Source organism: Gossypium hirsutum, chromosome D01 (genome assembly GCF_007990345.1).
Source record: "Gossypium hirsutum isolate 1008001.06 chromosome D01, Gossypium_hirsutum_v2.1, whole genome shotgun sequence".
NCBI classification, from domain to species: domain Eukaryota; kingdom Viridiplantae; phylum Streptophyta; class Magnoliopsida; order Malvales; family Malvaceae; genus Gossypium; species Gossypium hirsutum.
In genome coordinates this window covers 47609178-47681266 of record NC_053437.1, presented here as the reverse complement: position 1 = coordinate 47681266, position 72089 = coordinate 47609178, and the positions used below count along the sequence as shown (strand labels likewise).

General features: G+C 33.9%; 1 non-coding gene across 1 annotated transcript; it reads left to right on the top strand.

Annotated features, from left to right (window-relative positions):
• The first annotated feature begins 61847 nt into the window (after nucleotides 1-61847).
• LOC121214321 (small nucleolar RNA R71) lies at nucleotides 61848-61953 on the top strand. Its single transcript, XR_005909904.1, has one exon. It is a non-coding gene; the product is annotated as a small nucleolar RNA R71 (small nucleolar RNA).
• Nucleotides 61954-72089: the final 10136 nt, after the last annotated feature.

Here is a 72089-nt window from a genome sequence, read left to right as displayed (position 1 = left end):
TCAACAAGTTATCCCATAAGATTTATAATATGGTCTTTGACTGTAGTACCAAACTTTTGCTGGGCATTCATCAAGCTAATTATGTTGGATTTGGTGCCCTGAATGAAGTATATTTTTTTGTAAACGTGTAAATTTTTTGAACATATTGGTTAATGAAAAAAAATCATTGATTACATTAATATACTTTGTATGATTGTCCTCATGTGATTTATGCAGGCAAAGTAAAATGAAAGAAAATGTTGCTCATTGGTTGTCGGATGTTTAAACTGATACTAAGTGATATTACATGGTTGAATCGTAATATGGAAAGACAACTTGGATTAGAAGATGAACCTAAAAATGTCCTTATTCTAATTTGAAATTTGTAAACCGATTGAAAGATTAATATGTTGTCTATCTAGTCCAAATGGGGAGATGCTTTGTCTTGGTTATTGGAGCGGATGACTCCTAGAAGATAGAGACATAGATGAGACTGACTAGACTGATAGTATATCGGATTGGACACAAGAAGAATAGATCCTAAATCCATTTATAGGTTTGTTCACTTGTGACGTGTGGCATACCTAAATCTTAAGTGGATGAGGGATTGTGTATGCATGACTCATACACTTTGATGTAAGTAAAAGTCTAAGTTCGAATAGATAAGGAAATAAAAGTTGTTGTGTTGGGTGTATGACTTCTGTAGTATGTAGCATCATTCACAACAGTGGAATTCATAGCCCGAGAGATGAGTAAATGATATCCTACCATTAGCATTACATAGTTTATGAAAAGTAAACATGGCCACGAGTTTTTCATGTTTGTGATGGATGACATGATTATTATTTGATAGTAATTGACATTTCATGAAGGAAGATGTAATGATTACCATGGGATAAAATAAGATATTATTAGGAGAACGAATATTATCCCAAAGAGATTAAGGATATCTTATGAGGGTAACACACTTTTGACAAGGTCATTGGATAAGCATTGATCGCGTTGCTATCGTAATGGTATGCCATTGGGGAGAACTCAATCATGATACTATAGTGGAATGACTTAGTGACTAAATGAGCTTATAATGAGTAGGCAAAAAGCTGAGACATAATTATAAATTATTTGAGCCTTTATCGCTTATGTCCTATCGGTCCCTTCGCTAGCTAGTTGAAATAAAAAATTATTTGCATGTTTAATCAAATGAACAAAAATGAATAGAAATGGTGAAAATAGAGAAATGGAATCATTTGGAAATGATTATAGTTTTCTCCAAAATGAAAATGAAAATGGAGAAATGGAGTCATTTGGAAATCAATGTGGTTTTCTCCAAAATGAAAATGGCCTAAAAATGAATTTATGTTTTTCGAATTAAATGAAGTTCAAAAATGGAAATAAATCATTTGGTCAATGTGAATCATTGAATACGAAAATATTAAATATATTTTCTTATTGATTCTTGTACGGTAAAGTCTTCGTGATTTTAGCGAAGCTAGAATTAGGTTGAAAAAATTATTTAATTGGAAATATATTGAAGTTTATTTTGGGAAATAGAAAAAAAAATATTAGGTTAAAAGCCTAGGAAGTACTTGTAATTGGACCAGATACAGAAGAGGCCCAGAAGCCTCTCGTGTAAAAAGGTGGGACAGAAAACTCTAGTATTATTAACTAGGGTTGTCGCCCCGTATAATCCTTGTTAGACTAAGAGTTCATTTTTTAGTTGAAATAAACTTCTACAATTCAATAAGGACTCTCCCTATAAATAGATGGCACTGGTAGGGCTATTTACACAAATTTCATATGTTGTTATTCTACCCTAAATAAGAGAGAATTTTATTCTTTAAGAATTAAATATATGTTTTGGAATAATGATTCTGCTGGTTTCTATTTGAGAAGATATTTTTGTTTTCACCCAAAAGAAAATAAAACTATTTCTAGTTTTATATTTGATTTGAAGGGTTCGAGCCCACACTGGAAGGAGTTCATGGTACAAGAATAGGAAAGAAGACCATTTGGTTGAAAGCTGGGAAAGAAAAAGGATCCATCTATCCAAAAATATAGGTGTGAATTCATTCTAGGGTTTATCCCTCTGAACATGTCTTGTAGTTTATTTAGAATCTCTTTCACAGTCTTACAACTCTCTAGTTGCTTCTATAAGGTGTTGGTCCCACTTGCTAGCTATAGCAACGAACTATCTCATCATACTCCTCCCAACATTTTCTAGCCTTAGCTTTAGTGGCTAGAGGACACTTGTTATCGAGAACTGTTTTAAGGGAGTTGGTACCATTTTCGAGCTAAAAATAAAATGTTCATATATTAATATATTTGTATTAATCAAATGTTTGGAAACATTTTGCAACATTACAATATGCATTAAGATGATGCATGCGTCTTACATTAAATCCTAAAACCATTTGTAAGTCATTGCAATGACAATTCTTACACCCATTGAATCAAGCCACTGTAGGGTGATCATGGTCAACTAGTAAGAACATGAATTTTCATCCAATTAGTACATGAACCAAATTCCTTAGGCATTTACACGTACTAATAATTGTGTAACGTTTGACCATCATTCTAACTTATGTAGAGCTATGTGGAGAGTTACTTAACTAGAAGATTTTGAGTGTATAACCATGAACTCAAAACCTATCGCATCATGTACCACAAATGAGTCATCTTAATATCACTGAGTAGCATGTTGTGACTAGTTGTCATATTTGAAGATAGAACTTCTTCAAATATCACATGATAATACCTCCATTAAGCCCAATCCAACTATTATACAATCACAATAGAGTTGTACTTAATTTCAAGTAGTCTCCTTAGTGAGATCCATATGACAATCCTGATGTGGAGTAGTTAAATTGTCATGCCATCACAAGATACAATTGATGGAAACTGTAGGTCTTGGTTAGGGACATTCTTCCACTTGATATTTAAAAAAACATGCAAGGCTTTTAGTGTCTGGTTTCACTCATGAATGATCAATATGTGCATGAAAAGTACTTGTAAGATTCTTCGCTAATCTATATGGCATGTTTATCTCATATATGCATGATCACACATTCATAGTCATATAAATATCATCATGCTTCTTTGATAAATAGAAGCATAAGGGTGGGTTTGGATGGGCGGTTGGGTGCGGTGCGGTGCATTTAGCTTACTTTTTGTCTCACATTACAGTGTCGCTATAGTATCTAATCTCACCACCACCGCTGTTTTTACACTAATCGCAGGTAAACGCACCACACATCCAAACCCACCCCAAAATTAAATGACTGTAACTAGCGAAAGTTTTCATGATTTGATCCTAGAAAAATAAAAGATTGCAAAATTAGAAAATTCACCCCAGAGTATACTTTAGGTCTTCAAGTTTTCCACCACAGACTTCTTCTGCGGTATTTCATATTTCCTTCATCGCTGTCATTTTACAGCCATTTTCGTGTTACAGCCACCACTGACCACCGCTGTCGGACTATTGACCACTGTTGACCCTTTTCGTTGATCGTTTCCACCAGATCACCGTCAATCTTTTACCGATTTGACTGGGTTTTGCTTGCATCTTGGTTCTCTGAGTTTTATCGAAAAAAATTCAGTTACGAAATTCCTATATTTATTTCCAGTTCACATATTTTATTCTAAAATATTAAAATAAACAACCTTGCATGGAGATGATAGTCCACGATCTAAAATATACATGCTTGAGATAATAATAAATTACATTTAAATTTTTAGGAATCACAATTTTGGAAAAATTACTTCATCATCCATAGTAGTAAAATAATATCATACATTCATCCGCATACATTCCCCTAAACATCTATTCAATTACATAAATGCCACATCTTATCAAATAAAATCATACATGAAGAAGAAAGAGAATTTTGGTCTCAGTTTATACTATAAACATAACACAAGCTAGATACCGATTGTTACAAAAAATCTTATTCAAAAATGATTTTCACACAGAACAAATTTTTTTTTGAAAGCCGACTCGGTTTGTGATATTTATAGGTACCCTAGACCGAATTCGCTCGTGTGTTTTCGAATAGACGAATCTTTGTCGTTCCTGGCTTTCAACCAAATGATCTTCTTCGCTATTATTGTACCACGAACTGTTTCGATTGTGGGCTCGAGCAATCAAATCAAACATAGAATCAGAAATAGTTTTCTTTTTCTTTAATGTGAAAACGAAAATATCTTCTCAAATAGAAATCGAAAAAATTGATATTCTGGAAAAATAAATTTAATAGTTGAAAATAAATTATCTCTATTTTTTTGCAGAGTAACAATATTTTTTAGTTGCGTTTATAATCCTACCATTGACATCTATTTATAGGGAGAGAAGGTAGAACCCTTGTTGAATTGTAGAATTTTATTTCAACTAGAAAAATGAACTCCTAGTCTAACTAAGGCCTAGTTTAGCATTGCTTTTGAGAAGATCTTTTAAAAAGTGTTTTGGAAGAGTTATTTTGAAAAGTACTTTTAAAAAGTTTGGTTTAAGATTTAAGTGTTTAGTATTGTTGTCAAAAAATTCTTTTGAAAAATAAAATGTCCATTTTAGACATGGTGTTATAAAGTAACAAATAAACATTTAAATAATGTTCAAATTAGTTAATATTATCATATTTTAATAAAAATATAAAAAATAATTTATTATAACTTGTTAATAGGTTAATATATGAAATATAAATTTGAATTAATTTTTAAGCAATTAATATTAATTATTTATAAATTTTAATTAGAATATATAAACTATATTTTAAACATTTAAATGTAACCATTAAATATTTATAATTAGATATTAATGCATTTGTATTACTTTAAGAACTAATTTTTTATTTTTAATTAATGATTTTATTTTAAATTTTAATTTGAATATTTAACCTATATTAGATATTAACATAACATAAAAAACATTAACCTAACAAGTTAAAACATTGCATGTATTTGGATTAAAATATACCAAATATAAATATTAAAAATTTTACATTAGCATTTGCAATTTAAAGTGAATAAAAAATTTGAGAAAAAATAGAGGGATAAAAAAGTAATAATGCTTCCAGAAGTGTTTTTGACTCAAGAAAAGCTAAAAATTGTAGCTTTTTGAGTAAAAGTGCTTTTGAAAAGTTACTTGTCTAGCACAAATTTTCTTTCAAAAGTGTTTTTCAAGCCAAAAGTGTTTTTTTAAGCATTACTAAAAACATCCTAAGAGTGTAAGGGGCGAAAACCCTAGTTAATAATACTAGGGTTTGTTGTCCCACCTTTTTACATAAGGGGCTTTTAGGCCTCTTCCATATCGAGTCTAATTATAAGTACTTATCGGGCTTTTAACCCAATATTTTTCATTTAAACCAACCCCATATTTATTTTTCTATTTCCCAAAATAAATTTCAATATATATCCAATTAAATAATTTTCTCAACCCAATTCTACTTTAGCTAAAATCTTGATGACTTTACTGTAAAAGAATTTGTGAGAAAATATCTTTTATATTTCCAAATTCAATTCATTTATGTTCATTTGAATCAACTTGCAATTCATTTATACTTTCAACGAGCTAGTGGAGGGATCGATTGGACATGCAATTAAGATTAAAATGATTTATAATTAAGTTCCATCTTTTTGCCTAGTAATTATAAACTCATTAGGTCACGAAGTCATTCCACTGTAGTATCGTGACTCAGCTATCCCCAACAACATACCATTACGAAAGCAACTCGATCAATGCTCATCCAATGACCTTGTCACAAGTGTGTTACCCTCATAGGATATCCTTTATCTCTTATGGAAAATAGTTGTTCTCCCAATATGATTCATGATAACCATTATATCTTTTTTCATGAAAAGTCAATTACTATGAAATAGTAATCAAGTCATCCATCAAAAAGATGAATGAGCCATGGCCATGTTTACTTTTCATTACCCATATAATGCCAATGAGAGGATATCATTCACCCATGTATCGGGTTATGAATTCCATTGTTATGAATGGCGCTACGTATTGCAGAATTTGTACACATAGTGCTCCAACTTTCGGTTCCTTATCTATTCGAACTTAGACTTTTACTAACATTAAAGTGTAGGAGTCACACATACATAGTCCATCATGCACTCAGGATTTATATATTCCAGACTATGAACATCATAAGTGAATAAATCCATAAACAAATTCAATATCTATTCTTCTTGGGTCCAGTCAGTCACATCTATGTCTCTATCTTTTGGGACTCATCCGCTATGATGCCCAAGTAAAAGCATCTCCCCAATTGGACTTGATAGATAACATATTAGTCTTTCAATCGGTTTTCTCATTTTCGATTAGACTAAGGAAATCTTTAGGTTCTTCAAATAATTCAAGTTCTCTTTTCGTATTATGATCTGACCACATAAAACTTATTAGTATTAGTTTAAATATCAAACAACCAATAAGCAACATTTCCTTCCATTTTGCTTTGCTTGCAAAAACCTTTTGATCAAAATTAAACAAAATATATTATTATAATCAATGAAATTTTTTTATTAACCATTCTACTAAAAAAATTACAAGTTTACAAATGAATATACTACACTCAGGGAACTAGATTCAATAGAAGGTGCGTGGGTGTCACGATACCACTGCCTGACAGTTGATCTACCGTAATTCAGTGTAGCAAATTAAACTAGTTTTCGCACATGAAGATCTTTAATATAAGTATTTTCATTATGTTTTAGTTAAGTTTATTTTAAATCTAATAAAAAGTGTATTTGGATTATTTTATTACCTTTAGGTGTCGAATGAGGCCTAAAGGTGAGCTAATGTACGTAGTGAGTGTGTAGGAGCCCATCAGAGGGTGTACAAAGTCAATACTGGTCATTATGTTGCAACACGAGAAGTTTGATGTCACAACATAGGGAGCAGAGTACAAGAATCTCGAGACTACCTTTGTTGTCGTGACACTACCATTGGATGTCGCGAAACACCTTTAAATCTACCCTGAACCTGAGCATACTACTTTCGATGTCGTGACAGAGGCACAAGGGTGTTGCGACATCGGTTCTATAAGGGAAACACATACGAGCCAAGGGCATCTTGGTTCGAAAAATCAAAATTTAAATACGAGAGCGTTAGCTGACCTAGGGTTGAGGACGACGGCAACCTTAACTCTATAAATTGGCTCTTAAACACTTACTAAAGGACAACTTTTTATATTATTAGTTTCCTTTTTAAAATTTAGTTTTTCAGTTTATTTTTCTTTCTGTTAGGGTTTAGACCTTTTTTTAGTTCTTTTCGTTCGTGTTCTTTGAAGAACTTCATTTGTAGATGTAATCAAATGTATGAGGATTTCGGCACTTCATATATCAAATACAAACATGATTCTCAAAACTCTACTCCTATTTTATTCTTTATGCATATATTTAATATCAAGTTTATGATGATTCTTGATTTTATGAGAAACTAATCCTCTTATGGGGGATTGTCGCGTATGAATATGTAATTCGAATGTGCAAGTATACACGTCGAATCAAGTAATAAAGTGATAAGTGAGATCGAGTCCATAATGATCGGAATAGGTAAAAATATTGTTGAGTTATTACTATAAACTATACTAATTAAGCTTATGGAAAAGTTAACAGAATAATGATATGAAGTGAAGTAATAATGTATGAAACATAAAAATCAAATAATGAATAAAATGATGTGGAAATTCTATGAGACAAGTTTGAGAGGATTGATGATGTTGAAAAGAAAGGTTGGAATTACTTGGATTATATCTTAATAACACAATAATGTCATGGCAAAATCTTAACCAAATTACTGTTCAAAGTATTACTAGGATTTCCCACTCCTTGATTACTCTAACTGAAATTAGGATATCGTTTCCATCCTGGATTATAGGTATTGGAATATGGGTTATTGTTTCGATTGAATTTTCCCATGTAACATACTGAAGCTAGGTTCGATGGGCGTTTATAAAAAATATGATCTTTCCCATGATAAACAAATGTTAATTTTGCTGCTCTCATTTCCTACACTACAGCTAGTCTCTTCAATGTTTTAATCATACTAGTTAGGGATGATACCTAGGCAGTTAATGAAGTTGTCGTCTCAAGCTCCATAGTTCCAACAAGTCCTTTCCCAGTACCCACTCTTGTAGTTGGATATTGATAATCATTGTTGGCTATCCTTTCCAAAATTTCATATGCCTCATTATATGATTTATCTAGCAAAGTCCCATTGGCTATGCATCAACTACCATTCGTGTATGTGCATTCAGCCCATTATAAAACATTTTCATTTGTGTCTAATGTTGGAAACCATGCATCAAACATTTTCAAGTCAATTCCATGAATCACTCCCAAGCTTCATACAATGTCTCATTTTCAAATTGCCGAAAAGACATAATATCATCCCTCAATTTGGCATTCATGTTTGGAGGGTTGTATCACAACAAAAACCTTTGACAAAGTTCATTCCAAGATGCCACCGTTCCTAACAGAAAATTATTCAACCATGCTCTAGCATGATCATTGGCAACGGCCCTTAAAACTTGTCGCGTGAGAATATGTAATGCGAATGTGCAAGTAAACATGTCGAATCAAGTAATAAAGTGATAAGTAGGATCATCTCCATAGGGATCAGAATAGGTAAAAATATGGTTGAGTTATTACTATAAACTATAGTAATTAAGCTTATGCCAAAGTAAACAAAATAACGATTTGAAGTGAGGTATTAATGTATGAAATATAAAAATCAAAATAACAAATAAAATGTTGTGGCAATTCTAGGAGACAAAGTTGAGAAGATTTATGTTGTTGAATGGAAATGTTGGAATTACTTTGATTATATCTTAATAACATAATAATGTCATTGTAAAATCTTGACCAAATTACTATTTAGAGTATAACTACTACATTCTGCTTCGTTCGATAGCTAGAAGTAAAGATATCATTTTAATTCTTTGTACGTCTACAAGTCTCAAAAACAATACCTAACAATATTCTTCCTTACTCTGTATAGATCACAACTCTATGTCTAGAGTACTACGAGTACTCGCTCGAGTACTCGATTGTATCATTCGATTATGATCCAACTTATTTAACCTTTTTAGAATTAATTCAAGTCTAAGGATATACCATGAATTTATCTATGTCTAGAGCTTGCTTGCATATATTTATAATAATCCAAACCAAATAAAACAGTAGATCTACTCAAAATATCACCATGATCTTCACTATATCAAGATAGATCCAGTAATTCAAACCGAAATGAAATTAGCTCATGGGTTTGGATTTAAAATCTAAAATCAGAATAACATTCAACATCATTATTAACAGTTTAGAAATCACAGAAATTAATTAAAGAATGAAGGTAGAGCTGTAAGAAGCTTTCGCCACTCTAGCTTTCACTTTGACGCTGCTGAATCATGTAGGACCTAAGGTTGATTGCTCGTCTCTTTCCTTACATCTCTGCTCTCCTCTTACATTGTTAGCCTTTCCCTTTTCTCTGGAATTTTTCACCAGTTTCTTCAGAGAGAAAAGTACTCTCCAAATCCCCCTCCAAAATCCTCATTTCTTTTCTCTTTCCTCTTTTATAGGGTTAGTCCCCCTCTCTCAGCACACAATTTTCTCCCTTTTTTCAGGTGGATTTATCTGGTACATGTCCATTTGGCTGAGAGTGACAAGGATTTAGTGCTGCATCAGCATTTTCCTAGAATTTCCATGGCATTTCTGTTGGCAATCCATCCAACCTTTTGCCATGGAAATATTTCAATTCCTTCATTCTCTTCTTCCTTTTTCTCATTTTCTTAATCCTTCCAGCACCTACTATATACAAAAACCAATTCCCTTCTTCCAAATAGTAATAGTAACATGAGATGACATTTAAGGCACAATCCAAGCGTTATTATGCAATGTTCTAAAATAACCTAAAAATGAAAATATATCTACTTAAGTGTAGGCATTTAATAAAGCTTAGTGGTTCGAAATATAATTCTTTTCAAGAGTTATCAGGGATTAGTGAGTGAAGGTATGAATAATTAACTTTTTTGTAGGAATTTCTTATTAGATGAGCTGTTCAAGGAAGGAAGAACCTAAACCCAATGCCTGACAACCATGGGAAGTCATCAAGGTGAGAATTAACCCAAATTTGGTATGGCTTATTTGTGAACACCTTAACCTTGAACCAGTCTGGACTGTGAAGTCGAAAGATAAGTAGTTCTTTCTGACTCAATATTTCAATTAACATATCGGAAGATCCTGCTAAGGTATTGACTAGTTGATTAAATAAGAAAACCCGAGACGATAGTTGATTATAACTACCAAAGCGAGCTAATCATGAATGTTTACATTTGATCAAGTTTATAACTTAGTTTTCTAAAGACTCCTTTTAGTTATGTTATTTTTAGTTATTTATTTATAAAAATCAAAAATCATTTCTTTATGTTTATTCATAATATAGTTTATTGAAAATACTACTTAGATCTATTGGTGTTTAGGTTAGAATTAATCTAGTACTCGCCTCCCTTTGGTACTATCCTGAGAGTACTCACATACTTTGTTGTAACTGTATTACAACCTAACCCGTATACTTGTGAACACCGTATCAATTCCACTTCTTTAGTTGTATTATGCACACTCTGGGCATTAGTACGTCCGGAAGCGGTCATGGGTGAAACATTATAGGGGGAATTTTATGTCCAAACAAGCTTAAGCCTTTTTTATTTTAGGGGCAATATGAATAATGTTAGGTTAAATGATAATAGCCTATAAATACTATCTTACAAGATTTGGAAGAGAGATTTTTTTGGTTGAACATTTTCTACTTAGTTTTTCATAGTTTTAGGTTTTCTCTTTCTCTTTTTCCTTTTTAGAATAGATTTAGAATAGATTTAATTTTTATTGTTTTCAATTTCTTCTTTTATTAATGAATAATATGAAAAAGGAAATTGATCAAACTCTTTGGCTTCATTGGATTTCCATTAATTGAATGAGCATTTTCTTACACCCTTTACCTTTATTTTATGCTTACCATAAGTTTGATAAAATGGTTGCTTGAAATCTATGTTTCGTTATGTGCTAAAATGGTTGATGGTTGGTTGATTGGTTACTTGTTAGTTTATCTTAATGTTTATTCTTGATTAATTGGTTTTTCTTTTTTTATAGAAATGCTTAATATGCTTGACTTGATTCCTGTAGTAGAAAATCTACATAAATGACACTGAAAGGATAGTTTATCATTTGATAGTTCAATATAATTGTGTCGAATAATGAGACCGAGAGGAGATCTATATGCCTGGGTGAGACCGAGAGGAGAGCTTAGGTGGTATCTTTTAGTTTAGGATGAGATAGAGAGGACATTCCTAGCTAAGAGTGGAGAAAAATAATCGATAAATGTTCATTAGTTTATTTTCCAATTGTCTAACGTTTTATCATTTACATTGTTTAAATCAATATGGAAGAAAATTAGGTTAGTTTGTTGAATTCATAATTTAAATGTAGTTTATAAAAAAATTATACTTGTATTTGCACTAATAATTCCCAACTCATTTAGATTGGTAATTGCTTAACTTGTATTTAACTTTATAACACATTTACCAATTTGGTAATCCCTTGGGTTTAATCCTTGGAATGCTCGAAGTGTTCCATTGTAACACTTATAAATATTACAACTAACCTGTCATGTATGCAGTAAAGTCAATTTTAAATTATTCAATTGTGTGTTGATTCATAGTTTCGATGCACGCCCGTTGGGGCACAGTCATCCATACAACGATATTCTCAACAACTGGAAAATTTCCAGAACGATGAATGAGTATCTTGGCCAGATCACACATAGTTTTAGGCTCTACGGTACCCATGAACACACATCGTTGCAGCATGTGCATGGGCCGAGATCAAGTGTATGCAATATGTCAACGAGGTGTACATGTTGGAATCCACACTATGTATATGGGAAAATGAGTTTCCCACCTCCAAGGATGTCTTGACATGCAAACTGCCTTCACCTACATTCGAGTTGATTCCAAAGTCGAGCTATGTAGAATGCTTAAAGGTCTATTGCAAGACAATAATATATGAAATTATATGGAGTTGAGGGAGAAGGGCAAATCGAAATGTTACGGTCTATGAAGAATAGTTGGCCATAGTCGAAAAAAGTGTCTACATCGAGAATTCCATCCCTCACAGTCAAAGGAAACATAAATTGATGTACCTGAATTTTGAATGTATTTTAAACATTAAGTATTGTATTTTCTTAGCATTGGAAAGTTATGAAAAATGTGTTGGTATTTGATTCGTGATAGAATGTGCAAGTATACATAGTCGTTATCAAGTAATAAGTAAAAGAGTATCGTCTCCACAAGGACTGTATATATTAATCAACAATTGTAAAATTAGTAATTCACAAATTGGTTAAGAAAATAAAATATTTGAAGGTGACAGATATCCTAATTAAATTAACAACTAATATGCAAATGAGATAAATAAAATGCAATGAATGTTTAGAAGCAATTCACAAAATTTAACAACAATAACATAAATAAGCAAGAACAATTTCAACTCTTAATTTAATTCATTCATTATCATGCTCAACAAATATTCCAGAAAAATTCCATGGCAACTCGATTATTTATGAACTTGGAATCTAAAATCATAGATGTTTCGTGATCTTAGATTTATCACTTAGAAAAACATGCATATTGCTATGATAACGTTCAACTAAGGATTCCTTAGAATTTATGTAAAGTAATAGGGATATATCAAGTTTGAAACAATTTAAGTACATAAATCTAAATTTATGTAAGGTAATAGTGTTATTTCAGAATTATTACGAACCTTTAATTTATTCTTGATCAGATATAAATTAACCTGGCATCTTCTAATTATTACATCCATTAGTCACCATCTGGGCCAGATTAAGTAATTAATTCTGATGCAGCCAAACATATCTTAATGCATGAACAGCATGAATGATTTTAACCAGAAGCATAAATAATTGAGGCATAGAACAGTAGAAACATGAATTGAACGAATCGAATCAAGACATTGCAACCATTCTAGCTGAAACAATTTAAGTCATTATTATTAAAGAAAAAGCCATCAAATAATTTGCAAACAAATTTATAAACTAAGAACAATTTAAAGAGAAAGGAAGAAGAAACTCTGAGATGATTTTGGAGATTTACCAAGAACTATCCGTGGTGGCTTCCTTCCATTTCCATCATTATACCAATGCAAGTTACTCCTCAAGGTGGTCGGCCAAGAGGGCCTTTCTCTCAAGAACTGCTAGCTAAGGGAACTCTCAAAGAGAGGATGAGAATAATGAAAGGAAATGGAAAGCTTTAGGTGTGGGGGAGAAGGGAATGAATAATTCATGTGATGATGGATGAGTTGAGAGGTGAATGAGGGTGATATTTATACATGAGGGATGGCTTGATAAGATTACTCAAAAAATATAATCTTGCTTTAATTGTGCCAAAATTCTCAATATGTACTAAAAACACATAATTAGCTACCAAAATACTCAGGATTTGCCACAATTCTAAGTAAAAAGCTGCTCTAAAAATCTATATAATTTAAAGTTATCAGTATTCACCACAAAATTATTCAAACATAAAATTCCTATTCGGGTCATTTCAAGTTTAAGTTATTTGAAATTTAAATAATTTGTTTCAAAGTTTTCTATGTCAATATGATTTTTTTATATTAACTTAAATCATAAATTGAATTAGGTTAGGTTCAAATTTATATTAATCAGATGAAAAGTTCATTGATAACCAAATTAGTTAAAAGACCTCCATGATGACCCTAAATTTTTATTATGTAGTTATTTTTAGGTACAACTACATAATTTTTAAGGTTAAAATATGTTAGTAAAAACCAAACCTAATATCAATTTATACATAGAAAATTAAAAAATTAATAGTATGAAAGATTAAATTTATAAAAAGGTTAAAATATGCTAATATAAACGCAATCCATCATAAAATATAATCTAAATTAAAAGTAAGACCAAGCCCAAAATTTAATAAATACAAATTTTAAAAAAAGGGTAAAATTACTTCACAATTTACATTAATCAAAATTGCTGGTTGGATAGAGTAGTTCAAGGGGTGAAATATTGTAGCGCCCTCGTTGATGTCTGAGTTGTTAGTGACTGTAACGACCTATTTTCAGTGGTGTCAAAAATTACAGTTTTAGGGCCACAAATTCGACATGTGTGTTTGTAAATATTATTTATTTAATATTTATGAAGTTATTCAAGTGTTGTATAAAGATTTGGTTTGATAATTTTGTCGTTTAGTTAGTTAATTAAGGTACAAGGACTAAATTATAAAAATCATAAAATTTATCTCCATTGATTTCTATTAGCTAAAATGCGTGGTTAAAGTTTATTTAGGGATTTAAATGGTAATTGTACCCTTATTTGGGTTAGTGGACAGTTAAATGGTCTTTAAATGTTTTATTTTTATTTTACATTATGGTTTTATAATAATATGTAAAAACTAAAAGAAAAAGGAAAGAGAAGGAAATTACTGTCATCTTCAACCTCCAAGACAAATGTGAAGAGGAAAAATAATCCCAAACCCTAATATAATCTTAAGCTTCAATTTGTAAGTAATTCTTAGTTCATTTCTTATAATTTTAAATATTTTGAAATCTAGGGAGCTTGATTTAGTTGACGTAGGGATTATTTCGCAAAACTGTCAAAGTTTGTTAAAGTTAAGATTGATGTTTCTTGAAGTTTTCATAGCTATTTGGTTAGTTTTGAAGCTTAGATATGTTAATGAAATAGTTTGTAAAGTAAAAGTTGAGAGTTTTGAACTTAGGCACTAAAATGCAATAAATTCAATATATATAAAGGGTTAAATATAAGATTAGTTCCCGACCTTGTCCACTTCTCCCAGGTTGGTACTTATGATTTTTTTTGTCCCAGATTGGTACCCGAACTTTTTCTTCGTCCACTATATTGGTACCTGACACTAAAATCGTTAATATTTTGATGACATGGTAGTGTTAGCCATTCGCGCGCTGCCACGTGGCATCCTATTATACTTTTTTTTTCTTTTTTTATGTTAGCTCATTTTTGTTTCTTTTTTTCTTTTTTTCTAGGTCTTCTTCTACATATTTCTTCTTTCTTTCTTCTGTCAACCCCCAAATTTTCCCAATGTTCATACATCATCTCATTCCCCTCAACTTAAGTTGATGCTTTTGTCGTCACCAGCGATTGGCCTCTTTCTCGGCCTGAAAATGGCATTAGAGTTGAGCTGATTTGAGGTTTCAATGAAGGTTTTCTTTGAAATTATGGTTCATCCAAATTTAAATCTTTTAAAATCCCTGGTTTACTCTATGAAATCGAGCTTAACAAAAACTCAATTACCGAACAATTTGAACCCAATTTCAAATGATTGAAATTATATAAGTGTTTCCAAAAAACAAGAAAGGGTTTCTTCAACATTCAGATTCTAATCTTAAACCTAGAATCCACTAACAAACATGTTAAGCAAGATGCCATAAAGGGGAAACGATAAACTAAAACAAGTAAATACAACGGAGAATAAATGGTGAACATGAAGGAATGACTAAATTTTGTAACATAATCAATTACAAATAAAGTGTTCATCGAATAATACCCCTCCAAAAAACATAAACAAAAGTATAATAGTAAAACAAAAAAAAAGAAAAGAGAAAAGAATAATAACAATAAAAAGACACAAACTAGTAGCAACAACGGCGACGGTAAAACTTCGGATCTCCGTTCGACAATCCCGATGATGGTAAGGTGAACCATGGCATGTTGTCCCACATATCAGAGACTGGTGTTGATCTAACGATGTAAAAGGGAGAACAGAGAAAGAAAAAGATCAAAGCTTTGGTCTTTCTTTCATCAAATTTAGGTCAGATTCTTCGTAAACTAACTGATGATTTGAAGGGAGGTAGTGGAGAGGAGTTTTTGATGGTGTGTGATCAGAGCTCAGATGGTGACGGGGATGGCGAGTTCATCTAAGGAAAAAGGAAAAACAAAATAAAGGAGACCACTGTAGAAGAATAATCGAAAGTGGAAAGGGGGAGAAAAGTGAAAAGAATTTTTTTAATACTTTTTAAAAAAATTTCAAATGATGATCATTGCCATGTGTCTTCATTTCAAAGTGTCACATTTCATGCATTTAACACTATTAGACTCGGGTACCAATTTAGTTGATAGAAAAAAAGTTTGGGTACCAATCTGGGAGAAATGGACAAATTTGAGTACTAATATTATATTTCACCGATATATAAATTATAAAATTGTGTGTTCTAATTGACTATTGGAGGATGAACCTGTGATCGATTTTGAAACCAAAGCTCAAATGTGAAAATTATAATATTTTTTATTTTAGGGGCTAAATTGAAATAAATGCAAAAGTTAAAGAATTTATGTATAGATGGAATTGACCTATGACATGATTGTATTATGCTGTTATATGTTAAGTGAAATGGTTAATTAAGTTAAGTTATTCTTTAGATCAAGAAATTCAACAAACGGAGGACGTACGAGGAAAAGGAAAAGTTATCGACTAATCCCTGTTAGTTAAACCGCTATGATTTTGTCAGGTAAGTTCATACAATGTAATTTAAATTGCTTTTTCTAATGTGTTATATTTGATTTGTTAATATTGATTGCTAGTGAAATGGAATTATGTTATAATGTGAGATAAATCTCTATAAAATTAGTAAAAGTCTCGTATACGAGGTTATGAGTTCTTGCCTAGGTTTTGAGTTTCTATATGTGTTGCGGACTTGGGAATACATGTTTAGGTTTCAAGCTCCTGCATTGTTGCAGACTCAAGAATGCAGGAATATTAAGCCTTGGCCAGCTATTTATCGTGTAGGTTCCCTAATAGGTAACCAGACACTATTATTTTCACCTGTATACATAGTTCTTTTATGAAGTTTCTTCAGGTAGAATTGTGATTGAATTTTTGGAGATATGCCATTTGAGTTTGGCTTAGTAATGAATATGTTTTGGTTATGAGATTTAAGTTGGTTTGATTGAAAATGAGAATGATTATGGCTATTCATTTGATTGAACTTAAAACCTTATATGTTAATGATGTGATTTGAATCTTAAAATGTATTACATAATTATTTTGTATGTGATAACAAATTGAAGTGAGTAAATGTTTATATCATATGAGCTTACTAAGCATTTTATATACTTACATGTGTTATTATTCTTCTGTAGATTTTAGAAGTTCAGAACATGTTGGTCGGATCAGCGAAAGCCTTACACCTATAGTCACTAGATTCAATAGACTTTTTAAGTAAGAAAGTTGGTTACTTGTGGCATGTATATAGGATGGTAACGCTTTGAAAAACAATGATCATGTTTTGGCAATTTGGTTGTGTATAGACTTATATATATAATCTTGTGGTGTTATGTGGTTGGTACCAATTTGATACTTATTAGATTGATGATAATGGAAAAGACTTTAATGGCAATATATATATTTTTAGATAACAGCATGAAATGGCATTGGACTTTGGTTGTGTTAGGCAAATGTTTATATTTTGTGTGATTGAATTGAGTCATGAGATGGATAAAGGCATTAGTAAATATGGTTTGTTTTTATTGTTGAAATAGGTATTCATGTTTTAAGCCATTTGATGAACTTTGTCAATTGATGATTTGTCTAAGGAAATGATGGTTACACATATATGTTTAGGTATGAATAATTTGGCATAAATGGTAAAGAATAGTTGATGTTTAATGATTGAATTGTGGTGCCAAATGTGGCATATTGGTTAGACACTTAGGTTGACTGAATTACGTTGTATTTTGGTATATTTTTGGTGTCTCTTAACAGGTTAATCAATGGTTTTTTTATTAACTTGAGGCTCAAGAGAATATAGGTTATAATTTATTGTGGTGGAAGGCATTTTTGGCACACATGGTCTGGCACACATGGTCTGCCACACAGTCGTGTGCCATACACAAGTGCAGGGCACAGCCGTATGGTCGGTTTAATTTAGCTGCACAATAATTCACATGGCCACAGTCTGTTACATGACTTTGGAACACGACCTGTGACCCAGTATTACACGACATCAGTCTGCTACAGGGTTTGGGGATATAGGTGTGTGATAGCACCACACAACCTCAACTTGTCACACGAGCATGTGACCTCTGTTAAACTTTTTACCTATTTTTCTGTATCTATTTCAAAATGGTCCCGATTTAGTTCCAAGCCAGTTTGAAGGCTTTTGTAAGGTCGATTGAGACTTGATTTTTGTTCGTAATGCATGTTAAACATTGAATTACCTTATATTTATTAAATTAATGAAAGTTACTGAATAAATTACATATGGATGTTTTAGCTTTCTATTCTAGCATCCTGTAGCTCAGATCCGGTGACTGGATCGGGTATGGGGTGTTACAACAACAGTATATCGGGAGCTCAATGTTTTCCTCCCCCAAACTTGTATTCTTGTCATCCATTGGTGAACCTTAGGGTGTAAAAAATAAAGTTAAAAATCATTGTAATGGGCCAATTTAGCTCGGGCTCACAAAAAAAAACCCAAAATAATAAAACAAAGTCCAAGTCTAGTCCAAAATTATATCATTTGGCCCGATCGGAATGACAGTTAAGTTCAATTTTGAGCTTAACTTATTCAATTAAAGTATTTAAATTGTTGATTAATCTTTGGTCAATTAAGTTATAATTTAGCTTAAATTTATTAAGTATATGCCATGCCGTAATAATTTAATTTCACTCCAATTTAACAAATTAATGTTAATTTTAATTCATGCGCAGGTAAGGAACATTTTGATGTCCGTATGAGCTCGATTTAGAATTAATTTTCATGAATAAAGTTGCTAGATGAAGGTTGATGACATGCTGGTTTGGAGGAATTAAATTGACATGATCAAAATACAAGATTTAAGTGACCAAATTTACCACAAAAGTCATTGGGACAAAGAGGAAAATTCGGTCCAATTAAAAGTACAGTAGGCCAAACATGCGACAAAATCAGCAAGGGAATTATTATTAATTCTCTAAATTTCCTTCTTGCTAGCGGTGGCCGACTCTAATAGAAACAAGGGAATCAAATCAGCCTTAAAGAGTTTAATTAAAGTAAAACTCTAGTAGGCTGAAGCTATTTTTATGCGACGGGTTCAGCTAGGATAAAGGGGGATAAGATCAAATTTTATTTTGAATTATTGGAGGTTATTATTCCATAAATAGAGGTGACCAACAGCAGAAAAAAGAAAAGGAGAGAACAGAGCAGGAGGGCGTAGAACTCGAGCAAGCAGAATCTCAGATTGGACCAGCAAAAGCCGATCAAGCAGTTGGAGTAATAGCCCAAAGTTTCAGCTAATTGAGAGAAGGGAAGCTCGACGAATTGAGGAATTTTTTTCCAAGATTCAATTTGTAATTCATGTTGTTTATAATTGATTTTGGTTTTGCGTTACTTGCTATGAGTGGCTAAATAGTTAGACACTTATGAAACCTCGCACAAGGAATTTGAAAATTTATTTTGTTTTAAATTCGAATTTGGCATTCTTGAATTGCTCGTTTTAATGTTCAGAGAAGTTTTTCTAAATCAATTAGATTGATCAGCTATTTAATATAGCAATTTTCTTATAATCATTTAAGTGAAAATTGAATATTCGAATTTCTCAATTAGACTTTGAATTGGTGATGATTAATTGGCCTGGAGCTATGTAGAGCAATTACGGATTTAATTTTAGAAGCCGCTGGAGGATTTTTCTTTGATTAATGCAAGGTGAAGTCTCTAAAATACTTAATGCACCTTTTTTAAGTTGCTTTCATTTGAGTTGGATTTTGGTGGAGGAATTTCGTTGAATCTTCATATTGTGAGAGTTAGGCTGACATAAGCATTTTTTTATCCTTTTTTATTTATCCCTTTAATTGTTTAACCATTAATTATTCTTTTATTTATCTATCAACTTTCTTATTTACATATTGTTCATTCATTTAACGATTCTTATTGTAAGCCCCAATTTATGCCTGGGGCCCAAAACCAAACCTAGCCTAGACTAAACCCGGGCCCAGGCAAACCAAAACACCAGCCTAATTTCCCACGGCCCAAAACACAAAAAGGGTCTAGAAACCCTAGCCCTAGGTGCGCCGCACCTAGGGTCTTCTGACTGCCTAGCGCCGCACGTCCCATCACCCACTGCCATGCCCACTTACCACCATCAAGTACCTGCAAAGCAACCAAAGCAGTGACAGAAAAGAGTAGAAAGAAATAAAAAAGAAAATGAATACTTTTTGTATTTTGGTGGGGGGAATTGTTTTAAAAACCGATCTTTACATCTGCAAAATGGAGGGGAAGAACATTAGAATACCAAAAAAGGCAATATCAAAGATTAAGAGGTTGGGGCTTCCTTTCGTTTTTGCGATTTGCTCATTTTATCTATCATTGTTTTACATTTAAAAAAAATTGTTAACAAAAGAAAATAAAAAGGGAAAGAGAGAGGAAGAGAAGAGTTTACCTGACGAGGTCGGGCTTTTCCCCCTCTCCATCGCAATTGGAGACCAGGGCGACGACAGAAGCTGTGGGACGGCCTTGTTGGCGACGGTGACAGAGAAAAATGAAAACCCTAGCAGAGGGTTCATCTGCTTTCTGTAAAAGAGCGCAGAAAATGAATTTTTTAGAAAAATTTTATATTTTATAACAGCTATGAAACGGCGTCATTTAGGGCCTGTTTCAGTGGCCCCAAAACGGCGCTGTATAAGACCATACCCGCGTGCCTAACTCGACCCGCCTGAGGATCCGCCTGTTTTCGTCGACGGGGATATTTGCGCAATCGGTCCCCCCGCTTTTGTGGCGCTTTCAATACAATTTTATTTATATATTTAATTTTTGCCACATAATTTCTCTCCTGTTTCAGTTTGGTCCATAGACCATGAGCATAGGCCTAGCTATAACAACGTCGATTGATCGATAGGGAATAATTTCCTGTTTAGCCCTCTCCTTTCGCGAACGTCCTGATTTAACCCTTTCCTGTGTTTCTTTCATTTTTTACTTTGATTTTGGCCCTCAAAATTTTGTTTAAGTTTCAATTTAATCCTCATTTGTTATTTTAGTTATTCTCTTTCTAAATTAACTATTTTAATATTGTTATTAATGTTACATAACATCATTAATATTGTATTATTATTATTATTATTATTATCGCCATGTATTCATGTATATCTTTAGATTCCAGGTTTTATTATATATATACATACACATCTTTTATAATGTATATAGGCACGTACAAACACAATTTTTTTATAATATACATACATACATACGTACGTATATTTTATGTTTTATATATTTATATACATATGTTGTTTACATATTTTATGACTTCAAAATATATATATATACATGCATACATGTATATAATATATATACGTACATATTCTTTATTTATTATAAATATATATTTTTTATATTTCACATTTTTTACATACATATATACGTAAATATACCTACATACATTCTTCATATTTTTATGTATATATACATACATATATATTATATTTTTTTATAATTATTATCTATTTCCTTTATTGTTTCGTTGTTGCGCGCGATGTTTGTTGTTTTTTTGCCTTTTTTATTTCACAAACATTTTGATTCGACTCGTTTCTTTACTTACTATCTTACATAGTTGATTTGTATCTTTATTTATCTTCTATTTACTGTCACTCGTGTTATTTATGCTTGTATCATCGTATTCATCATTGTTTTGTTATGCGTACCAATAATGTAATTTATTTTCGCATTTTACTACGACATCGTGTTTCATTTTTACTCGACATATAAAAATTTGTTTTAAATAAATAGCATTTCGTATTTTGAGATTCGGAAAAGTCGTATCCTAACTTACGGGGTTTTGATTTTCTCGATAAATCTAAATATACAGATCTTTTCAAACAAGTTTTTTCCGATCTCAGAATTTAACAAAAGATCATGTTCTAACTTACGGAACATGATTTCTTTTCTAAACTCGAGCTAATCGAATATCTCTCAAATAAGTAAATTTTTCGGCATTCATTCTTGTATTGGGAATTTTAGACATTGTGTCGTAACTTATGGGACGTAATTCCTTTTCTCTATTAACGTGAAAATATGCCTCTGTCTCAAATATTTTCACAAAGGATCGTATTTTTTAAAACTCTTCAAAGTTTTCAATCTTCGACGTTACGACATTAATTAATCAACTAGGTATCAATTTTGGGCGTTACGAGCGTGCTAATCCTTCCTCGTACGTAACCGAATCCCGAACTCGTTTTCTAAATTTCGTGGACCAAAATCGTTGTTTGGATGAAATCAAATCGTTTATCAAAAACAACCATTTTTCGAGGTGGTCCGATCACGTCCCATCAAAAAAGATTGGTGGCGACTCCCATACTCGTTTTCATTTTTTAAAATCCAAGTTGATCCCATTTTCACAAAAAATGGTGTCAACAGCTTGGCGACTCCACTGGGGACTTAAAAAGAGCGTTAAGCCACGTGTTGATTACTTTTTTGTCTTTTTGTCGAAAATAAAAATTTTGGTTTAAATTTACGATCCTTTCGTTACATTTCATGCCTCTTTATTTTGGTCTTTATCATTATGATTTATAATTGCTCCGTTAGTTTAAGTTTTGATATATTTTTGCAGATTACATTGCATGACCACTCGGTTATACCCTTTTAAATGGGAGTGAGAAACTATTCCTTCGTGAGGTTTTCACCTTTGTGTAGGATAGTGGATCACTTTTGGGATACATTCGTACCTATGTCTTCGTGAGATTTTCTTCTCCGTGTCGCCATAGGGAAATGTATTCCCTTGAACCGAACTCGGTCCGTATGAGCCTATAATGGGTGAGGATCGAGAAATCTGCTGGTTCGGGTACCTCAACTTTAGAACCAAACCACATGTAGAAGACCTTAAGAGCCTACCCTAGGTAGAACCGCGCCAAACCCTAGTAATCACTCGAATAGGTGCTCTATTTGTTTCTTTCTTGCTTACTTTTGCTTTGTACTAAACTGTTTTGTTTTGTTTTAGTTATGATTGCATTGCATTTTTATCTTAGAAAAAAGGTGTTGATTGAAGTTTGATTACTAAATTAGAGAGCTTGTCATGGAAAACAAATTTCTTGATTAAGTGGAAGATAATATGGCTGCCAGAATATATTCCAAGATACACAACAAATGAAGGGTTATGGAAGAGTACATGACTTTACTTCGCGGCCCAAGGATTCAAGCTAATCATTTGTGAGTCGCCGACATTCTGACTTCCTTAAAGAAGCTAATGAGCATTACGAGGATGGGTAGACGATGGATTGCAACCAGGATCAAGCAAGAAAGAGATAGTAGTGGCATCCATTGGAAAATTGCGAGATTTATCTTAAACATTCGCATAAAGAGAAAGATTGATGTTGTTTCTTGGAGTATGAGGGCGAGGCCGTACATGTATCCGCTTTATGTAAAGAAATTTGTTTTTTATAAAGTTTTCTAAATGGAATTGAATCACAGTCAACGTCTTTTTTGCATTCATTTCATGCATTTTCATTACATGACATCATATGCATTAAGGACCATTAAAAGACGCTAATTGAGTAAAATTATTTCAGTTAATCTGGAAAACCAAACACCATTACGGTACCCGAGCAAAAATAAAAGACATGGACCAAAGATTGGAAAAACTTGAACAACTCCAAAGGGGGAGGCAAAACCAACTACAGCTGCAAATACAAGAGCGGTTAGCTAAGATCCAACAAAATAGAGTTCTGTGAAGGGGTCAAAAAAAAATCACAACAATGCCATACATGAAGACAACTAAAAGGGGACCTTGTTAGATACCCACCTTATAAACTTGGGAGTGTTCTAAATAATTGGACTGCAGAAGAAATTTTTATAGTATTTAGAGCTTACTTAGAGTAATTTTCAGAACACAGTTGTTGCTTGTAGCCTAGAGGCAATAAGAACTCCTTTGTGAAGTAGGCTCATGCTTGAACGTCATTATTTTAATACATCTTTGTGATAATTTTTTAAGCCAATATTCTTTCATCCTTTATGAACAATCATTTTTTATTCTTTCATTCATTCATAGCCATACTGTACATTCATAAATTCTTTTGCACCTACAATAGGTCCCTGAATATCAGCGACATAAGTGACGCAGCTACAAGCTCAGAATCTCCTTTTAAGCGAGACATGTGTTTAGAGGGATCTCATGCCTTTGAAGATGACATAGATTGTATCCTATCTTCGAACTTATTGAGGATGGTAGAACAAGATGGAAAATAGATCCTACCTTTCAAAGAATCAATGGAATCCATGACTTCTCCCTATGTGGGGCATGAAGGTCATTTCACCAAAAGATTCTGGCGGTCATCGATTTATCTTCGTAGGTAGAAGCCTCTTCATATGCCAATATCATAAAGTTGACAGTCAGCAAATTCTTGAAATAATTCATACGTCGGTATAGAATGCCAAAAAAAGGATTGTATCTGACAATGCACTAAATTTGAACAACAACACAATATCAATAGTTTGTAGTCTATTCAAGATTAACACCATGTCGTCCCAAAGTGAACAGCGCAGTGAAAAAACCTCTGCTGGGGTAATGCTTTTCTCTTGGGCTTATCGCGATTTTACCCATTGAAGACAAGATTCTTTCTCTCTAAGTTTTTTTTGTATCTAATCCCGATTAAAGAGGAATGTTCAAAGTCATCCATCATGGTCAAATGTGCCAAAAGCAAATGATGCGAGCTCACAAAAAAAAAGTTCGCCCTAGAGGATTCTATGAGAGGGACCTAGTATTGAAGAAGATCCTTCCCATACAAAAAAGAACTTCATAAGAAAGTGGATGCCAAACTGGGAAGGACCTTGATTGGAACGCCTTATATAGAAAAACATTAATTTTGATCGGAAGGGATAACAAGGACATGCCTAATCCTATGAGTTTAGATTCAATAAAAAAATATATTTCAAAAAAGAAGAAGAAGAAAAGAAAAAGAAAAAGGAGAGACCAATGTGAAAACCCGCAAAGGGCGCCTTGAGACCAAAGGGGATTTGAGTTGAAAACCCAAAAAGGGCGGCTCGAATTTTGATCAAAATGGGACATGAGGTGATCAGAGCAGCTCAAATTTTGATCAGATTAGAGCATGTGGTGATCTTGCTATACCTGAATCAACAGGAAAGGGTAGGCGACATCTTGGGGCATCAACAAAGTACTGTAGATCTCCTAAACACATGTTAAACTCAGAATGGTCTTCAGAAAGTTTGTACAGAGAAGTTCAAGCTGTGATATCTGGGGCACCTAGTCTTCATACTATTTATATTGAATTTTTCGTTCTTGGAATACTTCATTCTCTTTCAAGATATGTGTTCTCAATCAATTCCTTTGTTATTCTTAGTCTCTTCGATAATTTATCCATTTCAAGTCATGCTCCTAAATCAATCCTATTTTATCCATCGTTATGATTTTTTGCAAGCATGTTGCATTGGAATAATAATTAATGGACTAATAATACTTTCACAAGGGAAGTTTTACATATTACTCTAGAAGTTTCTAAATAATATAGGAACCTAAAACAGGACTATTGTTTACAACACACCAAGTTTAAAGGTTAAAATGTCTAAGAAGGAAAAGTCTAAGTTAAGACTATCCTTTCAGATTTTGTTGTCCAAACATTGATTGAACAAAATGACCAGATGTGGTGTTGGTGACAAAGCTTTAATGAACAAACAAGCAATGATCACCGAGTGATAAGAAGAGGTTTTCTCAGAGAAGAAAATTTTACAATTGTGCATAGACATTTGGTACAACACCTTAGGAATGGTGTAAGGCCAAAGAGATTCAGATCTTGTATCCTTGAATTGCAGTGGAAGAGGATTGAGAAAAAGTCAGATCTTATACTTGGTGGGAGGAGGATGGTTCAAATTTTATGTCCCAAAATTACAATGGATTGAACCTTGAAGATTACAGTGGGGTAATCCGGTTAAGTAATATGAGCATTACCAACCGGACAAGATATCATTCTGACGTGTTGGTAATATTATTGAACAATGAGCAATAACAACTCAAACATTGAGGGATAATTTTCATGACATTTTGCATTCATGCATGCACATTTAGTTAGGAGATTTTGATTCATTCCGATCATAACATCCTAATCACTAGGCATAAATAGGCCCATGGAATGGATTCTACAGGTTATGTTCCCTAGAATAGATCGGTGAAATCACAAAGCCTAAACCACTGAAGTTGTAGTGAAATGGATTGAAGAAGGTTGTAGATCTTGTCTTCCTATACTAGCAGTGAAGTAGATCGAAAACACTAGCCTTATCTCCCAGAGCAGCAGTGGAGTAAGTTAAAGAATGTAGATCTTTTCTTCCTGTACTAGCAGTGAAGCAGATCGAAAACTCTAGCCTTATCTACCTGAGTAGCAGTGGAGTAGGTTGAAGATTGCAGATCTTGTCTTCCAGTATTGGCAACGAAGTAGATCGAAGACACCAGCCTTGCCTCCCTGAGTTTGCAGTGGAGCAGACTGAAAGTAGCAAATCTTGTCTTCCTGTATTGGCAGCAAAGTAGATCGAAGACACTAGCCTTGCCTCCCTCAGTTTCCAGCGGAGTAGACTGAAAGTAGCAGATCTTGTCTTCTTGTATTGGCAGTGAAGTAGATCGAAAACACCAGCCTTATCTCCCTGAGCAGTAGTGGAGTAGGTTAAAGATTGTAGATCTTGTCTTCCTGTATTGGCAACGAAGTAGATCAAAAACACCAGCCTTATCTCCCTAAGCAGCAATGGAGTATGTTGAATATTGTAGATCTTGTCTTCTTGTACTGGCAATGAAGCAAATCAAAAACACCAGCCTTATCTCCCTGAGCAGCAGTGGAGTAGGTTGAAGATTGTAGATCTTGTCTTCCTGTACTGGCAGTGAAGCAGATCGAAAGCACATAGAAAACCAATTAAAAGCATATTGAAAACCAGAGAGACCAAGGAGATAAATATCCCGTCTACTGGAAACGCGCGGATCTTACATATACGGGTAGGGTCGCACGGGCTGTTGGCTATACGACGCCATTTTGTTGCCACTGAAATAGGCCCTAAACTACGTCGTTTAATGGAAAAATGTTTGAACAAAATTATCGCAAACGAACAAGATGAAATCTTTTGAGAATAAAACTCAAAATAAATTATAAAGAATAAATAAGAATAAAAGAGAAAATGGATTGGGAACACAAATCTTGAAAAAGAATAAAGTATTCCAAGATATAAATACTGAAAAGACTAGGCACCCCATATATCGCTGTTTGAACTTCTCTGCACAAACTTTTTGAAGACCACTCTGAGTTCGACATGTGCTTAGAAAATCTACAATACTCTGTCGATGCCCCAAGATGTTGCATCCCCTTTCCTACTGATTTTATCATTGCAAGATCATCGAATGCCCTATTTGATCAACATTTGAGCTGCCCTTTTTCAGGTTTACAATTGGATTACGGAAGAGATTCCTGTAGTTTTTAGAGCTTGTTCAGAGTAAATTTTCAGAACATCCTTGTTGTCTTGGACTTAAAAATAGGAATTTCTTTATGGAATATGCATATGTTTAACGTTGTGATTTTAATAAATACATTTTTCGTATTCATTTTTGAGTCGGTAGTCTTTTCATTCTTTTTTTGAGTAATTATTCTTTTATTCTTTTTCCACATCATCTTTTATTCATCCATAATCATATTTGTTCATAAATTCATACATTCTTTGTATATTCTTTGGCACCTACCATAGGTCCCCGGATATCAATGATATGAATGACGCTGCTTCAGATTCGAAATCCCCTTTTGAGCAAGACATATGCTTAGAAGGATCACATGATTTTGAAGATGACGTAGACTGTGGTGTATCTCTGGACTTATTGAGAATGGTAGAACAAGAGGATAAGCAAATCCTACCTCACAAGGAATCATTGGAGATTGTGAGCCTGGAGGAGGGAAAGGAAGTAAAAATCGAAACTGACATTACTGCCATGACAAGGCGAGACCTCATCGAATTAATCCGTGAATTCGTAGATGTCTTTGTATGGTCATACCAAGATATGCCTGGGTTAAGCACTGATATTGTGGTACATCGTCTTCCTATAAGAGAAGATTGCAAGCCAGTTCAGCAGAAGCTCAGGAGAATGAGGCCCGATATTGTGCTAAAGATAAAAAAAGAAGTCAAAAATCAGTTTGATGCTGGGTTCTTGCAAGAAGTCAAATATTCAGAATGGGTAGCCAATGTTGTCCCTGTCCCTAAAAAAGATGGGAAGGTGCGAATGTGTGTGGATTACAGGGATTTGAATAGGGCCAGTCCAAAAGATAATTTTCCGTTGCCTTACATTGATACTTTGGTGGATAATACAGCAGGTTATTCACTCTCTTCTTTCATGGACGATTTTTCTGGATACAATCAAATAAAGATGCATCCAGAAGACATGAGGAAGACCACATTTATCACTTTGTGAGGAACGTTCTGTTATAAAGTGATGCCCTTTGGATTAAAGAATACGGGGGCAACTTATCAAAGAGCCATGGTGACTTTGTTTCATGACATGATGCACAAGGAGATTGAGGTTTATGTTGATGATATGATTACAAAATCCAGAACGGAAGAGGAGCATGTTCAAGTTTTGAGGAAATTGTTTTTAAGACTAAGAAATTTCCAGCTCAAGCTTAATCCAACAAAGTGCACCTTTGGAGCCAGATTAGGAAAGTTATTGGGCTTCATAGTAAGTGGGAAAGGAATTGAGGTTGACCCAAACAAAGTCAGGACAATACAGGATTTGCCTCCACCTCACACTTAGAAAGAAGTACGAGGTTTTTTGGGAAGATCGAATTACATTGCTTGGTTTATTTCACAACTAACAGAGAAATGTGACCCTATATTCCGTCTTCTGAAGAAGCATAATCCGGGTGTATGGAATGAAAAATGTCAGGAGGCTTTTGACAAAATAGAACAGTACTTGTTTAATCCTCCAGTGCTATCACCACGTAGTCCGAATAGGTCATTAATATTGTATTTAACAGTGTTTGACAATTCTATGGGATGTGTGTTATGCCAACATGATGAGACAGGGAGGAAAGAAAGGGTAATATACTATCTCAATAAAAAGTTCACTGATTGTGAAGCGAGGTATTTGGCTATTGAGAAGTTGTGTTGTGTCTTGGTTTGGACAACTTGAAGATTACGGCAATATATGTTGTATCATACGACTTGGCTAATTTCAAAGTTAGACCTCTTAAAGTATATGATGGAGTCAGCTGCTTTGAATGGGAGGATGGCCAGATGGCAAATCTTGCTTTCTAAATTTGACATAGTGTATGTGAGTCAAAAGGCCGTGAAAGGGAGCGCAATAGCTGACTTTTTAGCTAGCAGAGCCTTGGAGGATTATGAGCCTTTGAACTTTGATTTTCCAAATGAGGATTTGATGTATGTGGCAGCCACTGAAAAAAATTCCCAAATGGATCATGTGTGGAAGCTAAATTTTGATGGAGCCTTGAATGCTATGGGTAACAAAATTGGGGCAGTCCTGGTATCTCCAAGCGGAGATCATTATCCTATCGTTAGCAAACTGGATTTTGACTGTACGAACAATATGGCAAAATATGAAGCATCTATTATGGGCATTCGTGCAACCATCAAATGTAAAATCAAAGTGCTAAAAATGTATGGGGATTCCGCATTGGTGATATACCAACTCAATGGAGAATGAGAGATAAGAGACCCTAAACTGATCAGTTATCAAAAGATGGTTCTTGAATTGATGGACGAGTTTGATGATATCACTTTCTGATACCTTCCGCGAGATGAGAACCAGATGGCTGATGCGTTGGCCACCCTAGTCTCTATGATCCAAGTGAACAAGTTGGAAGCCATGAAGTCTATTCAGATGAGTATTTCTGAAACCCCAGCTCATTGCTATAATATTGAGGAAGAGGAGAAAGATGACCAACCGTGGTACCTGAATATATTGCAATATGTGAAAGATCGTGAGTATCCAGATCAGGCAACGGAGAATGATAAGAGAGGATTGAGAAGAACGACCATGAACTACGTGTTAGATGGAGAGATCCTATACAAAAGAGGGAAGGATCAGGTATTGCTAAGATGTGTGGACGCAGTGGAAGCTAGGAAAATTCTGGAGGAGGTCCATGAGGGTATCTGCGGAACGCATGCAAATGGTTTCACAATGGCTAGGTAGATCATGAGATTTGGGTATTATTGGTCCAATATGGAAAGAGATTGCATCAGTTATGCTAGGAAGTGCCATAAATGCCAAATTTATGGTGATAAAAAAAATGCATGCACCTCCTTCACCTCTACATGTTATGACTTTTCCATGGCGTTTCTCTATGTGGGGTATGGACGTCATTGGGCCAATATCGCCAAAGGCTTCTAATGGGCATCGCTTCATCTTTGTGGTTAATGACTACTTTACCAAATGGGTGGAAGCTGCTTCATATGCAAATGTCACGAATTCAACAGTTAGCAGATTCTTGAAAAAGGAGATTACTTGTCGATATGGAATGCCTGAGAGGATCATATCCGGTAATGCATTGAATTTGAACAATAATGTGATAGCGAAAGTCTGCAGTCAATTCAAGATCAGACATCATAACTCATCGCCATATCGCCTAAAGATGAATGGTGCAGTAAAAGCAGCCAATAAGAATATCAAGAAAATTATGGGAAAGATGACTGAGACTTACAAAGACTTGCATGAGAAATTACCATTCGCTCTCCTGAGCATCAGTGGAGTAGGTTGAAGATTGTAAATCCTATCTCCCTGAGAAACAGTAAAGTAGGTTGAAGATTATAGATCCTGTCTCCCTAAGCAGTAGTGGAGAAGATAAAAAAAGGGGAATCTTATCTTCCCAAGGTAGTAGAGAAGCAGATTTAAGCCACCAGTCCTATCTACCTGAGCAGCAGTGGAGTAGGTTAAAGATTGTACATCCTGTCTCCCTAAGCAGTAGTGGAGCAGATCAAAGATGGTGAATTTGATCTTCCCAATGTAGTAGGGAAGCAGATTTAAGCCACCAGTTCTATCTCCCTGAGCAGCAGTGGAGTAGCTTGAAGATTGTAGATCCTGCCTCCCTAAGCAGTAGTGAAGCAGATCAAAGACGGTGAATCTTATCTTCCCAAGGTAGTAGGAAAGCAGATTTAAGCCACTAGTCCTATCTCCCGGAGCAGCAGTGGAGTAGGTCAAAGATTGTAGATCCTGTCTCCCTAAACAGTAGTGGAGCAGATCGAAGATAGCAAATCCTATCTCCTAGGCATTATAGTAGAACAGATTAAAGCTTAAGGTAGCGAATCTTGTTTCATTGGTGTTGCAATGGAGTAGATTAAAGCTGAAGGCAGCGAATCTTATCTCCCTGGTGTTAAAACTGAAAACAGCGAATCTTATTTCCCTGGCTTTGCAGTGGAACAGATTAAAGCTAAAGGTAGAGAATCTTATTTCCTTGGCATTACAGTGGAATAGATTAAAGCTAAAGTGGAGCGGATTAAAGCTGAAGGCAGCGAATCCTATCTCCTTGGAGTTACAGTGGAACAGATTAAAGCTAAAGGTAGGGAATCTTGTTTCCTTGGTATAGTAGCAGAGCAGATTAAAGCTGAAGGTAGCGAATCTTATCTCCCTGGCGTTAAGACCGAAGGTAGCGAATTTTATTTCCCTGGCGTTGCAATGGAACAGATTAAAGCTAAAGGTAGCGAATCTTGTTTCCCTGGCGTTGCAATGAAATAGATTAAAGCTGAACTGCGACGGATTAAAGCTAAAGGTAGCGAATCTTGTTTCCCTAGCATTGTAGTGGAATAGATTAAAGCTGAAGTGCGGCGGATTAAAGCTAAAGGCAGCGAATCCTATCTCCTTGGAGTTACGGTGGAACAGATTAAAGCTAAAGGTAGCGAATCTTGTTTCCCTGGCATTGTAGTGGAATAGATTAAAGCTAAAACATACGGATTAAAGCCAAAGGAAGCGAATGCTATCTCCTTGGTGTTACAGTGAAACAGATTAAAGCTAAAGGTAGCGAATCTTGTTTTCCTAACATTGCAGCGGAGTAGATTAAAGCTGAAGGCAACGAATCTTATCTCTCTGGCGTTAAATTTGAAGAAAGTAATTCTTATCCCCCTGAAGGAATTGGGACAGACTGAAGATGGAAAATCTTATCTCCCTGAAGTTGCAGTGAATCAGATTAAAGCCAACAAGTCTTATCTCCCTAAAGTTGCAGAGGAGCAGACTGACTAAAACCAATCTTATCTCCCTGAAGTTGCAGTGGAGCAGATTGAAGTTACTAGTCCTATCTCCCTAAAGTTGCAGTGAAGCGGATTAAAATGATGGATCTTATCTCTCTGAAGTTGCAATAGAGCAGATCGCATCAGACTTTATGCAGTAAAGCAAGTTGAAGCTACAAGTCTTGTCTCACTAAGGTTGCAGTAGAGTAGACTAAAGATAGCAGATCTTATCTCTCTAAATTTGCAATAGAACAGATCACACCATACCAATCTTATCTCCCTGAAGGTGTAGTGGAGCAAATTGAAGCTATTAATCCTATCTCCCTGAAGTTGTAGTGGAGTGGATTAAAATGATGAATCCTATACCTCTGAAGTTGCAGTAGGTTGGATTAAATCTACCATAACAAGTCTTATCTCTTTGAAGTTGTAGTGGAGCAGGTTGAGGATACCAATCTTATCTCCCTAAAGCTGCAGTGGATCAGATTGAAGCTATTAATCCTATCTCCCTAAAGTTGCAGTGGAGCAGATTAAAACGATGAATCCTATACCTCTGAAGTTGCAGTAGGTCGAATTAAATCTACCATAACGAGTCTTATCTCCCTAAAGTCGTAGTGGAGCAAACTGTAGATAGCAGGTTTTATCATATCAAACCTTATCTCCCTGAAATCAAAGTGGAGCAGGTTGAAGTAACGAGTCTTATCTCCCTAACGTTGCAGTGAAGCAAACTAAAACCATAAATCTCATCCCCCTGAAGTGGAGTGGAGTGGATCGAAGCAACAAGTGCAGTGGAGAGGATCGAAGCAACAAGACGCAGTGGATTGGAAGGAGGCTACTTGAAGAAGAGAAGCATCAAGAAGTCAAGATTCAGCGGCACCGAGAAAAATTGGTCCCTTTTGATGTCTTTGTTCCATTCATGTTACACGACAATGAGCAAAGAGGGGCAGCTGTAAGGCCCAATTTATGCCCATGGCCCAAAACCAAACCTAGCCTAGACTAAACCCGGGCCCAGGCAAACCAAAACACCAGCCTAATTTCCCATGGCCCAAACGGCCCAAAACACAAAAAAGGGTCTAAAAACCTAGCCCTAGTACGCCGCACCTAGGTCTTCTGACTGCCTAGCACCGCACGTCCCATCACCCACTGCCATGCCCACTTGCCACCATCAAGTACCTGCAAAGCAACCAAAGTAGTGACAGAAAAGAGTAGAAAGAAATAAAAAAAGAAAATGAATACTTTTTGTATTTTAGGGGGGAATCGGTTTAAAAAACGATCTTTACATCTCTAAATGGAGGGGACGAACATTAAAATACAAAAAAAAGGCAATATCAAAGATTAAGAGGTTGGGGCTTCCTTTCATTTTTGCGATTTGCTCATTTTATCTATCATTTTTTTTACATTTAAAAAAAACAGTTAACAAAAGAAAATAAAAAGGGAAAGAGGGAGGAAGAGAAGATTTTACCTGACGTGGTCGGGCTTTTTCCCCTCTCCGTCAGAAACGGAGAACGGGGCGACGACGGAAGCCGTGGGACGGCCTTGTTGGCGGCGATAGAGAAAAATGAAAACCCTAGCAGAGGGTTCATTTGATTTTTGTAAAAGAGGGCAGAAAATGAATTTTTTAGAAATTTTTTTTATTTTTATAACAAGCATGAAATGGCGTCGTTTAGGGCCTGTTTCAGTAACCCTAAAACGGCGCCGTATAAGGCCATACCCGCGTGCCTGACCTGACCCGCCTGAGGATCCGCGTGTTTTCATCGGTGGGCATATTTGCGCAATCGGTCCCCCTGCTTTCGTGGCGCTTTCGATACAATTTTATTTATATATTTAATTTTTGCCATAGAATTTCTCTTTTGTTTCAGTTTGGTCCATAGACCATGCGCATTGGCCTAACTAGAACGACCTCGTTTGATCGACAGGGAATAATTTCCTGTTTAGCCCCCCTCCTTTCGCGATCGTCCTGATTTAACCCTTTCCTTGTTTCTTTCATTTTTTTTACTTTGATTTTGGCCCTCAAATTTTGTCTAAGTTTCAATTTAATCCTTCACTTGTTATTTTAGTTATTCTATTTCTAAATTAACTATTTTAATATTGTTATTACTATTACATAACATCATTAATATTGTATTATTATTATTATCACCATGTATTCATGTATATCTTTTGATTCCAAGTTTTATTATATATATACATACACATCTTTTATAATGTATATAGACATGTACAAACACAATTTTTTTATAATATACATACTTGCGTATATTTTATGTTTTATATATTTATATACATATGTTTTTTACATATTTTATGACTTCAAAATATATATACATGCATACCTTTTTATAATATATATATACATACATATTCTTTATTTATTATAAATATTTATTTTTTATATTTCACATTTTTTACATACATATATACATATATATACCTACATACATTCTTCATATTTTTATGTATATATACATACATATATATCTTTTTATAATTTTTATTTATTTCCATTATTGTTTCATTGTTGCGCGCGATGTTTCTTTTCTTTATGCCCATTTTATTTCACAAACATTTTGATTCGACTCGTTTATTTATTTACTATCTTACATAGTTGATTTGTCTCTTTATTTATCTTCTATTTACTGTCGCTCGTGCTATTTATGCTTGTATCATTGTATTCATCATTGTTTTGTTATGCATACCAATAATGTAATTTATTTTCGCATTTCACTACAACATCGTTTTTCGTTTTTACTCGACATATCAAAATTTGTTTTAAATAAATAGCATTTCATATTTTGAGATTCAAAAAAGTCGTATTCTAACTTACGGGGTTTCGATTTCCCTGATAAATCTAAATATACAGATCTTTTCAAACAAATTTTTTACTATCTCGGAATTTAACAAAAGATCATGTTCAACCTTACGGGACATAATTTCTTTTCTAAACCCGAGCTAATCGAATATCTCTCAAATAAGTAAATTTTTCGGCATTCATTCTCGTATTGGGAATTTTAGACATTGTGTCCTAATTAACGGGACGTAATTCTCTTTCCCGATTAATGTGAAAATATGCCTCTGTCTCAAAAATTTTCACAAAGGATCGTATTTTTTAAAACTCTTCAAAGTTTTCAATCTTCGAAGTTAAGACACTAATTAATCAACTAGGTACCAATTTTGGGCGTTACGAGGATGCTAATCCTTCCTCGTACGTAACCGACTCTAAAACTTGTTTTCTGAATTTCATGGACCAAAATCGTTGTTTTGATAAAATCAAATCGTTTATCAAAAACAACCATTTTTCGAGTTGGCCCGATCACACCCCATCAAAAACGGATTGGTGGCGACTCCCATACTCGTTTTCATTTTTTAAAATCCAAGTCGATCCCGTTTTCACAAAAAATGGTTTCAACACTTATCATTATTTTATTTTCTTCTATTAATTATATACTTTATTTTTTTTAATATTATGTCACACATGTTTATTTTTTAAAAACTCGTGTCATAAATCATCCATTTTAAATTGTTTGATTATTTGCTTTAAATTTTTTTCCATATATTATCAATTGTAAATTTTTTTATACTATCTATTTTATATACCATTTATTTTTAATATTTTTTGTGTATAACTTGTTCTAAATTCCTTATTACACAATATTTATTTTTAGACTCATTTATAGATTATTACTTTACATATTACCTATTTTCATTTTTTATATATTATTTATTCCAAACTTATACATATTTACATTAATTTATATATATAATTTATTTATTGATTTGTATATTATTGATTTCAAATTTCTTTTTCCCTTATTATTCATTTTCAAATTGATTATTTTAAAATTTGTTTACATTTTATTTTGGCTTATATTTTTTTTATATACTCTTTGTTTTCAATTCATTGGTCTTTGATTACTGATGCTAGTATTTAAATAATTGCCGTTATCTGTTTTATAAAATGTTTATTTGTATTTTCACATTGCCCTTTTTTTATCAAAGTTTTTACGTATCTTTTTAATATTGCGTCAAATTCCCCCAATTTTAAAAAAGAAAACTTTTAAAAATAAGGCAATATTCGGTACTTTGGAGATTTGAGAGAATCGTGCCCTAACTTACTGGGTTTCGATTTTTTTTATCCAAATAACCCAATATTCTTTTTAAACTTTAATGCATGAGACAATCTTAGTTTTGGGGGTTAAAATGTCGTATTCTAGCTTACTGGATGTGACATCTTACTACTTTGGGACAAGGAGGTCTTAACATCAAATTTGATTTATTCAGGTTTTTAAAGAGGATTGTATTTTAAAATCTTTTCAAATTTTCGACATTAGGACGTTAATTAATCAATTAGGTACCAATTTTTGGGCGTTACGAGGGTGCTAATTCTTCCTCGTGCGTAACCAACTCCCGAGCCCGTTTTCTCGAATTTTTTAGACCAAAATCATTATTCAAAATGTTTTATTAAAATGATTAATCTCAAGGTGACCCGATCAGTCCTCGAAAAAAGATTGGTGGCGACTCCATTTTTGTTTTAAAAGTTGACCCCGTTTTTCAAAATAAAAATGGTTTCGACAATCAGATTCCCAAAAGTTTGACCGGGAGGTGTGGACTACTGGGTTGCAGAGCTAAACAACTTATACATCATTTATTTATATATTTAATTTTCCCAAAAGTTTGCGCAATCGGTCTCCCCACTTTCGTGGCGCTTTCAATAAAATTTTATTAATATATTTAATTTTTGCCACAAAATTTCTCTCCCGTTTCAGTTTGGTCCATAGACCATGCGCATAGGCCTAGCTAGAACAACGTCGTTTCATCGACAGGGAATAATTTCCTGTTTAGCCCCCCTCCTTTCGCGAGTGTCCTGATTTAACCCTTTCCTGTGTTTCTTTCATTTTTGTTACTTTGATTTTGGCCTTCAAATTTTGTTTAAGTTTCAATTTAATCCTTTATTTGTTATTTTAGTTATTCTATTTCATTTGTTTAAGTTTCATTTGTCGCCTTCAAATTTTGTTTAAGTTTCAATTTAATCCTTTATTTGTTATTTTAGTTATTCTATTTCATTTGTTTAAGTTTCATTTGTCGAAACCATTTTTAAGTTTGAAAAAAAAGGGGTTGACTTAAAAAGGAAAATGGGAGTTGCCACCGATCTTTTATTATGGTGCGATCGGATTACCTTGAGAATAATTTTAGGTCTGCGAATTTTGAGAAAACAGGTTCGAGAGTCGGTTACGCACGAGGAAGGGTTAGTACCCTTGTGACGTCCAAAATTGGTACCGAATTTATTGTCTAATATCTTAATGTCGAGATTTTGAAAAGATTTTAAAATACAATCCTTTTATTTTGAAGTTAAATTTGACTTTTACAAACTATGCATTTTGAGAAGGATATCTGATTATTTGGGCCAAAAGAGAATATCAAAACCCAGTAAGTTAGGGTTTGATTTCACCAAATTCCCAAATATCGAATATTGCCTTTATTTTTATTTGTTAGAAAAATCCTCGTCTCACGAAAACAATAGGCCGTACCCAATGCGTTAGGACACTACATATCGAATTCTCGAGAACGAGCTATTGGTTTACTTCGATTAAAGCACATCCTCGATTATTTAGATTCAACGATAAAAATTAAAACCCAATACTTTAGGGCTCAATTCTCTCGAGGATTCCAAATTTTGGATATTGCCTTTATTTTAAAAAATGAGACGACAAAACGCCACATACAGTAAGTTAGGATCCAACCTTTTGTAATCTTAGGAACTTTATTTTAAAAATTGTATGGTTTTACCAAAATAAACACATGGCTATTCAAATTCATCGAGAAGAATTGAAACCCAGTAAGTTAGGGTACAATTCTCTCGAGAGCTATGAACACCAAGCCTTTTTGAAATTTATGAGATACAATGGTTGTAATGTTTTAACAAAACACATTTTAAGAAAAACGAATGTAGCATAATTAATGTGTAATGTAAAAGAAGAAAATAAATGATAATTCAAACACATACTAAGAAGTAACAAACAAGCGATAAGTAAATACAAATAAGAATAGCAACAATTGTTTTAATAATACTATACAAATGCCAATATTGACAACCAAACATTAAAGAAATTAATGTACAATTTTCTAAAATATACCCAAAATAATGAAAGAGGAATTACGCCTAATGAATCCTATGTCAAACGTCCTAAAAAGATTTATACATGATCTCAAAATGGACTTGAAATAAAATGATAACAACATTGTATAATAGTATTTTGAAATAAGTTTGAAAATGATAATCAATAATTACAATAGTATTAATGAACTTAAAATTGGAATTTAAAAAAAATAGAAATAATAAAAAAGGGTAAAACCAAAATTAAATAAATATATACAATAGATTCAAAATAATAGTGTACGATGAATTCAAAAATATTAATAACAAATTAAAATAATAACTTATTATGTTTTAAATTATAATAATAGTAGATTTAAAAATACTATCTAAAGTTAAATATTGAGCTAATGTTAATCTTTTCAAAAATAATATATCCAAACAAGATTTATCATATTAAAAAACGTGCTAGACAAACTAATTAAATACCAAATTAAAAGGATAAAATACACAAATTTGGACTAAATTGGTGATTGATTAAACTCAACGGGACTAAAATAATAATTAGACGCAAGGTTTGAATGCTCAAATCTAAATAGTGAGAACGATGCCGTTTTAAATAAGGATCGAACTGAAATCTAAATCAAATATGCCGTACAAATTAAAAAAATGAAGAAAATCAAATTACAAATTCGCCAAACACATAGGGACTTATCGTGCAAATAAACCAATGATATGAAACGCGCGAATCCTTCCCTTGGGTCGGGTCACCGCGCGGGTCAAGGGACCAAACGGCGCCGTTTTAGCGCTGGTGCCCTTACCTTAAAACGTCGTCGTATTGCGTTATTATTTAAACCAAGTTTCTGCTTAAAAAAATCATTTGTATCCACCAGAATAAAATAAAAAAAATAAAACAAAGCTTCAACTCTCTGCTAGGGTTTTAACCCCAGCGTTTGCGCCGCTCGGAGGCTCCGTTGGTCCTCGCGTCACTGTCCTCGCTCGAACTCCGATCACAACGAAATGAACGAGGACCTAATCGGCGGCAAGCAGATAAATCCCTCCCCTCTTCTCTCTTTTATTTTATATAGATCTATGCTTATATATATGTATTAATAACAAACCCAAAACAAAAAAAAAGAGCGATCGGAAAAAGAATGGAATCGACAAGAGAAAAAAGAACCTTTTTTGTATTGATTCTTTTTTGGTACAATCTGCCTATTCTCTCTGTGTGTGAGAGTAACCCCTTTACAATATTCCTAATGGCTCTTTTTTATAGCTAGATTCACCGAAGAAAATAGAAATAAAAATTGACCCCCCAAAACAATCCGTTCCTCTTTTTTTTTATTCCGTTGCTATTGTTTGCTATTGGTTTGTGTCTGTCTTTTGTTGCTTTGTGTGTTGCAGGCATACGGAGGCTGTACGATGACGCTTGTGAGGAGTGGCTCGGGGTGTGGTTCGTGGCGCGCATGCGATTGGAGAGCGGCAGCGACTGTTAGTTTGTTGCCTAGGGTTGCTAAGTGCTGTTTGGTGTTGGGCCGTCGGGCTAGGGTTGACTAATGGGCATTAGTGGGTTAGGTTTGTATTGGGTCGAGATTTGGGCTTGGGCTGCTGTTGTATTTTGGGTTTGGGTAAATTAATTGGATCTGCTATTGTAACAAAACTGGACATTTAATTTTTTATTTTATTTTATTATTTTATGCAGGCGAGCAGGGCATAAATCGGGTATTACAGCTGCCCCTCTTTGCTCGTTCTCGTGTAACAAGAACGGAGCAAAGACTCTAAAAATGACCAATTTTGTCTGGTCAAGCTTGGACTTTGGTGCTCTTGTTCTTCAAGTAGCTTTATTCCATCCTACTGCATCTTCAGAGGTATAGGAATTGGTGTTTCGATCCAGTCCACGTTGTGGCTTTAATCTATTCCACTACACCGCTTGGGATGATAAGATCTATAATTCTTAGGTCTATTCCACTGTAATCTCAGGGAGATAAGACCTGATGTGATATACTCTACTGTAACTCCAAAGAGATAATATCCTTTATTTTAATCCGCTCCACTGTAATCTCAGGGAGATAGGATTGCTAGCTTCAATCTGCTCCGCCGTAATCTCAGGGAGATAAGATTTCTGGCTTCAATCTGATGCGATCTACTCTACTGTAACTTCAGAGAGATAGATCCTTTATTTTAATCCGCTCCACTGTAATCTCAGGGAGATAGGATTACTAGCTTCGATCTACTCTACTGTAATTTCAAGGAGATAAGATTTCTGTCTTCAATCTAATGCGATCTACTCTACTGTAACTTCAGAGAGATAAGATCCTTTATTTAATCCGCTCCACTGTAATCTCAGGCAGATAGGATTACTAGCTTCAATCTACGTCGCTGTAATCTCAGGGAGATTAGACCTGATGCGATCCACTCTACTGCAACTTCAGAGAGATAAGATCTATTACTTTAATCCGCTCCACTACAACTTCAGGGAGATAGGATTATTAGCTTCAATCTGCTTCCTTACACTTGAAGATAAGATTCACCATCTTCGATCTGTTTCCCTACTCCTGGGGAAGATAAGATCCGCAATCTTTAACCTATTCCACTGCTGGTCAGGGACATAGCACTTGTGGCTTAAATCTGTTTCCCTACTCCTGGGGAGATAAGATTCGCCGTCTTCGATCTGTTTCGCTACTGCTTTGGGAGACAAGATCCGCAATCTTCAACCTATTCCAGTGCTGGTTAGGGACATAGGACTTGTAATCTTCGATCTGCTTCACTGTCGACGCAGAAGGGTAAGATCTGCTACCTTTAACCAGCTCCACCACAACCGATGGAGGCAAAGCTTTGTTTTTGATCTGCTTCGCTGTTAACGCAGAAAGGCAAGATCTGCTATCTTCAACCAGCTCCACTACAACTGATGAAGGCAAGGCTTTGTTTCTGATCTGCTTCGCTGTCAATGCAGGAAGGCAAGATCTGCTTCTTTAACCAGCTCCACTGCAACCGATGGAGGCAAGGCTTTGTTTTCGATCTGCTGATCTATTCTCTGGGGAAAATGAACTGTATAATGAACCTAATTATGCCTAATGATTAGGATGGCATGATCAAAATGAATCAAATGCTCCTAACTAGACATGTGTGAATGGTGTTTGCATGAATGCAGAATTTTATTTTTTCGAAAATGATCCCGCTTAGGTTGTCATTACTCGAAGTTTATTAAGGCTTTGTAACTGACACGCTACAACGCCTTCTTGCTCAACTGACTTTTCTGAAGAAACATTTAGCCAGGTTGCCCCCCACTGTAATCCATTGGGGCACAAAATTTGTACCAACATTCTCCTACTGTAATCCAAGGGGAGAAATATGGCTTTTCCTCAATCCTCTCTTATCCAATTCTAGGATATAGAATCTACATCGTTCTGGTTCCTTACATCATTCCCAGGGTGTCGTACTCATGTGCAAATGAATGTTCTCTTCTCCAAGGTAGCCTCTTCCTATTGCTTGATGATCATTGCTTGCTAGTTTATGTAAGCTTTGTCACCAACATGGCGTCTTGTCAATCAACGCATTTGACAACAAAAATCCAAAGAGAAAGTCTAAATTTAGACTATTCCTTCTCAAATTTCCAACATTTAAATTTGGTGTGTTCTAAACAATAGTCCTGCTTCTGGCTCCTATATTATTTAGAAACTTTTCAGAGTAATATGCAAAACTTCCTTTGTGAAAGTTTTATTAGACCATTAATCATTATTCCAATGCAACATGTTTGCAAAAATGTCATAACAATAGATAAGAATAAAGTTGGTTCTGAGCGTAGCTCGAAAGAACAAATTATCAATAATAGTAAAGAAGGATGACAAATGAATTAATTAGGAATGTATATCTTGGAAAAGAAAAAGAATTCCAAGAACAACAAATAATATGAGAATTGGGTGCCCCAGATATCGCAGCTTGAACTTTTCTCTACAAACTTTCTGAAGACACCATTTTGAGTTGAACATGTGTTTAGGAGATCTACAGCGCTCTATCAATGCCCCAAGATGTCGCCTATCCTTTCCTGTTGATTCAGGCATAGCAAGATCACCACATGCCCCAATATAATCGAAATTCAAATCGCTCTAATCGCCTCATGCCCCACTTTAATCAACATTTGAGCCACCCTTTTCGGGTTTTCAACTCAAATCCCCTTTGGCCTAAAGTGCCCTTTGCGGGTTTTCCCCTTAAGCCTCTCCATTTTACTTTTCATTTTTTCATTTTTCATTTTCATTTTCCATCTTTTTTTTGTCTTGTAATACAATGACAAATCGTGGTGCCTGATTTTTGAACTGATTACAGCCCTCAACTATCATGTTGTCATTCCAGTTTAATGCATTTTCCAATACCATCCTCTCTGGAATTCTATATCAGCATATGATGACATTGACGCATGCAGTAGCCTCTATCTATTCGATGAAGTAATTAATGATCTCAATCGTGAAGCAATGCCCATCAGAAGTCTTCGATAATGGTGATGTCTATGCCCTATTTTGCTCAAAATTTGAGTCACCCTTTTCGGGTTTTCAACTCAAAACCAACTTTGGTCACAAAGCGCCCTTTTTGGGTTTTCGCATTGGCCTCTCCTTTTCTTTTCTTTTTCTATTTTCATATCTTATTTTGAATTTGATTGATTTCTCTTTTTTGCTTTTGCTTTTGCTTTTTTCTTTTCTTTTTTGATTTTGATTTTGATTTTGATTTTGATTTTTTTTTTGAACCTGAACCCTTTCGATCAGAATCAATGTTTTTATAGATAAGATTTCTCACTTTCATCTTGTATGCAAAAAACCTTCATTTCTTTCATAGAGCCTTTTGGGGTGCAACTACGATAGAAAACACCTTGAAGGGATGCAAACTCGGCTTCAAATGGGCAAAGTGTGCTGACTCAACGAGAAAGGCATTACCTCGGCAAAGAATTGCATCGTTCATACTGCAAATTTCTGACATCGTGCTGTTGTGTAGATTTCTTTATCAGCGCTTAACCCGGCATGTCCTGGTATGATCATACAAAAACATCTTTAAACCCTAGAGGTAACTTAATGAGGTCTCACTTCATTTTTTGCGGTCAGGTCAATTCTAATCTTCACCAAGCTCACAATTTCTGATGATTCCATGTGAGGTAGGATCTATCTATCCTCTTGTTCAACCATCCTCTACAAGTCAGGAGATAAGCTACAATCTTTGTCATTTTCAAAGCCCTGAGATCCCTCTGAACACATGCCTCGCTCAAAAGGAAAATCTGGGTTGTAGCAGAGTCGTTCACGTAATTGATATTCGGGGACCCATAATAAGCACCGAAGAATATACAAAAGAATGTACAAATTCATGAATAATTATTTGTACCATATGATTATGAATGAATTAATAACAATTTAGAAGAAAATTCAAAAGAATGAAAGAATCTAGAATTGTTTGTAAAGAATGAAAATATTGGCTCAATAATAATTGCAAAGATGTATTTCATTAAAATAACGACGTTCAGACATGAGCCTATTTCACAAAGGAATTTCTATCATTTCTAGGCTAAAAACATCAAAATGTTCTAAAGATTACTCTAAATAAGTTCTAAAAACTACAGGGCTTTCTTTCGCAGTCGAATTGCTTAGAATACTCCCAAATTTATAAGGACGGCTATCCAACAAGGTCTCTTCTTCAGTTGCTTTTCGTCGATGTGAACACCTTCCACTCTTCTCCATGCATTTCATTCACTCCATTATCAATTATGATTGGGTAACGGATTTTCTGCACTAGAGGAATCATCAAATTTAACGACGCCCATACTGATAAGCCTTTCAATTAGTTTTTTAAAGGCAATGTAGTTTTCTATGGAATGCCCCGTATTTCTCGTATGATATTCGCATTATGCATTTGCGTCGTGCCATCTGGGGTACGGAGGCTGTGGAGGCTTTGTGTAGAGAGGGGCAACAATGCGCGCGTTGAATAAGCTTTGATATAGCTCCTTATACAACATCAGAATTGGCGTGAACTGGAGGTTCTCAGTGCCTTGTTTCACATAAGGTTCTTGTCTTGATGAACCTTATTGACTAGCGATCCCTTTACCTGGATGACTTACTGACCTTGAGTAACCTGTGTTGTTCACCTCATTTTCTCTTCTCCTTGGGGTTGACCTCTTATCACTCTCTTCTGCCTCAATTTTTTCGGCTCTTATAGCATTCTCAATCATTTCACCATTCATAACTATGTTAGAAAAGCTTTTTGTTGCGCTTCCTAACATATGCGTAATGAACGGGGCCTTCAGCGTATTGATGAAGAGCATTGTCGTCTCTTTCTCCAAGAGGGGTGGCTGAACCTGGACTGCAACCTCCCTCCACCTCTGTGCATACTGCCTAAAAATTTTGCTCCATTTCTTTTCCAAATTTTGCAAGGTGATTCTATTGGGCACCACATCCGTTACATGACCGTATTGTTTCATGAATGCCTGTGCTAGGTCCCTCCATGAACCAATCTCAGTATGGCTCAACTGATTGTACCATTTCGACGCTTCCCCAATGAGGCTATCCTGAAAACTATGTATTAATAGCTGATCATTGTTAATATACCTAGTCATTCTCCTACAGAACATGGTGATATGGGCTTCTGGGCAACTGGTCCCACTATATTTCTCAAATTCAGGCATCTTAAACTTGTGAGGGAGTACTAAGTCTGGAACCAAGCTCAGATCTTTCGCATCGATTCCATGGTGACTATCGGCGCTTTCTAGGGCTTTGAATTTTTCCTCCAACCATTTACACATGTCCTCTCATTGTTTTGACAGTTCGACGTTTGCCTTCTCTTTTTCAGCCATTTCATCGAAATCAGGAATAACACGATTCACTGGGTTATCTCTAGGATTAGAACCTGATCCAGCCTGAAAGTTCATCGGCATTGAAACATCAGTTTGACACCGCTGAGGCTCAATTGAAACAGAGGATCTGCGCGGAGGTACCTCGGTTTGAATCTGCGCATGCAGAGGCGTAAAACCTAGAGGATAGATAGGTCTATCCTTGTCTTCTCCTTCATCATTAACCATAGGACCCTTCCCTTTATTTACACCCTTAGTCAGTAGGTGGGTCAATTCAGTAATCGCATCTTTTTGAGCCTTGATCAAATTTTCCGTTATGTCTTCTTGAATTTTATCTAGCTGCTCTTGCATTTGTACTTGTAACTATTCTTGCATATCCTTTTGCATTTGCTCCAGTTTCTCTAATCTTTGATCCATTTCCTTAGTTTTTTGACGAGTACCATATTGATGCTTAATGGGTGAGCTTTGGAAACATCGAAGGCTCTTAGACAATCGCCTTGAATCCTCAAGCCACGAAGCATGGTCACGAACTCTTCCATCGCCATTCTCGTGTTTCTCAGAATATATTCAGGAAGTAGTATTGTTTTCCACTTTATCAAGGAATTCGTATTCCATGACAAGCTTTCTAATTTAGCAATCGAAGTAGAATCAATATATCTTTCCTAAGATGCGAATGCAATGCAATTACAGTCAAAACACAACGAGAGGGGTTAGTACCAAACAAAAGTAAACAAGGAAGACAAAAGTACCTAATCAGGTGACCACTAGGGGTTTGGAGTGGCTCTATCTAGGCTAAGTTCCTAAGCCCACTATATGAGGTTTGGTTCTAAAGTCAAGGTTCCCGAACCCGCAGATTCCTCAATCCTCACCCATTATAGGCTCATACAGGCTAAGTTCGGTTCAAGGGAATACATTTCCCTATGGCTGCACGGAGATGAAAATCTCACGAAGACATAGGTACGGCTGTATCCCGAAAGTGATCCACTATCCTACATGGAGGTGAAAACATCACGAAGGACTAGTTTCTCACTCCCACTTAAAAGGACAAGACTAAACAATCTTATGCAAAATGATGCCAAAATATACAACTTAATTTACAATAATCATGCAAACAAGTGCAAAGAAATGATCGTAATTTTTCAAATCAAATTTTAATTTTCGACAATAAGACAAAAAAAATCAATTTTACAGCTTGACTCTCTAAATTGTCCACTGTGTAGTCGCCAAGCTGTCGAAACCATTTTTAAGTTTGAAAAAAAAGGGGATTGACTTAAAAAGGAAAATGGGAGTCGCCACCGATCTTTTATTATGGTGCGATCGGATCACCTTGAGAATAATTTTAGGTCTGCGAATTTTGAGAAAACAGGTTTGGGAGTCGGTTATGCACGAGGAAGCGTTAGCGCCCTCGTGACGCCCAAAATTGGTACCGAATTGATTGTCTAATATCTTAATGTCGAGATTTTGAAAAGATTTTAAAATACAATCCTTTTATTTTGAAGTTAAATTTGACTTTTAAAAACTATGCATTTTGAAAAGGATATCTGATTATTTGGGCCAAAAGAGAAGATGAAAACCCAGTAAGTTAGGGTTCGATTTCACCAAATTCCCAAATACCGAATATTGCCTTTATTTTTATTTGTTAGAAAAATCCTCGTCTCAAGAAAACAATACGCCATACCCAATGCGTTAGGACACCACGTATCGAATTCTCAAGAACGAGCTATTGATTTACTTCGATTAAAGTACATCCTCGATTATTTAGATTCAACGAGAAAAATTAAAACCCAATACGTTAGGGCTCAATTCTCTCGAGGATTGCAAATTTCGTGTATTACCTTTATTTTAAAAAATGAGACGACAAAATGCCACATCCAGTAAGTTAGGATCCAACCTTTTGTAATCTTATGAACTTTATTTTAACAATTGTATGATTTTACCAAAATAAACACTTGGCTATTCAAATTCATCGAGAAGAATTGAAGCCTAGTAAGTTAGGGTACAATTCTCTTGAGAGCTATGAACACCAGGCCTTTTTGAAATTATGAGATAGAATGGTTGTAATGCTTTAGGAAAACACATTTTAAGAAAAACGAATGTAGCATAATTAATGTGTAATGTAAAAAATGAAAATAAATGATAATTCAAACACATACTAAGAAGTAACAAACAAGCGATAAGTAAATACAAATAAGAATAGCAACAATTGTTTTAATAATACTATACAAATGCCAATATTGACAACCAAACATTAAAGAAATTAATGTACAATTTTCTAAAATATACCCAAAATAATGAAAGAGGAATTACGCCTAATGAATTCTATGTCAAACGTCCTAAAAGGATTTATACATGATCTCAAAATGGACTTGAAATAAAATGATAACAACATTGTATAATAGTATTTTGAAATAAGTTTGAAAATGATAATCAATAATTACAATAGTATCAATGAATTTAAAATTAGAATTTAAAAAAAATAGAAATAATAAAAAAGGGTAAAACCAAAATTAAATAAATATATACAATAGATTCAAAATATTAGTGTACGATGAATTCAAAAATATTAATAACAAATTAAAATAATAATTTATTATGTTTTAAATTATAATAATAGTAGATTTAAAAATACTATTTAAAGTTAAATATTGAGCTAATGTTAATCTTTTCAAAAATAATATATCCAAACAAGATTTATCATATTAAAAAAATGTGCTAGACAAACTAATTAAATACCAAATTAAAAGGATAAAATACACAAATTCGGACTAAATAGGCGATTGATTAAACTCAACGGGACTAAAATAATAATTAGACGCAAGGTTTGAATGCTCAAATCTAAATAGTGAGAACGATGCCGTTTTAAATAAGGATCGAAATGAAATCTAAATCAAATATGTCGTACAAATTAAAAAAACGAAGAAAATCAAATTGCAAATTCGCCAAACACATAGGGACTTATCGCGCAAATAAACCAATGATAAAAATACGCGGATCCTTCCCTTGGGTCAGGTCACCGCGCGGGTCAAGGGACCAAACGGCGCCGTTTTAGCGCTGGTGCCCTTACCTCAAAACGACGTCGTATTGCGTTATTATTTAAACCAAGCTTCTGCTTAAAAAAATCATTTGTATCCACCAGAATAAAAAAAAAAAAAAAAAAAAAGCTTCAACTCTCTGCTAGGGTTTTAACCCCAGCGTTTGCGCCGCTCGGAGGCTCCGTCGGTCCTCGCCTCACCGTCCTCGCTCGAACTCCGATCACAACAAAATGAACGAGGACTTAATCAGCGGCAAGCAGGTAAATCTCTACCCTCTTCTCTCTTTTATTTTATATAGATCTATGCTTATATATATCTATTAATAACAAAACAAAAACAAAAAAAAGAAGAATGATCGAAAAAAGAATGGAATCGACAAGAGAAAAAAGAACTTTTTTTTTGTATTGATTCTTTTTTGGTACAATCTTCCTATTCTCTCTGTGTGTGAGGGTAACCCCTTTACAATATTCCTGAGGGCTCTTTTTTATAGCCAGATTCACCGAAGAAAATAGAAATAAAAATCGACCCCTCAAAACAATCCATTCCTCTTTTTTTTATTCCGCTGCTATTGTTTGCTATTGGTTTGTGTCTATCTTTTGTTGCTTTGTGTGTTGCAGGTGTACGGAGGCCGTACGGTGACGTGTGTGAGGAGTGGCTCGGGGCGTGGTTCGTGGCGCGCATGCGAATAGAGAGCGGCGGTGAGTGTTAGTTTGTTGCCTAGGGTTGCTGAGTGTTGTTTGGTATTGGGCCGTCAGGCTAGGGTTGACTAATGGGCATTAGTGGGTTAGGTTTGCATTGGGTTGAGATTTGGGCTTGGGCTGGTGTTGTATTTTGGGTTTGGGTAAATTAATTGGATCTGCTATTGTAACAAAACTTAACATTTAATTTTCTATTTAATTTTATTATTTTATGCATGCGGGCCGGGCATAAATTGGGTATTACAGTTATTTTAGTTATCCTATTTCTATATTAACTATTTTAATATTGTTATTACTGTTACATAACATCATTAATATTGTATTATTATTATTATTATTATTATTATTATTATTATTATTATTATTATTATTATAATCATGTATTTCTTTTGATTCCAAGTTTTATTATATATATACATACACATCTTTTATAATGTATATAGACATGTACAAAAACAATTTTTTTATAATATACATACGTACGTATATTTTATGTTTTATATATTTATATACATATGTTTTTTACATATTTTATGACTTCAAAATATATATATTCATGCATACATTTTTATAATATATATACGTACATATTCTTTATTTATTATAAATATATATTTTTTATATTTCACATTTTTTACATACATATATACGTATATATACCTACATACATTCTTCATATTTTTATGTATATATACATACATATATATTATATATTTTTATAATTTTTATTTATTTCCTTGATTGTTTCATTGTTGCGCGCGATGGTTGTTTTCTTTATGCCCATTTTATTTCACAAACATTTTGATTCGACTTGTTTATTTATTTACTATCTTACATAGTTGATTTGTCTCTTTATTTATCTTCTATTTACTGTCGCTCGTGCTATTTATGCTTGTATCATCGTATTCATCATTTTTCTGTTATGCATACCAATAATGTAATTTATTTTCACATTTCACTACAACATCGTTTTTCATTTTTACTCGACATATCAAAATTTGTTTTAAATAAATAACATTTCGTATTTTGAGATTCGGAAAAGTCGTATCCTAACTTTCGGGGTTTCGATTTTCCCGATAAATCTAAATATACAGGTCTTTTCAAACAAATTTTTTACTATCTCGGAATTTAACAAAAGATCATGTTCTAACTTACGGGAAGTGATTTCTTTTCTAAACCCGAGCTAATCGAATATCTCTCAAATAAGTAAATTTTTCAGCATTCATTCTCGTATTGGGAATTTTAGACATTGTGTCCTAACTTACAGGACGTAATTCTCTTTCCCGATTAATGTGAAAATATGCCTCTGTCTCAAAAATTTTCACAAAGGATCGTATTTTTTAAACTCTTCGACGTTAAGACACTAATTAATCAACTAGGTACCAATTTTGGGCGTTACGAGGGTGCTTATCCTTCCTCGTACGTAACCGACTCCCAAACTCGTTTTCTGAATTTCGTGGACCAAAATCGTTGTTTTGATAAAATGAAATCGTGTATCAAAAACAACCATTTTTCGAGTTGGCCCGATCACACCCCATCAAAAAGGATTGGTGGCGACTCCCATACTCGTTTTTATTTTTTAAAATCCAAGTCGATCACGTTTTCACAAAAAATGGTTTCAACACTTATCATTCTTTTATTTTCTTCTATTAATTATATACTTTATTTGTTTTTAATATTATGTCACACATGTTGTTTATTTTTTAAAAACTCGTGTTATAAATCATCCATTTTAAATTTTTTGATTATTTGCTTTAAATTTTTTTCCATATATTATCAATTGCAAATTTTTTATACTATCTATTTTATATACCATTTATTTTTAATATTTTTTGTGTATAACTTGTTCTAAATTCCTTATTACACAATATTTATTTTTAGACTCATTTATATATTATTACTTTATATATTACCTATTTTCATTTTTTATATATTATTTATTCGAAACTTATACATATATTACCTACTTTTCATTTATATGTATAATTTATTTATTGATTTGTATATTGTTAATTTCAAATTTCTTTTTCCCTTATTATTCGTTTTCAAATTGATTATTTTTAAATTTGTTTACATTTTATTTTGCCTTATATTTTTTTATTTTATACTCTTTGTTTTAAATTCATTGGTCTTTGATTATTGATGCTAGTAGTTAAATAATTTCCATTATGTGTTTTATAAAATGTTTATTTATATTTTCATATTACTGTTTTTTATCAAAGTTTTTACGTATCGTTTTAATATTGCGTCAATGTTCCCCAATTTTAAAAAGAAAACTTTTATAAATAAGGCAATATTCGGTACTTTGGAGCTTTGAGAAAATCATGCCCTAACTTATTGGGTTTCGATTTTTTTTATCCAAATAATCGAATATCCTTTTTAAACTTTAATGCAAGAGACAAGCTTAGTTTCGGGGGTTAAAATGTCGTATCCTAGCTTACTGGATGTGACATCTTATTACTTTGGGACAAGGAGGTCTTAACATCAAATTTGATTTATTCAGGTTTTTAAAGAGGATCGTATTTTAAAATCTTTTCAAATTTTTGACATTAGGACGTTAATTAATCAATTAGGTACCAATTTTTGGGCATTACGAGGGTGCTAATCTTCCTGTGTGTAACCAACTCCCAAGCCCGTTTTCTTGAATTTTTTAGACCAAAATCATTATTTTAATAAATCAAAATGTTCTATTAAAATGATTAATCTCAAGATTACCCGATCACACCTCGAAAAAAGATTGGTGGCGACTCTATTTTTGTTTTAAAAGTCGACTCCGTTTTTCAAAATGAAAATGGTTTTGACAATTATATTTCCCAAAAGTTTGGCCGGGAGGTGTGGACTACTGGGCTGCAGAGCTAAACAACTTATCCATTATTTATTATTCTTATTGCTGATAATGAAAACTTGAATTGAGGCAGATGTCTGTGGTTGAGATGAGAGTGACTAGATACACTTTGCAAATATCTCCGTCAATGCATGTGTCTAGTGGTCTACAGTACTTATATAGATCAAATTAAGCTCTTTAAATACTTAAAGAGCTTATTTTCCAAGTACTTTATAGTGTCTTTTATTATGTTTCCAGAGTTAATAGATTTTATCTTTAATTTTAGTTTGTATCATGTTTTTATGCTTTTCGGAATAAAATGAAAATTTTATGCCATTAGGGACATAATCTTTGAGTTGAGCTTGTTTCAAGTACTTAGTTGATACAAAAAATGGCAAGACGAGCTTTGATTCAAGCGAAAGTCACAACATTGAGGAGTCAATGTTGCGACACCAATACCTTTGCCATCAAGCAAAGTGTAGGACTTCAACAAATTGTACATTTAAGGGGACTGCCTCCAAGGTCGCAAAACCAAGGTGTTCATGTTGCGACAATAATACTCGCGGTCACAACATTGGTCTAATGATGTTGCAACACCAACCACAACCCTTGAAGATGAAAAATACATGGTGCCTGAAGATAATCTTGTGACATCAAAAGCCAATATCACAATATTAAAGGAATTAAAGGTGTGGCCTATCGAGGCTATCAGGACACTAATAAGTGGGTGTTGCAACACCAACTTTGACAAGGCAAAATTTATGAAGGGTATTTTGTTGTCTAACAAGCTTCAAATTGGATTTTGAAGGAGGGCATAGTTTTCATTGTTGGGTTAAGTTAAGAAAGACTATAAATATTATTTTATAAGTATTTTTGGAGTAGAATTTTAGAGTTTAACATATTTTTACTTTTCATCTTTTAGATAAGATTTCTTTTATTTTTTTCTTTCAATTAGATTTTTCTGTAGATTTTCTTCTCTTTAGTCAATAACTCTTCTAATGCAGATGATCAAACTTGTGGGCTTGATCAGCTTTTAATCTATTAATGTGCATTTCCTCAAACCCTTTTCTTTTATATTTTATGTCTACCATGAGTTTGTTAAAACACTTGTGTTAGATTTAAGTTTGACCATGTGCCGAAATGTTTTATTGGCAGATTGATGAGTGACTTAACTAAGTCATTATCTATGATTTGATTATATGTGTAACAACCCAATTTTTAGTAGTGCCGAAAAAGACAGTTTCAGAAACCTATTTCCATAAATTGAGTTCATAAATATTAAATTAAAATATTTGCAGAGTTGGTATAATATAATGTTTAAGTTTGGTCCTTCAATATTTCCTATTAATTGCTTAATTTGGGTACAAGGGCTAAATTGTAAAAATCTTATCGCTATAGGTTGTTAATTGGCCAAAGATTTAGAACTTAAATTGTAATTAGCCAAATGACCAAAATGAAAATTAAAACATTTTGGAATATGTATTGGTGGTGTTAAAACCCACTAAAATTGTTTAAGATTAGCTTATATTAATTAAACAATTTTAATGATAATTAAACTAGTTTAATTATACCTTAATTATACTATAAGACAAAATAAAGGAAAGGATGACATCTTTCTTCATCTTTGCCAAAAGTTGAAAGGAAGAACAACCTTTTGAAGCTTCAACATTTCGGTCCTTAATTGGTAAGCTTAATTAAGTCATTTTCTTGTAATTTTTATACTTTTGAGGTCATGGAAGCTTGATTTAGCTAGCCCATGTAACAATTTTTAAAATTGTTAAAGTTTTTTATTGTTTCCATTGTTGATTTCTTGAAGAAATTGATGTTAAATTAATAGAATCTAAGCTTAGATGTGAAAAAGAACTAGATCATAATATTTAATTGTTAATTTTGTACAAAAGGAATAAGGTGAATAAAATGTGAAATTTCAATAATAATAGATACTAAAGGGTCCTTAAGGGATGTAATAGAAATTGGTTTTAAAACTGAAGGTCAAAATTGAAAGTTACAACTACTTTGGTCTTAGGGAATAAATAGTATAAAATGCAAAAAATTTGGGGTATCCAAAAATGAAGTTTCATATGTTCATTCATATCATGATATTGTGTAAAATTTTTGGTGTTGATGTATTTTATAAAATAATTATGTTAGAGTTGTGTGGCCCAAATTCGTGTTAAATAAAATATGAGATTGCTTACAAGTCAAGTTAAACAAAATATATTTTCATTTTAGAAAATTTAGTATTTATTAGTATAATATATTTAGTACTTATTAGCATAATTTATTTGACCTACGAATTTTGCCTATAAATAGGCTCTTTTACAACTTGAGAAAAAACACCCAGTAAAATATTATAACTCATAACACTTTTGGAGAATTTTATGTTTACGTTTTGAGAGTTTTTTTTTCATGGTTTAATTTTTATCTCCATCTTTTGTACTTTTCGTTCTTTTGCCATTATAGTAAAATTATCTTTGCCCATGGTTTTTATCCTCTTTGGAGGGGTTTTTCCACATTAAATGTGTGTTCAATTTCTCAATTTCTTCCGCTATTTTTACTTCTTCATTGTTGACCACCTCTGGATGTACTAACGTCCAAAGTGTGAATACTACAATAGAATATAGAGTTATGAGGTGGTATCTGCAAGTATATGGGTCGAGTTGTAATATAGTTTTTACAAGTAGATGAGTACTCCGAGGATCGTACCTAAGGGAGGTGAGTACTAAATCAATATTAACCTCAACAATTAAAGATCTAATTAATACTTTAAGTCAGTTATGGTACAAGAGTAAAATAAGAAATATGTTTAGGGTTTGTAAAATAATAAAACAACATAACATAAAAAGAAATTAAAGTTGCGAGAGATAGAGATAAATAAAGTGAATCAAATCTAAGGATGGGTGATCAACTCGCTTCAGCAATCCCAATTAACTATAGTCTCGGGTTCATCGTCAACCAACTAGTCCCTACCCTACTAAGATCTTCTAATCTTCCACTAACATAACGATTCAATAAGAACTACTTATATTTCGACCTTACAATCCAAACTAGCTTGGGGTAAAGGTGTTCACGAATGAGCAATATCAATTTTGGGTTAATTCCCACCTTGATGACTTCCCAAGGTTATCAAGCCTAGGGTTTGTTTTACATTCTTCCTTTTTCAGATAGGTTATTCGTTGAGTAACCCTACAAAATAGTTAAGAGATCATGCCTCCACTCGCTAATCCCCCATAGACGGATTAGTTCCTCATTGCTCTAATAAACAATATAGAAGGAATTGAATAATTAATCATGGGGAATGAAGTGGAATAGAGAGTTTAAGAAAGCCTGGTTGATATTGAATAGTACGAATCCTGAGCTCTACAATCATATCTCTCTAAAGAACAAATAAATTGAACTATGAAAACCTAAGAGAAACAAGAAAACAAATCTAAAACCTAAGAAAAGAATCTGAGGTAACGGAATCATCCCCATAGTTTGTGCTAAAGGAGTCTATTTATAGGCTTTAGGTGGTCGTCGTCTTTAACCCTAGGTTAGCTGATGTTCCCCAGCTTTAAGTTTAATTATGTAGGCCAAAACGCCACTACTTCGTGTTTTATTCTCGTCAAAGAGTCGATCGTGATACACCAGGAACTGTGTTGTGACATAGCAACCAATATGCTCCTCTGTAGCCATCTTCAAGGGTATGTCATAACATTCACGACGTACGTTAGCTCTCCCTTAGGCCTTGTTCAATCCTTAAGGTTAATAAAAGACTTGATGGGAACATTTTATTGAATGTCAATAGGACTGAAGAAATTTAACTAAAACATAATGAAAATGCTTGTATTCAAGCTCCTTAAATGTGAAAACTAGTTTAATTTGCTACGCCGAATTACGACAGATCAAACTCCCCCACACTTAAGTCATTGCTTGTCCTTAAGCAACATAAACAAAGATGACAAATAAAAATGATGACCCTTGAGCAAGTACAATATAGGTATTGATTTCGGAACATATGAGTTAGGCATTTCATGCTTATTAACAATTTCAACATGATGAGTAGTTGACTTACCACTTTTGATTACAAACATCTAAGTTCAATATGTTACAAAATGGACAAGTATTACGGTTCTCACCTATAGGAATCCATCAACAAATCATACAAGTACTTTGATTATCCGACTAGAATACAAATAGTCATTTATGTTAATATTTAGTATGATTTTCATTTATGTTTAAGGATATTTAGGTCACATAGGGCTTTTCGGCTTGTAACGTTCTGAGGCTTAAGAAAGGTATGGAATTCAAACACAGTAAGCATCAAAGGGTTATAAACACCAAATAAGGTTACGGAGTATTACCGAACGTTTCAAAATTATCAAAAATTTTAAAACATTTAATTCATATCATCAATCACAGCAAAACCAATCAATAACATACGTATTGTCTCTTATACGAGCCCTCGAGGCCCTAAAAATATATTAGCAACAAGTTGGGACTAAATCAGAAACATATAGCAATTTTTAGAAAAAAAATGAAAATTTACAAACTGCAGGGGTCACACGGCCGTGTGGCCAGGCTGTGTGACTCTCACGGTCGAGAGACACGCCCATGTCTTAGGCCATGTGGACATTCGAAGTAGGGACACATGGCCATGTCCCAACCCATGTCTGTGCCCGTGTAACTCACTAACTTGGGTCACACGGCCAAACCACACACTCGTGTGCCAAGCCGTGTACCCCTCGAAATGGCCTCACACGCCCGTGTGCCAAGTCGTGTGCTAGGCCATGTAACAGCCTCACTTACAACCCTTTGAAAGCTACAAGAGACACACGGCCGTGTCGCCTGGCCGTGTGTTACAGACGAGTGAGACACACGCCCGTGTCTCTTCCCGTGTGGACGAAAAATAGGTCATTTTCAAGTCATTTTTCATACCCAGCCTAGCATGTACCTACTAGCACTTTTGCGCATATTACAAGACTTTACAAATGCACCAAAACCATGCATAATAAAACCATTCAAATAAGGTATAACAACATACAACCAATATGCCCAATGGCACCTCAAACTCATCATCTAAACATGTACCCTTACATATTCAAATTAGCCAAAATGTTCAACTAACTTTTGATTAAGCTTGCATCAACAACAAACCGTTTACTTTACCTAACAAAACATACCAAATATACCATTCAACAATTTGCACCAAAGATCGCATATGTTAGTTATAGCAAATGTACCAAATTACCACATTCATACAAACCACAAGACATTTACAATATGCATACTTAATCAATCATTCTAACTTAAACATTTTTAGCATAATAGGCTATGATATCAACCAATTTAAGGCTATATACATACATGCAAAAAACCAAACCTTCGTCAACATTCAAAATACCATAATCACAACCAAGATACCATAACACAAATAAAAGCATATGGTTATTTTAACAAACAAAACACATAGGCCAAACATTAGCCAAAAATGCCTATACATGCCATTATAACCAAAATCAAAACATCAAAAAGCACCGATAGAGCCGATGGATAGTGTGATAGATCTCCGACTAGCTTCCAACCTATGAGCTTCTGATAATTTGAAAAGTAATGGAAAAACAAATACGTAAGTGATGAATGCTTTGTAAGCTCGTATAAATCCATTTCAAATATGAAATTTATACATATCAAGAATAATCCTATACCGATACCGTAAGATTCATGAAGCCATATTCAACAGCTCACAAAGTGAATAAATCCACACCATCACTTACACATATCATCCCTAGTATAGTAGGATTTTAAATAACTTTAAACCCTTTCAAATTTTCTTATTTTCATTTGCATTTCATTACTTTCCATTGCATTTACTCTCATTAGCTCAAATAACAACATCAATTCAATTCATCATTCCCTTTTTCATCATTCTACACTTCAGGTATGAACTTACTATTTCATTACCTTTCCACACCCGTTTCATATGCATAATACACAAGACATAAGCATATCATTCAATCATAACCACAAAGTACTGCATTTAAACATAGCTCCTTTTTGGGAATTAACCACATGATAAACCATTTCAGAAGGAATTACATAATTTAAAACTTACCACTCTTTCATAAACACAAACATATTTCCATTTGAGCACTTACCATTTCAATGCATAACTTATAATTTTAACATGGCATAATCCAACCAAAACTTGGCCTAAGCTTAAGCATTTACACCAAACATGTTAGCCATATAAGCATATAACATAAGCAATATAATTATGGATGATCACAACATTCAAACATGTATCATATGCATATATCATCCATTTCAACTTTCATTATACCATGATCCACTATCTCAATGACATTCAAATGTGTTCAAGTTTTATATCGTGTCAAAATTTTACCATTTCCTTTCTGAATATTAACCGTTAAACCATTTAGAATACTGTTGGATACCTGGAATAGCTCACACATAGTGTGCAAACTCATATAACTGTAATCCGTCAAATCCTATACATGTATGCTCACACGAGTTGTGAATCGGTATGCTCACACGAGCTGTAAATCGATATTTTCCTATGAGTTGTGGGTCAAAACATAGCTACACGATACTGCTCACACGAGCTGTGGAGTATCCGCAACACATGTCAGACCATAGCCATTGGTAGGATGTTCAGGACCAGCACCCAAATCATGTTAACCCTAATGACATGTCATTTGTATCCTACATATTCCTAAGGTTCAAACGGGGCTCGGTAATCGTCGTACATCGTTAGTTTTACGTCATTTCATAACACGATAAACTGCATACTAACATATATATATTTAATCATGATATAACCACATATTAACATTCAATTTATTTAAAAGTATATAGAATGCCGTTCATACGAACTTACCTGGCTAAATTGCAGAAATACCAAAGTTTAGGGAAATTTTGGTAATTTTCCATTTTACTCGATTTTCCATCCGGCCTTGATCTAAATTAATAATTTAATTCAATTTATCAATTTAGGCAGTAAAACAATATATTTCATGCAATTTGATTATTTTTTACATTTTTACAAAATTGCCTTGAAAGTTTTACTTTTATTCAATTTAGTCCCTAAGCCCAAAACATGCAAATTAACCATTTTACAAAAAATTTAGCTTAGCCAAATGTTCATGGTATCCAAAATAGCACATTTGTGCAATAATTTCACATTAAATCCTTGTACTTTTATTAATTTAATAATTTAGTCCCTAATCGATAAATTCATCAAAAATAACTTAACAAAATACTTTTAATTATCAATAAACATTCCAAATTCATCATTTAACATAAAAAAACACAATATTCATCAATGGAAACATTCAAAATCTTTAACAGTTTCAAAATCGAAGGTACGGGATAGGTGGACCTAGTTGCAACAATATAAAAAACATAAAAATTATTCATGACAAGGCTATAACGGACTTACATGCATCGTCCAAAGCTAGGTCAAAGCTTGAAGCTTTTCCATTTCTTTCTTTCCATGGCCATTCGGTGTTAAAGAAGGTGATGGCTTATGTTTTAATTTTATTAACCTTTTTTTATTCATTATTTTATCTTTATCATATAATAATAACATATAAAACATTATAATAAAAATAAATTTAAGCATCCAGCCGTCCCATTATCTTTAGGATGGATAACTTACTCAATAAGACCATCCAATTATAATTTTTTAATCAATTAACACCTTTAAACTAATAGCTATTGACTTTTTTAACATTTACGAATATGTAGGATACAAATGACATGTCATTAGGAATATATAGTTGAGGTTTGTTCGAATTCCTTGCTTGCTTGTGATGTCCCTATTCCTTGTTGCACCAAGTTTATGAAAGGGAATTTAAGGAAATTTGGGTTTAGGGTTTAAGAGATGTTAATAGTTTTGAGAGTTTGAGGGAATAAGGGTTAAAGGGTGTTTTAATTAGTAATAGATATAGTTTTGGGTTGTAAAATAAGGTTTCAAGGGTTAAAAAATTGGGTAAAGTTAGTGTTTAATCTGTTGGGATGCAAAGTAGATGGGTCAATCGTGTAAAAATTTATAGTGATGTCACGATATAGGAGTTCTGTGTCGTGACATCCCTATCAGGCTACCGATGTCATGATACAGGGGTTCCATGTCGCGAAAAATCTGTCAATTTGGAGATTCTTAGGGATTTTCTGCTATGTCGCGACTCTTTGGTGTAGTGTCACAACAATGAATCCAGTTCTGTCCAAAATTCCACCTCAAGGATTTTTCAATCTAAAATTTGAACATACAGCAAATAAAATTTAGAATTTAAGTTATGGGGTTAGTTAAATATACAATAATTTACAAAAAAATTCATGTAGCAATTCCCATAATTTAAGTTATATTGCCAGATGAATCTAGTAATATTGTCGATTCACCCATGGACGATTTCTTTATTCTATCAGTATTAGTCCACCAACCGTCGCGTTACTCCACCTTTTCCCTCTTGTCTCGCTCTTTGACCCTGTTTACTTTTCTTCATTCATAAGTGGAATCATTCCCTTTGACTCAGGAACGTTAAATATGAATAACTTTTTGCAATGCTCCTCTAATATCTTCCATTCTTCCTCATTCGGTTGATAACCATATTTGAAGATTTCAGTCTCACCATTTATTTTCATTGTTAGCTCTTTTCTTTTTCTAAATCAATGGTGGATTAGAAGTGGCCAAGAAAGCTCTTCTTAGTAAGATAGGTATCTTCTGATCTTCCTCCAAATCAAGTACTACAGAATCTGCTAGCATAATAAAACTTCTCACCTAGACTAGCACATCTTCTAGTACACCCTTTGGATGTACTGAAGACCTGTTAGCTAATTGTAATGTTATTTGAGTTGTTTTAAGATTTCCTAACCCGAGTTTTCCAAAAACTGAGAAGGGCATTAAATTGATAATGGCTCCTAAATCAAATAGAGCTCTATTAAAATGAATGCTCCTTATTTTTATGGGAATAGTGAAACTTATCGGGTCCATCCACTTATGAGGTACTTTCCTTAAATTAATCACACTACAAAAAGCACTTAAATTAACTTGTTCTCCAACCTTGATTTTCTTAAGCCTTGCCATCATCTCTTTAAAATTTTTGCGTATTTGGAAACCTTCTCTATTAGCTCAATTAAAGGTAGGTTAACATTTAAAGTTTTAAACAGGAACGTACAAATTCATCCTTATCCTACTCCTGTCTTTCTTCTAATCTTGTTGGGATTGAGACTTATGTGATTTCGGCATCTTTAGATGTCTCTTTTCTTGTCTCAATTGTTGGTTCCTTCTCGTCTTCTAGTTGAGGTCCATCTTCTACTTCTATGGAAATGTCTCGGGGCTCATCAATATTATCCACAGTTACCTCCGAGGTAGGTATTTTTGGGCTACTCAGTACCTTGCCCAATCGGAGTGCTATAGCTTTCACATGCTCTTTTCCTTCCCTCCTGGATTATCTTTCATGTTACAGGGAATACCTCGGCCAATTTGCCTTTTGGTATCACCCATCATGCTCATCAATTGGCTCATTTAATCCTCGAACTTAGTCATTGTTCTTTTTTAGTTGGTGCACTTAGACTTCACCTACTTGACACATGTTCTCATTAACTGCATCCTTTCCTCAATTCTATCCTAACGTTAACCACATGTAGTATGGTCACTTGGGCTGGTTCTGTCTTGGGGTTTCTACAAATAAGAAGGATGGTAATTTGTATTTCTAACTTGATTTGAATTGTTACCTCATTGGTTTCCTATCCATCTCAAGTTTTGGTGATCCCTCCAGCCGGGATTATATATATTCAAATAAGGGTTTCCACCCATGTTCCCAATGTAATTCACATCCTCGGTAGGATTGTTGATATAGTGGAAGAGTGGTTTGTCTCCTCCATACATACACGGTGTAGAAGCTGATTCAATACGATTTAATCTATCTACTATCTACTGATACTTATCATCCTCTTGAATAGCTTTGACCATAACAATTTTCTGGCCATATGTGAAACATTTGGTTGGCCGCAGACAGGAGTTTAATGTCATATTTTTAATAATTTCGTACGCATCCTCATACACCCTATTCATAAGGGCTCCTACTGCTGCTCCGTCTAGTCCAGATCGTGCATTTGCATCCAACTCATTGTAAATACCTACAGTCTCATCCATTCAAGAAATTCATGGTGGGAAAATTTTTGAATCAACATTTTGAATCATTTTTATACCTCATAAAAACTTTCTCCTCAATCTGTTTAAAGACCGCAATCTCTCTTCTTAGCTTAACTGCTTTGCTAAAACTTTTGTAAGAACTTTCGAGCAAGTTCGTCCCATGTCATGATAGGTCCAAGTGCCTGCAAGTCTAACCAAGAAAAAGTGTTATCAATCAAAGAAAAAGGGAACAATCGAAGACGAATAACATCGTCAGTGACCCTATTATACTTAAAAGTATCAGAGAGTTGAAGAAACCATTTCGAATGCTGATTAGAGTTATTTGTCATGATGCCCCTAAACTGTAGATTATTCTGAATCATTTGTATCATTGCTGGTTTAATCTCGAAACTATTAGTTGAAATCGCCAACATTTCTATACTTACCTGAACCATGTCTAAGCTTGGTAGGGCATAATCCCTTAGAGTCCTCTCATTTTGCGCCAATGGCGCGTTCGAAAGTAACTACGGTGCCAGTGTGGGTCTCCTAAGGCGCTAACATCAGCATCGTGAAACAATGGATTATTACGTGGTAAGTTAACTTCAGCTAGTGGTGGTGGATCTTGCATTTGTTGCTGCTGCTGTTGAAGATTTCTTCGGATTATTCTTTCAAGATCTTTTTATGTTACAATAGATGTGCCTCTACTAAGAGTCATACACGAAACCTAGAATGGAAAGATTCATAATACTAAAATAAAAAAATCGTATCAATAACTAAAAAATTTCCTAATTAGTCTTTTAAGAGCAAAAACTAAAATTAATCTAATAACGCTGCCTCCCCGGCAACGGCGCCATCAACTTGACCACCTTCGAACGTACTAACATGCAGAGTGTGAATATTGCAATAGAATAGAGAGTTATGAGGTGGTATCCACAAGTATAAGGTCGAGTTGTCATATAGATTTTACAATAAAGTAGGTGATTACTCCGAGGATCGTACCCAAGGGAGGCGAGTACTTAATCAATCTTTACCTCAACAATTAGAGATCTAATTAATACTTTAAGAAAGTTATGGTACGAGAGTAAAATAAGAAATATGTTTAGGGTTTGTAAAATAATAAAATAAAATAACATAAAAAGAAACTAAAGTTGCAAGAGATAAAGATAAATAAAGTGAACCAAATATGAGGATGGGTGATCACTTCACTTCGATAATCCCAATTAACTGTCGTCACAGGTTCATTGTCAACTAATTAGTCGCTACCCTAGTAGGATTTTCTAATCTTCCACTAACATAAAGAGTCAGCAAGAACTATTTATCTTCAGATCTCACTGTCCAGACTGGCTTGAGGTAAAGGTGTTCCCGACTAGGCAATACCAATTTTGGGTGAATTCCCACCTTAATGACTTCTTAGGGTTGTCAGGCATTGGGTTTGTTTCACCTTCTTCCTTTTCAAAATAGTTGACTAGTTGAGTAACCTCACAAAATAGTTAAGAGATCATGCTTCCACTCACTAATCCCCCATAGAAGGATTAGTTCCACATGGATCTAATAAACAACATAGAATGAATGGAATAATTAATCATGGGAAATGAAGTGGAATAGAGAGTTTAAGAAAGCATCATTGATATTGAATAGTATGAATCCTCAAAAGTTGATCTTGTTTTAGAATCATATCTCTCTAAAGAACAAATAAACTGAACTATGAAAAACTAAAAGAAACAAGAAAACAAATATAAAACCTAAGAAAAGAATCTGAGCTAATGGAATTATCCCTATAGCTTGTGTTTAAGGACTCTATTTATAGCCTTTAGGTGGTCGTCGTCCTTAACCCTAGGTTAGCTAACATTCCTGAGCTTTAAGTTTGATTGTTTAGAACAAAACACCCCTGCTTCGTGTTTTTGGTCCCGTTACAGAGTAGATGTCGCGACATAGCAACCAGTATGCTCCTCTACAACCATCTTTAGAGGTATGTTGCAACATCTTCAGCCTATATCGCGACATTAAAGGTTGCTTCTCACTTTCTCTTCTCTTCTCTCTACATTGCGACATTGGATCTCCCAGGTTGCGACATAGCGTCCAGTATTAGCCCGAAATGCCTTTTAATGGTCTCCTGCACACTCACGAAGTACGTTAGCTCTCCCTTAGGCCTTGTTTGGTCCTTAAGGTTAATAAAAGACTCGATGTGCACATTTTATTGAATGTAAATAAGACTAAAGAAATTTAACTAAAACATAACAAATATGTTTGTACTCAAGCTCCTTAAATTAGAAAACTAATTTAATCTGCTACACCAATTTATCGCATATCAATTGCTTAATTGGGTCGATCACTAACAAGTGGCATCAGAGCTAGCTCAATTTTCATAGATCAGACCATTTAGATATGGTAATAACAAGGTTTGATACTGAGAAGTTCGATGGTATCACAAATTTTAATCTATGGCAAGATCGAATGATGGCAATTCTAGTTCAAGCCGGCCTAAAAAAGATCGTTAACGGGAAAAACCTGAGAATCTAGATCAGACAGAATGGGAAGAGATTGATGAAAAGGCTCTATCTCCAATCCAATTGTGCCTCACAGGGTATTGCAGGAGGTATTGATGGAGAAAACCTCATCTACCTTGTGGAAATGGTTAGAAACTCTTTATGCGACTAAGTATCTGGCTAACTGTTTAGTGTTGAAACAACGTCTATTTTCATTTCGTATGAATGAATGTTAGCTTCTTAGAGATCACCTTAGTAAATTTATTACTCTTTTGAATGATTTAAAAAATGTTGAGGTTAAGATTGACGAGGTTAAGATTGATGATAAAGATCAGGCTATGCTATTATTGTGCTCCTTACCCTTTTCATACAAGTCTTTCAAGGAGACCTTGATTTATGGCAGAGACAAACTACTGTTCGAGGATATGAAGGGTCATTTCTTGACTAAATACAAACTTGACAATGAGTTTGGTTTGAATAGCAAGGTAGATAGGTAAGCTTTTATTTTGGTAGCATCAAAAAAGTGAGTCAAAAGGTGTCATTATTGTAGGAAGTTACGTCATGTCAAAGTAGATTGTTATAAACTACGAAATAAAAAGGCTACTGAGAGTAACGAGGAAGATGTAGTTGGTGTTAATTTGGTCGATGAAAGAGATGATGATTTCTTGTTAGTGTCAACAATTGATAGCTCTGAGCTTACGTCTGAGTGGATCCTAGATTCGGAATGTTCGTTCCACATGTGTTCCAATAGAGAATGGTTCTCCACACACAGTTTGGTGGAAAGTGGAGTTGTGCGCATGGGAAACGATTCATCCAGTAAGGTAACTGATATTTGTACTATTAAATTTAGGATACACAATGGGACGATTAGGACACTTTGAGATGTCAGGTATGTACCTGATTTATGAAAGAATCTCATCTCCTTGAGTATTTTAGACTCGAAAGATTGTATAATCAACATCGATTCAAGCGATATTAATGTGTCTCGTGGGGATCTCGTTTTGCTAAAAGGTAAAAGAACCGATAGTCTTTTTATTCTAGAAGGTTCTACCGTGACTCGTGAAATCGGACGTCCCTTATCCGTTACAAAGTCGAAGTCAACTCGTTTGAAATGGAGACAACTTGGTCATAGGAGCAAAAAAGGTATGGTTGCTTCGTTGAATAGAGGTTCTCTTTTGGATATGACTGCTTCGTTGAAACGAAGTTCTCTTTTGAATGAAGGTTCTGAAAAGTTAGGGCACTGTGTTCATGAAAATCAGACCTGGGTTAGTTTTGATTTGGCAATGCACAAGTCGAAGGCTAGAAGTGTTCCAGCTTCTAAGCACACATTTGACTCAATTAATTCCCTGCATAGTTCAAGGTAGGCCCGTGGCATGCTTTTGCAAAGATGGCATTGTGAGAATTCGTGTCCAGGTGGAGACTGTTAGAGTTGTGTAACCGAAATTCCTGTTAAATAAAAAATATATTGCTTGCAAGCCAAGTCACACAAAATATATTTTTATTCTAGAAGATTTAGTATTTATGTATAACATATTTAGCATTTATTAGCATAGTTTGTTTGACCTAAGAATTTAGCCTATAAATAGGCTCTTTTACAACCTTAGAAAATAACTCCCATTAAAATATTAGAACTCATAACACTTTTGGAGAATTTTGTGTTTATGTTTTGGGGGTTCTTTGTGTTTTTGGATTTAGTTTTTATCTCCATCTTTTGCACTCTTCGTTCTTTTGCCATTATAGTAAAATTATCTTCACCCGTGGTTTTTATCCTCTTTAAGGGGTTTTCCACGTTAAATTTGTTTGTTCAATTTCTCAATTTCTTCCGCTATTTTTACTTGTCCGTTGCTTAATCGGGTTGATCCCCAAAAAATTGAATAAATCAAGATTGGATCAAACTGGAGATAATCAAGGAAAAGCTGAAATAATAATATGTAAAAGATTCAACTTGCTTTCTGTTTTAACTAAGTAAAATCATATGGTATTTTTTTGTTTCAAAAATCATGTGTTTGATTTGTATATATATAATTGATTGTAAATTAATTAGTGATAAATTGGTATGAAAGGTGAGATTTTGACTAAATTATAAAGAAATGTTAATTTGTGTAATAGATTCTCGTTTGAACTTAGTAAAGGTTAGGATATAATTGGCATGCCAATAGGATTTTGTGCACACTTGTACCAGATTGGTTACAGATGTTACCGAGATCCAACATTTTTTGCGAACTCGAAGATACATATGACACAAATTTAACCTAGACTGGTAACCTGATGTCGTTTTAAAGGTTTAGCCCGGATGAGTAACATGACATTTATATATTGTAAGAACAGTTTTTCAGTGGTTTCAGGACCACAATTCCAATGAATGAGTTCATAGATATATTTAATTAATAATTATGAGTTAAATATAGTATAATGGTGAATTTTTATTAGATAGATTTTACTAATTGATTAGTTGTCAAGGTATAAGTGGTGCGTACTAAAAGTCAATGGTTTTGGAAAATGAGGTGCTGAGACCTCATTTTCATGAACCGAGATCATACATATTATTTTTGAATATTTATAGAGTTGTTGTATAAGTGGATTGAATTTTGGTTTGGTAATTTTGATGATTTGATAGTTAATTAAGGAAAAATGACTAAATCATAAAAATTGTAAAAGTTAATCACTATTGAATTTTATTAGTTAAAAGGTTTAATTAATAAATTTTTAAGGTTTTATGTGGAAAATTACCCCATTTATAGTTAGTGGTCGTTTAGTATATGGTTTATTTGGATTTTATAATTAAAATTTTATTTTAATTAAATTAAAATAGTAATAATAAAAAATAAAAACATAAAAAATTAGAAAACCATCATCATAATTTTTACTTCACCACCGAAATCCAAACTGAAACCCCATTTTTGAATGTTCTAAGGTTCAACCAATCTTGTATTCATGCATGTAAGTCCTTTTGAAGCCTGCTTTTCGTAATTTTTATGTTTTTGATATCGTTCCAACTAGATCCGCTAACTCATATCTCTATCTTCAAAATTTTTGAAGTTTTAAAATGTTTCCATTAATGAAAATAGAAATTTTTTATGTTTAATGGTATGTTTGTGAGCTTAGTTGAGAATAGGGACTAATTTGTTAAGTAGATTTTGTTAGTTTTGTATATAAGGAGAAATTTGTAATAATGTAAAACTTATCATGAAATTTTTGAAATTTATGTTTTTATAAGGATGTACAGTGATGCATTTGTAATTGGATTGAAAATCAAAGCTTGAATTTGAAATATATAATAGTTTAAGCTTTAAGGACTGAATTGAATAAAATGTAAAACTTTAGGTAAATTGTGTAAAATGAATCAAATATATTATATTCATAAATTTAGATGGTTTAAAGAGTTAAAAGCTAAAGGGATTCGAGTAGACCTAAATAAAATCGAAGCCATTTTGGAATGGAGATCGCCAAGAAGTGTTACTGAAATACGAAGCTTCTTAGGGCTCTCAGGGTACTATTGCAGGTTTGTTGAGGGGTCACCACTATAGCGGCACCCTTAACAAAGTTACCCTAGAAGAAAAAAGAGTTCGTATGGACAGAAGAAAGGCTGCAAGAAGGAAAGGCGGTCGCTTATGTTTCTAAGCAACTGAAGGTTCATGAGCAAAACTACCCAACCCACGATTTAAAGTTAGCAGCAGTTGTGTTTGCACTTAAAACTTGGTGAAACTACTTGTCTGGTGAGAAGTGTACCATATATACAAACCATAAAAGTCTTAAGTACTTACTCACACAGAAGAAGTTGAACCTAGGACATAGAAGATGGATAGATCTGTTGAAGGATTACGATTGTATGATAGAGTATCACCCTGAAAATGCTAATATTGTAGCTGAAGCACTAAGTAGAAAGTCCGTAAGTGAGTTGAAAGCTCTGTTCACACAGCTAAGTGTGACAAATGATGGGGGTTGCTCGTGAAACTGCAAGTGAGACCAACATTGTCACAAAAAAATGAAAGAAAAGGAAGACTTAGATGAAGAGTTGGCGAAGAGGGTTCGCCAAGTGGAACAATGAGTGTGAGGGGACTTTACATTAAATGAAGAAGGGGTACACTATTTTCGTAGAAGAATTTCCATGCTAAATGAAGAGGAGTTGCAACAATTTATTCTTAGCGATGCCCACAATAGTCTTTATGCAATGCACCCAATAAATAAGAAGATGTACCGTGACCTCCGTGAACTGTATTGGTGGCTAGGATTGAAGCAAGTTGTTACAGACTTTTTGGTGAAGTGTCTAACTTGTCAGAAAGTGAAAGCAGAACATCAGTATCCTTTAGGACTACTTCAACATTCAGAATTCCAGAATGGAAATCGGAAAGAATCACCATGGATTTTGTGTCAGGTTTGCCCTTGACTCCGACAAAGAAAGATGTTGTTTGGGTGATTGTGGATCACCTTAGTAAAAGTGCACATTCCTTAGATGTTCGCACAAGCTACATATTGCAAAGGCTTGCAGAAATTTACATTGTTAAGCTAGTGAAACTTCAAGGCATGCTAGTGTCCATTACTTCCAATCAAGATCCTCAATTCACTTCGAGATTCAGGAAGAGTTTGCAAGAAGCTTTGGGTTCGAAGGTTAATTTCAGTACTGCTTAACACCATCAAATAGATGATCAATCCAAAAGAGTGATACAAGTGTTAGAAGATATGCTGCGAAGTTATGTATTGCAGTTCACAGGAAGCTAGGAACATTATTTATCTTTGGCAGAGTTTGCATATAACAATAGTTACCAAGTAAGAATCCATATGCCATTATTTGAAGCATTGTATGGGAAGAGGTGTCGAACACCTCTATCTTTTGCTAAATTGGATGGAAAGCGAATCGTTGGACCTGATTTGTGAAAGGTTAAAAGTTCCCTTAGATAGACAAAAGTCGTATGCTGTGTAACAACCCGCTTTCCAGTGGTGTCGAAAAAAGTAGTTTTGTGTCCACAATCCTGATGTGTGAGTCCATAAATATTGCTTATTTAATATTTATGAGGTCATTAGTGTCGTATTAAAATTTGGTTTAGAAATTTTGACATTTGTTTATTTAATTAAAGAAAAATGATTAAATTGTAAATGTTGAAAATTTTGCTTGCTATTGGTTTTTTTCTTACTTAAATGACCTAAATAGTTTAAGTTGAAGTATTTATGTTGCAATTAGACCATAACTAATTAATATGGACGGTTGGTGGAGGAACTAAACTAAATTTTGGTTTTTTATAATATTATTATTAATTAATCATAAGTTAAAATAATAAAATAAAACAAAGTGACATCCATCATCTTCTTTCTTTCATTTTTATAGCCAAACACTATTTCTAGGGAGAAGGAAGCTTTGGTTTCTCTATTTTCCTTGCATGTAAGTGTATTTGATGTGTGTTTTGCATGAATTTTACATTTTTTAGATCGTTGTAATGAAACCGAGCTAGTTTAGGGACTATTTTGTGAAACTGGAAGAGTTTTGAAAACTTTCCATTGATGTTCTTAAATTTTTCTTGATGTTAATGCTTTGGTTTGAAGCTAGATGATGAGTTTGAACTAGTTTGTAAAGTGATTTTTTTATTAGTTTTCATGTTTATGGATTCAATTGAAATTGAATTAAATTAGACATAATTTACTTGGAAAATCTCAGTATGGAAGGACTGCTTTTGGGTGGTAATGAATTCAACACATGGGTAAATGGATTTATTGTGAAAATAATCATGTTTTGATCTTAGGGACTAAATTGATTAAAGTGCAAAAGTTTATGACCATTGTAAAAAGAATTGTAAATAGGAAGAAATATGTATTATATTGAATATTATATGAATTTGAAGCTAATAAATTGAAATAAACTACTTTATAGATCAAGAATAAGTAGATAATCCTGGAAAAAAGAAAAGTTGTTGATTAGTCCCTGAATTTTGCTATCTCTACACTTTAACCTTAGTAAGTTCATAAGATTTAAGTTAGAATAATTTGTAATATTATATCGACTTGTGAATTATGATTTGTTAAATTTTTGTATATATAATACAATAGTAAAGTTAATTCAATGTGAGAAATGTAATTGATTTGTAAAATATTATGCGATTACTTGTATCGAGCCCGAATGAACATAGGATAAGATACAATTGGCATGCTAATAGGTTATATTTCACATTGTACGAGATTGGCTTGTGAAGAGTTGATGATTATTGACTTGTTACTATCCACTGAATATACTGGAGTCCAGCATTTGTTGCGAACTATCGTGTTATATTTAGAGTGACTCTAGCATGTTATTAGGGGGCGGATGTAAAGACTACAGGCTTGGCACTTCGTGCCCAGGCGTGTTTCTGGAGGGATGTTTATCAACATTATTATTATACAATTTTCTATGTTTATTCGGTAAGTTTTAACATTTCAACTTGCAAACTTACAAAGTTCGTAAAAGCTTACTCGTGCCATTTTCCTGTTTCCTTGTAAATATCATTTTGGAGATTTGAAAGATCGGATCAACTTGAAGATCACACTATCCAACTATCATTCGGTAGATTTTGATATGTTTACTATTCAAAACTTGTATATGTTTTGAATAGTTACTACAAGTGGTACATCTTATACTTGCGTGATGTTGTTTAAGCTTGGTTTTAGCTTACTTGTGTACATGTCTTTGATTATGGCTAGTAAATGTCCATATATATATGTTTTGGTCATTTTTGTATGCTTCTTATGACTAAAAAGGTTATGGTAGCACTGTATGTGAATGGAATGGATGAATTGGTAAATTTGGCTTGTGTTTAAGGTAAGGACTTGTGATCTTTAATGTGAATAAGCTTAGAGTATGAATTATGGTGTCAATGGGGGCATATTAGTTAGGCACTTTGGTTGAATTTTTAGTATGTTTTAAGTTTGTTTAAATTTGTTTTGAAGGCAGGTGATTGATTGATTTCAGTTTGGCTTGGCACCTAAGAAATGGGTAATGTTTTGCCTTGTTTTGAAAGCTATTTTAGGTGCATATGGCATGGGACACGGGCTATAACACGGCCGTCTAGATATTTAATTTTGGTGCAGTTTTGTCCCACATGGCCATAGGTTGATACACGGCCCGAAGAAATGGTTGTGTGACCCTATTTCAAATCGCACACAATCTGAAACACAACCATGTGACCCTATTTCATTTTTCACACGGGCGGGCAAACAGTTTACAACACAGCCATTTTCTTGAGCCACACGGCCTGGGCTCTGCCACACGACCGTGTGACCCCTGTTTTCAAAATTTTCAAAATATTCCATGTTTTTCTATTTTGTTTCAAATTAGTCTCTGATTGTTTCCAAACTATTTTTAAGGTATTCTAAGCTCAATATAAAGCTTATAACTGTATATATGTTATGTCTAATGTATGGATTGAATATTGATATTTAAATTAATAATTGAATGGTTTTATGATGTCATTTGATTAAATCTGTGTTGTAATACTCCGTAACCTTAATCTGACGATGGAGAGAGGTTAGGGGTGTTACACACTGATTTAAAAGGTGAGATATTGAGTACCAAGTGAGCAAACATGTGTTTCTTAAGGTATCACCATGGAAGAAAGTCCTAAGGTTTGAGCGTAAAGGAAAGATAAGCCCAAGTGAGCGAACATGTGTTTCTTAAGGTATCACCATGTAACATATTGACTCAAGTTTCCCCATGAACTTGATTGAGTTTACAATGTGTTTCATGTATCCATGCTGACGGAGTATCATGCAAACCCATCCCATGTAGTATAAGTAGATGGCATTGAAGTACGACTTGATT